We start from the raw sequence: 72,089 nt of genomic DNA on the forward strand, positions 1-72,089 counted from the left end.
TTTTGAGGGAACACTTCCAGTATAGATCTATTTCACCAGAGCTAATGGTAACATTCTTACTGACTTCAGTAAATTCAGGATTTAAGTTCAAGCTGCATCCTACAGCTCTCATTTGCTTCCTTAAAACTGCAGTCCACCATTTAGCAAGGCTGAGGCTCTGAAAGGCTGATATCTACTGAGAGTAAAAAAATAACTTACAAGCTCTAAACCTCCAGCATTTTGTTTTATACCTAATAGTCCTTTTTTTGGCAGAGTCAAGAATTATGGTATGCACACATTTACAGAGTTTAGTATCTTTAATTGGCATTTCTAAAAATAGCTTTATTTGCAGTCATTTTTTTTTCAATTTCCTAAAAATATTTTATTCCAACTATATGGCTCTAATGTGATCTTCATTTCTGTGCTCTGGTTGCTGAGGATGCTCAGTGCTAACATTTGGAGAGTTGCTGGCAAGTCAGTAAATTCTGTTGTTCTTCACTCCTGTAGCAGCAGAAGCTCACTGCACCTTCTTAAAGACCTGCTTACATGTGACTCCACACACTCTTATTTCCTAGGAAGAGAAAATAGAAACCACAATTAGAAAACCACAATTTTAACTTAGAACACAAACATTATGGATTCATGTGTACATCCAGCTGAATTTGAATAGATTGTTTTTAATTAAATTAAATTGGGAGGCTCCTACATATTTTAGCCTATTTTTCATCCTGAAAGAAAACATCTGGTTTGGGTTTGGTTTCTGCTAAAAGGTGGAGCAAGGGAAGTTATTTTGGGATCTCAGATCTTAAAGGGCCAAATACATTCCTGGTGCATCATTCTTGATTTGCAGCGAATAATATGGAACTGTTTTGGGCCTTTGGGAGGGGCATTCTCTGGTTTGGGTACATAGAGCAGTGGGGATGGATTTGCCTCTGAGTCTCTGTGGTGACAGCTGGTGGCTGAAGGCTGCACAGTCAGAAATCAGGGTCACCTCAGAACACAGAGCTCTGGCTACCACAGGCAGGGGACTGCACACAAGATTTGCTCCAGGCCTGTCCACCAGCAGAGCACAGAGGGTTTGCCTGGGCCTGAGCACCCTGGATGCAAAAAGGTGATTCTGAGTGCCACAGGAGCTTTGGGAGCCCTCCCTGTGATCTCTGCCTCTCTGTGAGCTGGGCAGGGGCACAGTTCCCATCCTGGGCTGGGGTTTTGAGGCTGCTGCTGCTGTTTCCTGCTCACCCATCCCATTCCTGAAACTCCTCAGGTTCCACCTGGGGAGTGCACACAGGTGTGTCCCTGGGGCAAGGTTCAGGTGCAAGGAAAACCAGTGTGGAAGCTCTTAAGGGACATAAAGACAGTGCTGATGCATGACCCAGCAGAAGGGATACACTTTCCAGCTCAAGATGAGACTTTTAATAAAGCTCCCAGAATATTTTGATGAAGTTATGCACATTTCTTAGGGGGGACTTTGATTAAATGACTTAAAAAAACCCTTGAACTAGGTCAATAATCTTAATTGACATATTATGGCTACTCTGGGAACCCCAAAGAAGGGGAGAGAATGATGCATCTGACTCCATGGATATCAGAAGGCTAATTAATTACTTTATTCTACTGTATTATTCTAGACATCTAAACTGAATCTGCCAAGCACTCAACCCTGCACAGAACTGCCCAGAATCTGGTGACTGTCACCCAACAGTCCTGACACACACACACACACACACCTGGGCCTGACAGGCCAAGGGAACAAAACCCCATCACTGTGGGTGAACAATCTCCATATTGCATTCTGCTGTGGCACAAACACAGGCACAGCAAATGATAAGAATTGTGTTTTCTTTCTCTGAGGTTCAGAGAATGTGAAACCCAGCAATATTCTTGGGAAGAATTGTGCCTTGCTTTTCTCTGTGAAGGGAAATGTGGGGCTACAACATATGTTGCTCAACCCCAATAAGAGAAAGTTCTTCATGCTGGCTTGGTGGAACAAGAGACTGATGCAGTGACTTTGGCTGGGACCTGTTCTCTTCACTCCTGCAGAGGTAACCCAGAAGAAGGAATGTGCAATAAGGGCTGAGAGATTTGCTGACAGTGACAAAAACTATGGAGCAGAAGCAATCAATACAATAGAAAAGGGCAATAAAACTCAAAAGGAAATGGGGAATGGTCAAATAAGTCACTCACATAAAATAAAATCCAAAAAAGAACTACAAAGTACAGACCACAGAATGAAATAAGGGAATAGGAAGCGATAAACTACTGAAGGATGTGGTCCTGCTTTCTGCAGAACTGTGAAAAGAATAAATTAACACTTGGCTCATTGTGTAAAGTTCAATAGGATCATAAAGGTATTGAAGTATCCATTCTTTAAAGGTAACTGCTCATTGTATTAAAGCTCTCTCAAAAGGACAGGACCCAGTAATCTTAGCTGGTCAAAAATAAGATACTAAAAGGGACTCTACTGTACTTTTGATGGAGAGAGCTGCATTAACAAGGATTAGAGAAATAGAGGACATCTTTTGAAATCCATGAAATATCAGAAGTGAGAAAATTGAAAGATTGAGGAGTGGGCTCTAAAATACTTGGTTACTTCTTTTGCATGAATTAATTTTGGAGTGACTTCTGCACACATGGGAGACAGATTGTGGTAAATTTTCCAAGTGCCAGTGAGTGAATGCATGAGCTGGCAGGTACAATCCAGAATTCCTCCCAGCCTTCTGAAAAGCAGCATCAGAGCAGTCAGGCTACCCTGAGCTACATAAACTGGCACTAGACACAAGTATTTGAGCAACAGAATCTGAGTTTCTGCCTTCTAAAATCAACCTCCAGACAAGGACAAGTCCAGAAAGTGCTCTGGGCATGGAGGGCCAGGGCCAGGCTGTATGGCCAGGGCAGGAATCAGAATAAGGAGAACAGAAACCAGGGCTGAAGGAACTGCTGCTGGAGACAGAAGATGGGAGGAGATAATGCCTGGGAGCTAGCAGAGGCAGAGAAATCCAAGAGCAATGTGAGCCATGGCTTCTGTGTGCAGGGCTGAGGGCAGCCAGTGTGAGCTGAATTGGGGCAGGCACTGGATGGGAGCTGGGCTGTCCCAGCAGAGCTGCTGGAGCTGTCCCAGGGCTGTGCAGCTGCCATGGCCCTGCCTGCCTGCCTGCAGCTGGGAGGGAACAGTGTGGGTGGGGATGGACGGAGAGCAGAGATCTCTGCAGCCAGGGCAGGAACCTGGGGTTCATTGCACAGGGCCTGGGTGCAGGGCCCTGCTGGGAGCTGCCAGGCACAGCTCAGAGCAGGACTGAGAGAAGAGAGGGGGAGAGAGGATGAGAGGGTGAGAGAGCAAAAGCATAAGAGAGTAAAAGGCAAGAGCTAAGAGAGTAAATGGCAACAAGCAAGAGAGCAAGGTTCCCATTACAATACCATAAATCTTCTTCTGTGTTGAATATTCTGATTCTCACTAACCAATCTAATACAGGATACAAAGCCTATAGCATTTACATACAACCTATAAGAATCACTACATTACCATACTGTGTTACATTTTAAACCCTATAAACTCCTCTTTGGGCCCTTCTGCCAAGCTGTAGGGTCTGCTCTGACCCTTGGGGCTGTCTGCAAGCAGAGGGTGTTGTTCCATCAAAAGGGGATTACCTTCAGCCAGCCATGCCATTGTTTTCCAGTTGTTCACTAACTGAGGTATCTCAAAGTTTGCTTTCATTTCAATCTTGCTTATAGTTTCCATATTCTCAAAATCTTTTGCCAGGCAATCATATTGATAAGGCTTTCCTGTTTCAGTGTGGAAATACTGACAGGGCCTTCTTGGAGGGAGTGAGCCTGCACAGGAAATTTGGGCATCTCATTTACTGCTGCCTCCCCTCCTCCAGGTGAGGAGGGAACACTTCACTTCTCCCCTGGAAGGAGAATACTGAATTGGCTGATTCTGCAGGCACTATTGCAGCTGCCAAAATCCAGGCATGTTGAATTTTTTCTGGTGCCCTGCTCCCACAGGTTAACATGGACTGCCCAGCCAGGTTTACTGGGTGCTGTGGAATCCCAATTAGACCAAAAACATATTGCAGAACCTAGTTTTGATGAACCAACATAGCAGGCTTTATTTACAGTGATTTGTCATCTTGACCTAGTTTGATGTGGACGTTTCTTTCCTAAAAATTAATTAAAGCAGAAAAATATTTGGTTTTATTTTGCCCAGAGGACAGCATATTGTACACAGTTGTGACATTTGACAGTATTTCTTAAACCAAGACTTTTGCTAAAATTGCCAATGTACTGGACAATTGATTTCATGTACATGATCATGTTTCTGAGCCTCAGCTGTGAAGTCCTCACTCACACAGCAACCTTCTCCTGCCTGTGCTGCACCAAGGCCAGGTGGGGAGATCTGTCATGCCCATTCCTCTCCTCAGCTGCATTCTGGAACCACCAATACCTCCTCAAAATTATGTTTACTAATAAGGGGCTTGAGGTGCTTCTGCAAGGATTTGATAACTCTGCTACTGATTTGAACATTTAGAATGCATCCATTTAGATTGCTGAATGCTAATAGCACTGCACAGGGAGGAGAAATGGAGGTTGGAGTTTATTATCCCAGCAGGAACACTGCCTTTTACTCACACTGATGACAGAGTGAGGATGCTATAAAGAGTTATAGGACAAAAGAACAGGCATCTTCTTTCAAGTCCTGTTAATTTAGAAGGATAAAAATGACTATCTGAAAAAACCATCAATTTCAAAAGCTTAATTGCCATTTCAGTTCTCTAGGCTATAATGTAGTGTGGCCTGTAATTATTTTAAAAGAACAATTGTGTATTTTTCCCTTGCTTTTGGGTGCTCACAGCTCCCACACTGAGCATTTTACAGACTGTGAGGGACATTCTGGTAAATGTCTTCCTCCTGTGCACATTTCAGCCTGGTGAGTCTGGACAGACACTGAGCACAGAAAGAGCATTCAAAGTGGTCACGCTTTGAAAGGCACAGAAAAACATAATGGCTCCAAATGAAATTGTTGCTTTAGAAACAATTCAAATGCTGCACCAATACCCAGTTATGTCCAAGTAAGCCAAAATGACACAGCCCATTCCCTGCTGTGTTGTATCTATCCATGTGAAGGGAGGGGCATTCCAAACCTCTTGCATGATCTTACCAGGTGCATTTCATCTCCTTCAATCCACTGGGTCCAACCACGGCCCTCCTTCTCTCCATTCTGCACACAGAGCAGCTTATCTCCATCCCAAGACACAGTGGTCTGACAAAACAGACATGTTTGGGATTACTGTGATATTCTCTGATATTATGATTAGTTTCTGTGAAGCAAAACTTATCTCTAATGATGAAAGTATATCTCATGAAAAGAATGATGGGATAGTGTTGTACCACTTAGGATAATCACCTAAGAAATGAGCTTGAGTAGAAAGTTGCTGCCCAACTGCCTGCCATAAACTGGAAGGATGAGATAAAGCAAGAAAAAATACCATCAAAACCATTCTGTAAAACACACTCCTCTCTCCCTGCTGAAAAATGCAGCAGCAGAAGGGCCCTTCAGCCTAACACTGTATGTGCAAAAGGAGCTGAAAAGTTAAGATCCAGCCTGGATTTTTCCACCCTAAGAATGATTCCCCAGCTGCTCTACCTGAGAACAATTCCCATTGCCTGTGGATGAACAAAGCTTTTGAACACTGAGCTGGCTCTTCCTCATTCTCAATCTGCCTTCCTTGCCCCAGCAGAGTGGTTTGGAAGTGTCAGCAAGTTGGGAACTTTGCAGCATCCTGCAGAAAAAAGGCTGGGGGACTTCTCGAGCCAGGACTGGCAAAGTCAAGAGTCAGGCGCAGTAATCAATACGGCAATAATAATCAATACTGCAATAATAATCAATACTGCAATAATCAATGCACCAATACTGTGTGAATATTGGTGCTGTCCTGGGGGCTCAGGAAAAGCTGATTTATAAAATTCCTTCAGTGTATGATAGTGCAGCCTGTTCCTCTGGTCAGCATTTACTGACAATTTGCCTTTCCCATCTCCCTGAGACAAAGAGAAGCAATGCTCTGTAAAACATTTACAGAGGGAGGAGTGGTGACAGTTTGTGCTCCTTGAGGATAGTTTAACATTAATATTAGCACATGGCCTGTAAATCAGCTTCTTTGAAGGCACTCTGAGGACTAAACAGGGAATTGATGTCTGCCTTGTAAAAGGCTTCAGCCACTACTGGCTTGAGCAGTCAGATATGGAGAGATGAAGAATTTTGATCTGTCATTAAAGGACACTTCCTGCATCCATCCTGTGTAGTTCCTAAGAGAAAAAATCAGCCTGCATTCTTCCTTCTGGTAATTAAGCCCAGTTCAACGCTCAAAATCTATCCAGTCCTATTTATTTAATCTATGTATGTCACAACCAATTAATTCTTAAATGACACCCATGACAGGCACAGTCTTTGAATGAGTGCAGGCAGCAGCCTCCTCCCCTGGGAAGCTTCAGACTAAAGCAGCATGGAAAATGAATCACTCCAGAGTGCCAGGACAGATCATCATGGGCAAGGCAATGGGATTGACCCCTTCAGTCTGTCTGCACCACATGGGGGCTCTGAGAAACATGGGGGCTCACGTGTCCTTGCTAAAAATCTCTCTGATTTAGAAAATGCATTCACAAATGCTTCTGTTCTCTTTTGTAAAGTGATATCTTTAAACCAAGCAGTAGATAACATTCTATGAAACCATATCCTTTTAATGCAAAAAATGCTAATGCAGGAAGGAACAACATATTTGGGTAAAACTGTAGTTATTGTGGTCACCATAACCTAAATCCTCTCCCATGTCTGAATCTGCACACATCCACTGAAGGGATAGAAGATAACAAATAATAGGAGTCAAAGTGAATAATGTTTAATTTATAAGTTAACATAGCTACAAATGTCTGATTCTAAAAAACGAATGTAACAATGAATGGTGAGTTGTAGATGCGAGGGATACTGTGGAATGAAGCATTTGTATGTGGAACTTTGCTCAGTAACTCCACTTATTTATATCCATTGAGTATTAGTTTTATCTTTATTCTAGCTTAATAGTTAAATTTGGTGGGTTTAGATGTGAATTCAGAGGCAAAACACTCTGATAAAGTAGGATCCAACTTTATTGGTCCTAATGTTCAAAGTCAGTTGAGAGTGTTACACTGATTTAGTACACTTGGGGGAAATGGGGAAATAGAGAAATATTTGTAGCAGCACAAGGAAATGTTAACTTTTAGCCTCCAAGGGTGACTGAAATTGTTTCATCTCAGAAAACAACACACTTTTTTCCTCAGGATTTTTTTTTTTGTTTTTCCAGCCAAGATTAGAAATTGCTTTTTGCAATTTGGTGATAACCACAAAGAGTCTAAACCCACAGACATTACCCAAGCTGTCTTATCAGACAATATTCTCAGGTATCCTCTGCCTTCCCTTTGAGAAATATAAAATACTGAGGGATGAGTAAACCACACAATTCCTGATTTCTGTATGTAGCTGTTTTGCTCTGAAGGTTATAAAGGGTAGAATACATTGCAAGAGAACATAATGTCATTTTCTTTGTTAGCAGGAACAACCACTTTAATCAGTGGCATCTGTATCCTTTCTTTAGGTCAAACTGTAATGTATCAATGTCTCTTTTATTAAACTAATACACAAAATATAAAATTCTCTTTTAACTCAGATTAAAACACATCCTGCCACCTCAAATGCCTCTACTGAGACACACAGTGAGTGTTAGCTGAGGCTGAATTGCTCTGGCTGTTCCTGTGCACTGGCTGCTGCCAACATCCCACCCTCTACAGCACCCAAACCTGAGCAACACTTGCTTTACAACATTCCCAAATATCGGCATCAGAACATAAAAACAATACTCCAGAAGTACTGTAGGGCAAATGTTGTACCTATGATCTCTCTTGCAAGGATTTATTTTTGAGGATTGTTTCAGGACCTTGCCATGGTATAATCAGGAGCTTGCAGAGTGCTAAGGTAGCTCTGTGTGACCCTCTGGCTCTTCCTGGCACATGCTCCCAAGAGAAACAAACACTTTACCTTTTCTGTAAAGCTGCTTTTCCTAGCAAAGTGTGCCTTTGTAAGGAACCTTGTTTGCCCCCATTTTGGTAATAGCATTACCCAAGGGCTGCCTGGTTACAGAGCTGCTGCCACCTGCCCAGAAGGACTGAAAATCCTGCCCAGGGTGGGGGCCAGGGCAGCCCAGGCACTCAGCTCCTGCTCCTCATCCTGCTCCACAGGAGGGGAGCAAACCCAGGGGACACTGCAGAGCTTTCAGTGACAGAATTAACCAGCTGGAAATGGAGCATTTCTCTAAAACTGAACTCTGCCTTCTCGAGCACCTTGTACTACTTGATATAATAATAAATGGCAGCCACTGTTTATTCCTTTCAACTACATAGTGAGTGCATCATCTAGTTCACCATAAGCAAGCTTGACTCTTGCTTGCTTTCCACCTGCTCATACTTAGCCCTAAGATGAACACTTCCTGAGCCATGTGCATGTAATTCTGTAGGAAAATTCAACAGAGAATGGTGATGGGTGCAATTAGTCAGCAGTTCTATCAGTAATACTAAAGGAATGCCAGGAAAGGGGATGGAGTGAGGTAAAAACCTGGGAGTCTTGCCTCAATTTAACTCTTCCCAAAAAATCCAACCACCAACACTGCACATTTTTCAGATTATATACACTTTGTTCTTGAGGTGTAATACTAGAGAATGGAGCTCTTCTGGGGAGTAGAAAAGCCCCTGAAACCTGAGAACACAAAAAATGTTCAAATTTTCTTTAATTTTATGGTTTCTGTAGTGTTTCACTTTTTGTGTACTTTGATATTCTCCTTTTATTACTTAGGCATCCACATACTTTTGTTAGTGATTTAATCTCTTTGTGTTATGAAGTTTTAAATTCATATGCATAGCACTGCCTAAATCTTCCTGAATATTAAAGGTGGAGGAAATGATAATTAAAGTATTCTCGTTACTGTTTCCAGTTATGAGACAAGGTAGATTTATTAAATGAAATATTTAGTAACCCCTAAGCAAATTCTTGACTACATATTCTGCTTTTTCTTTAGCAGCAGCAGCTGTAGTGAAATGTTGCACAATTTCAGCTTCCAGTGGCAAATCATCCTGATACACAGGCAGAGACAGTGACTTTTGTAATTTACTGAAGCAGTCATCAAACATGTGATCAGAGAACTTTGCATTTCCCATTGAGGTCTAAGTGCACAGACATTTGGTGCTGGCTCTGCACAATATTTCTCATTCCCCTGCTGGCAATTCCTGTGTGCCTGCCTGGGTCAGGGGCTGCAGCTGAGGGTGCAGAATGGATTTTACAGATGAATGGAAGAAAATAACTTTTATCCAAGTAGTTCATGAACATCTTTTGTTAATGCTACATAGATTTTTGACACATTGCCTTTACAAGTATGAATTGCAGCTCCCACCTTTCATCAAAAACATGTTATTGATTTCTATCTGTAGCACAAACACAGCAGCATCACTTCTATTTTTCTCCTGCTTCTCTCAGTGCTCTCTCTATATTTGGAGCACCAAATGACTGCAAAGCCAGGCATGCACCACACTCCCTGCTCCATCTTCAGCCAGTAAGTCTCTGCTTGGGAGAATGACAGCCCATTTTACAACTGTAATTATGATCTAAGAAGGATTAAAAAATGGAAAGTAATTTTTTTTAGGTCAGATGAAACAGAAAAATCCAATTTGAGCTGTGTCTTGTAAATAACACCAAAGAAAATATCCTAGAACTTTTGGTCAAACACAGCCATATCTCCAGCAAGGTGATTAACAACTTCTCAAGATAAACCATTTCATCTGTACTAAGTATCAAAGTGATACAAAAACCTCTTGTAAGCAGCTTTTTTGGGGAAAAAATGAAGTATTGATAGAGTAAACTCATGCTGATGTCCCAGACAAAGTCCAATAGCAGTGAGAGGGAATTCCCCCACGGGGTCACTCCCTATGGCCTCTGTGCAGGAGGCTCCTCCAGGGACTACAGCCTGAAACCCCTTTTGCCTCATCACATCTGCATCTGGAAGTTCAGCAACAGAAACTACTGAGAAAACAACACCAAAGCCGACAGAACAATTCCTGGAAGGATTCCTGGAATCCTTTCTCTCCAGATCCTGGTGCTGGCCAAAGGCTGAAGCTGTTTGGCCACGCTGCAGCTCAGCCATGGCAAAGTGTCCTTTGCTTCTGTCACTGTCAGCATCTCCAGGGGCAGCACTGAGAGAAAAGGGGCTTAGGATTGGATTGAAAACATTTGGATGAAAAGTAAGCTGTAGTCAGATAGGATCAGATCCTAAATGTTCCAATTCCTTGTTTTGAATCCTTGCTCATAAGATCAACAGAGCAAAGCAAAGACAAGAGATCAAGAGATGTTCCAGGGAGTAGGAAAGTGAAGGTGCAAAGCTCTGGGCTATGCAGCTGACAATATGTGGGAGAGGAGGAGAATCAATACTTTAGACAGTGCAAACTGGTTTACTTCTTAGAAATGGTGGTTTCTTTTCTTACTGAAAGAAAATTGTATACAAGTAATACAAAAATAGGAAAACTTGTGTATATCCCATGCCAGAAAAAAAGAGTAAAACCCATCTCATCCAATTCACTCTGTGCAACGATCAGAATCGATTCTAAGACACTTACTGTTTAAATTAATGGCTATAACTGATTTATCCCCTGTGTAATTTTGGCAAGACACAATTGTACATAACACTAATGTTTTGTCATTCCAAATTGGATTTGTTAAGTCTGGTTTTCAGCTTTTCAGCAGATTCTGATTGCTCTTTCTCCATTCATAGCTCTCAGAGCTTTTAGAGTTCACAAAAAGCTGAAATGCTAAACCTATCCAAACCCACTTTCCCTGCAGAGCTTGCTTGTGCTAGCAGCAGTTCTGTGAATAACTAACTCCAAAGCTTCTAATCAGCCTCGTGGTTTAGACAGGAATCCAGTCTTGCCAAATGTGAAGTTTGTGACATTTATGTGGGCAAAGATTCCATTTGCTATCACAGTGCAAATGTGCTGAGCACATCACTTCCAGGCAGGGACTGATGGCCAAGGAGCAAGCAGGGTGGGACAAGGCAGGGGAAAGGAAACTGCTCTTCCTCACTGAGGCACACACAGAAGGGACCAGAGTCCATTCTGACAGAGCCTGAGATGGGCCAGCATGGACTTCTGCTCTCTGGAGCCTCAGAGGGTTGACTGGAGGACTTTTCTCCATCTTTTTTTTTGAGAGCAGTTTGTAAAGGGCCAGAAATACCAACAGAAAACTATCACAAAGTCTACCTCTTTTAAATTACACCTCCCTCCCCCCCAGAAGAAAACAAACAAACAAAAAATATCAGGGATTATGCCAATGAGGAGCTGGGGACACTACAGTACTGCAAAGAGACAGGAGGCACTGAATCTGAGAGAAGACCAGCCCCAGCAACAGTAATTCTAGAATAATGCTTGTTCCACCAAAATATATGACAAAATACTTATAAGCCCAAAAGGGCAGCACTGGAAGGGTAAAGAAATAAAATCAGCTAAGCTAAGCTAAATCAGAGGGATCAAGTAAAGACATATTGCTGATCTGGCATCTTACTAGACAGGCACTATTTATTTAGAATCTTCTCACTCTGTGGGAGATCCCTCCTGTAATTCCAAGTACTGGAATGTTGGTTGTTGGTTGTTGTTTTTCTGGCAGCAAAGTCTCAATTCCCAAGCCTGCTCAGAACTGGATTAACAGCTGTGAATTCCATTTGTGTAACAGAGGAACTTGCCTAAATAGTTAAATAAGCTTCACAAACCATGTGATTTTGTAATAGGGCTTTATTCTGACCTTGCAGTGGTATAACTCAAATTATGGCCAGAACAAATACCTCCACTGCAGTTTTCTTGCGTACAAACCTGAGAGGAATCAGTGTCACAATTAGGAACATTTGTTAATGAAAACAGAGCCATGACCAGTTTGAACATCTTCCCTCCCTTCAGCAGGACATGGCACACTCAGGTGTCTGTGAACAGTCCTGGTGTGGCTGTTTCAAACACTCACTGACATTTCACATGGTAAGAAGTGTTCTAAATCTGATGTGGGAATTCCACAGCTCCCAAATCCTCCTCACCCTACCCCACCCCAGGAAGTCTTAACTAGGCCTACAGGTTCTGTTAGTTCCAATACAGGAAACCTAAACACCCACTTGATAACTTATTCATGGTTATATCCCACTGGGATTCAGGTTTTGATAACTAAATGGTTAAGGTGTATTATTTCCCACATTCAGTTTAACATTCTTGCAGTTTTCTCTGTTTCCCAGTCCCCTGCCTTTGTCATTTCATTTCCTGCTTCAATGGAAGAAGAAAATTACTGTATCAGAGAGCACAAGGTTCTGAGTTACCAAAGCACCTCTCATATGCTTGGACAAATACTCAGATATGACACAACTCTCCTCAGCCATCCAATTCTGCTCTTCTATATTTAGAACATAAGATCTTTCTTGATTTTTTTAACACATCACTTGCCCTTAGTTTCTGTCAAAAGAGATTAATTCTGCATCAGATAGATTAATTAACAGTCTAAAATAAAGCAATTCAGTCTTTCAAATGCCTGAACAGCAGAGAATAATTATAAGGCAAAAGTTTTCTCTGACTTTAGCAGCAGAATCATTAAAAAACTAAAAATTTTAAGAAAGTGATTTTTGCATCTGAGCTATCCAATTTTCAATCCTTCGATTCATTGGATGCAAAGACTTCAATGTGAAACTTCAGCCTTGGTTTCAGCATTTTAAGGTTTTTCAGTTAACTTTTTCACAATTTCTTTACTAAACACTCAGTAAATTACACTGTGAAGGTACAGAAGGCTTATGTGCCTTGTTCCTCTGTGCTATATTCCTATGTTCCTATATTTCACACTGTAGGTGTTTCACCAGCTTCACTGGTTATCAGTGGAAAAAGGGAAGCACAACTATCTGCTGATAAATGAGAGATACTTTCAGAGATAGTTTTGGATTAATTTTTTCAACAGGGTCTTCCTCTTGCATGCACAGTAAATTTTTTCCACAGTTATGTTTATATACAAGAAACAAAGTTTCATACTTAGAACAACACCTGAGATGCTAATTAATCACAATTTGAGATTGTAGAAATTCTCTTTAAAACTGAGATTTCATGATGAGACTGGAGCTTCACTGAGAATTAAGACAGCAGGATCAAAGACTCAGTGTGAGAAATACCAAAGCCAAAGCTCTCCATTTAACTTTAAATTTCTGCCTTGTACATTCTCCATCTGATAATGTGTTGCCAATTAAAACTATGAACAAACTCTTCAAAGCAGTAGAAGCTTAACTACATGCTCCAATTCACATCACGTGAGAAGAAATGTAACACAAATTAATGTTCTAAACTTCCTTCTACACCATCTAATGTACACCTTGGAACATTTGCAAGGAATGAAAGATGCTCCTGAACTTTCATTTTACGTTTCTACTTGAAGCTGCCAAGTTTTTAACAACCCTGCATAGTTAAGTATGGTTGAAGTTGCAGAAAGATCTCTTTCACAAAATTGCCAAGTGAATAGATTTAACTTTTGTCCAGGAGATCCAATCCTGGGTGGAAAGCCTGAGGAGCACTGATACCAGCTGTCATTGTGATCTCTCCTGTGCTCAACTATCCCCATCTTTGGTTTTGCAGAACACAGAAACTGCATCTTTACCTAAACTGCAGGGCTTTAGTGTTTCCAAAGTCGCAAATTTTCACTTCCCAACAGAAACAACATCCTAAAGGACCTGATGTCACCAGCTGCTGTTCCCTCTATCCCTGCAGTGAACAGTCACCCAAAATATGTGCATGTAAGAAAGCCAGGCTGAGGGTCAGCAGAAGGACAAACTGAGATTGCTGAGGTTTATCCTTCTCAATTAACTCTGATCAAGAAAGGTCAGACAGGCTCCCAGGAGAGACCAACTACAAAAATGAAGAAAACCCTAACTGCAAAGGAGGAGAGGCCTTGTGCTATCACAAGACTGTCAAGTTCCTGATGTCAAAACTCCAACATTGAAAATAAGTATCAGTAAAACTTTTTAGCATTTCCTGCTCATGGACAGCATTGATTTGGAATTAGTGTAGTTACACTCTGCCCTGACTGGCTCAGGGATATGTTTTACAAGGGAAAGGTGAACACAATTTCAGTGAATTACACACAGGATCTAACCTGTCCACTGTGCTGATATTATTTTTACAGATATGTTAACTCTAGCTAGATGATATATTCCTCATTAAAAGAAAAAACAATCTATATGTCTAGGAGGGAAGGATTAATTCTAAGGTTATTTTTGTTAGTCTCCTGATGATTGCTCTGCTGTATAGATTAATGTTTAATGTGTAATTTGTCTTATCCATGTTACTTTGTACTGCTCACGTATCAAGCTCCTTGGATAAAACTTGCCCCGTGGTCTGCTCAGTCCACAATATAAATAACAATAATTGATTCACAACCTTTCCCATCACACAGGATGACTATTAATGATTAAGCCTTTTATGGCATGCAGTTCCACAGGCTCTACATGAACAAATGGAACACCAAGAATGATATTCAACATTTACTTTTATGGTGGTTTTCTTTGTAACACCACACATGGAGTGGTCCAGTACCTTTTATAAGCTCCATGACTCTTCTCTCACAAGATTCCTTCTGCACTGTTGGAGTCATTTTGCTGCTTAACAACTGCAAATTTTGCCTGACATTATGGTTATCAGATTTGGACTGAAGTCACTTCAGCAAGAGAGCTTCTTGTACTGTTATTTCATTGACAAAACAGAGGTCTCGTGTAGAACAGAAATATTTAATGAGAAAATTGAACTATAAAGTGTGATGTGCTCCTACAAGGTAAATGGAGCACCAGTGGTCAGTGACCTGGACTGTCCAGCTACACCTGGAGACACACAGAGAGATCTCTGAGGGGTTTTGTGGAATTACATCCCTAAATCCTTCCTAAAAAAACCCAGTCAGAGGCAGTGACTACCCCTGGTTGTTTGGGGGTTTTGCCTGTTTGTTTGGAACAGGCAGGAAGCTGCTGATACCTTCTGCTTCCAAGGCTGAATAGGCATTTCCCACTAAACAGTAAACAGAGAAATGTTTGAGTAACCTTTGAAAGTAGGCTGAACTAGCTTCTATATGCCAAATCAATCAGCTGTTGTAGGGACTGAAATTCTCACTCTCTAGTTTCTTCTTTCTGGTTTAACATTTTGAATCCTTCCCTTATCACTCAATTTAGCAAAACAGGGTAGAGAATTTTGGTTTGTTAAAAATAATAAAATATTACTTCTTTACACCATGCAGAGGATGGTTTAGTTCTCCTTCAGATGGGAATTAATGGCATTCAAGTACAGATAATGCTTACACATGGACAGTTCTGTGCACACACAAACCTTTGGAGCAGATGTTTTGAACATTGCTATCTTTGATGGCAATTTAATCACCTCAGTCTTAAATCTTTTCTTGGGCTCCTAACTGTTCAGTGAATCTGGACCTCAATATCCTAATTAAGAGCTTTCCAGGAACCAAAATCACAAGATGCCAGAGGGGCACTGTCCTAAACACAAACGCAGCTGCTCCTCCCTTCTGTGAATGTTGAATTCTGCACTCACATCAAACTTGTACCCTCTGGAACAAGGACCACAGAGGGATTTGCTGAGGCACTCAATAGCCAACCATTCTTTTTCTCTGGTTTTCACATTTTTTCCCTTTCCTGCCACGATCAGAGCAAAAGCAAATTTGCAAATCTTAGTGTGAGAGAAAAGTATTGCTTTTAAATAGCACTATCTTTCTCAGAATGTAAACCTATTAATTCTCTTTTATGAGATTTCTCCTCTAGAGTCTCTTCTGAGATAATTTTCTTTTATTTGTCAACTTCCTAACTGCAGAATATTGCCAGTGTCATGCTGCCAAACTAATAGGTGAGAACTTGCTATTCTCAAGTTTTTCCTCTGTAAATTGATATTTATCAGCCCTAAATTAAAAAGCAAAAAGAGCTCATAACACAGAGCTATTGTAAAACAAAGTCCCCAGTGTTTGCTTATTCATTTCAGTAAGATTTGTTCCAGTGGGCTCATTAAGTGTGTACTCTAATAAGAACACCCAGGCAATCTTTAAGCACTTGGCCATTCTCACACAGGAGCAGTGCCTGACCTTGCAATCAGTGGATTTCCTCTACTGTAAAACCTTACTCATTAAAGAGGTCCTGCAAGTGACCCTAGATGTCTTTCTGACTAACAAACATCCCAGTATAAATGAGCACAGCTTCGTTGAGTTTATTATTCACTGATTGATAAAATTGCTTTGTGCTCCTGATTAAAATTAGCATTCCTCTAATCTAAAGGCATGCTCCAAACTGTAGGTACCTCTTGGCAAACTGAGAAGTAGGGAAATAATTTCAGGAATAGCCAGCAGGATGGTTAAAAGATGTGTTCTGTGAAAGGCCTCAGGTTATCAATATTCATTTTGTCCATTGCTGAAGTTCTACTTCTTACCATGCACTTGCGATCATCCACCCCAGATAAATCCTCCTCAAACTCCTTTCCTACATCAAATTCCATGATGTAGTTTCTAAAAGTGCTTAGTGTTTTAATGATCATATGATCCCCGTTCTGAAGGATTTCTTTGTCAGGCTTTAGCAAGTTTGCTATTTTTCTTACAGCAACATTTACATCTGAAAAAGAAAAAAGAGTTATTTTTATCCAGAAAGTCTTCCACAAGAAGAAGCTTGTCGCTTCTAGGGAGAGCTGAAATGAACAAAGATAAATAGATGTCCAAATCTGCCAAACCAGCCTTCCCATCCAGAAAAAGAATGTAACCTAATTCTTAGAACTTAAATAACTTAATGTTTCAATTTTCCAATTATGTGAAATCTATAAAAATACCATTTGTATTTGACAGTTAATAAGGCCTCTAATATTTCTATAGAGATACTAACACAACACCAAATACAAACACACAACATTGCATTAAGTACTACACTGAATCTTTATTAAATATGAAAATTTTGCTGTTTTTCAAATTATAGGAGATTTTTTTATGTTTAGAATCCACCACATACCTCTTCAAGCTATGTAGTTTAATGTCTGTTAATGTAAGCTTCAAGATGGTAAAAGGTAGAGGCTGCTTAAGGCAAAACAATTTTGCTCAAGGCAATCCTTAAAGTGCATTTCTGAAAAAAAATACTTCTCACAAAAATGACTTATGACTGTACAAGAAAAAATAGATTCACATAAAGAATAAGAGAGGTGGCATTGATTATTCATTCAAGAAGTTTGAAGGGAACCTTACCCAGTGCTTTCAGATACTCCTCAAAATTGTCATTGCTGACCATTTTCCAGTACCCATTGAAGTCTGCAGGCATCCCTGCTCCAGGTGATGCTCAAAATCACGGGCTCAGAACCGTGGGTTGATTCTGCACCCCACAACTCACTGCCTTCCTTTGTGGCAAGTTGGAACTCTGGTTTCTTTTATCTCTTCTTTATACCATGGAGCTATGCAAGTCCTTCTAATCCGATTATTGTTGAAGTGCTGCTTTTAAATCCTTCTACGAGGCTGAACCTTTGAGATTTCTAACATGACAGCAGGATGACTTGATTTAAAACAAATGAAATATTCACCTTTCATATCACTGCGTAAGGAAAATCGGTTTTAACCATATTACTCTTCATTCTTCCTGCCACTCAGAAAAAAACCAAACCCTTTCAAATAGTTTTCGTTTGGGATATTAGCCAAAGCTATAAAAATTTGGGATATTAGCCAAAGTTATAAAAATGCTTATCTTGTGTCTTTTTTGAGCCAAATTCTTCTTCTTGAATAAGTTTCAGCTACTTTATGCTTTCTTTCAAGAAAACAATCATACAGACCCTTTTCAGTCAAAACCATTTGTGTCTGGTATTCCTTTAAGTGGTTCCACAAGCTCCTGAATCCTAAAGAACCACCTGTGGAAGCTGCTTGGCCAGCTGGGGGCCCAGAAGCACCACTTAGGTGGAAACTTGTACTGGGAAGCAGTGGTTACTCTGTACAGTGATAAATGCTCCAGCACTGCTGCATGAATGCTTTCAGTTGAGGAGCTCTGAAACACAGAGGGAGCATTTATAGAGTTCTGTATTCTCTGAAAGGGACTCCTGTCAGAAATGAGAGACACTCAATCAGCATAACAGGCAACCAGCAGAAGGAGAACGGATTTTCCCCACAAACATCAGAGCTCAAGTACTGAGCTCTCAGATGTTTGCATACAGTACAGCTGAAGCCCCTACTGGATATTTTATCTACTCTGGGGCTTTGGCAATTTCTTGCTCTTGAGAAGACTTTGGAACAGAGAACAGAAGAAAAGAAACCCACTTGTCTTAGGTTGCAATGCAAGATGTAACCAGAAGTGTGCATTCTATCACCATCTGTTAAAACCAGGAGGGGCAGTTTTTTCTTTCTCTCTCCCCCAGCCACTCCTCCCTGCAGGAGATCTCTGCTGTCCATGGCCACTGAGTGTCCCTGCAGGGCTGATCCAATTCCAGCATCCCATGGGGAGATGCTGCGCCCAGGGCAGGAGCCAAGCATTCCTACCTGGATCCAATGTGAGCCTGGCACAGCACAGCAGCCTTTGCCCAGTGCATTGCCAGAGGAGCAGCTTCTGCTGCCCTGCATGGCCAGAGGGAGCCCAGGCCCATCTCCAGCAGCCCTGGAGCTGCAGAGGAAAACTCCCCCTTGTGCAGGATCCCTGCTCCAGCAGAGCCACAGCTGGCACTGCAGGAGGGCTGAGCCCCCATGGGATGGGGCTGTGCCACCCCCTGACACACAGGGGACAGGGCCTCAGGGCCTGCTCTCACTCTGGCAGGGTTTTTATACTACTACATTTTATTTTCATTTCCCTATTAAGTTGTAGTTTTTCGTTTATTTTTAAAAAAATTATTATTTATACATATTATTAAAGAACTGTTATTGGTATCCTTGTATCTTTGCCTGAGAGCCCCTTAATTTCAAATTTATAATAATCCAGAGGGACGGGGTTTGCATTTTCCATTCCAAGGGAGGCTCCTGCCTTACTCAGCAGACACCTGTCTTTCAAACCAAGACACAGCTGTAAATGTGGGGATGAGGACTGCCTGTCATTTGAGAACCCAGAGCCTTAGAAGTGGCAGAAGTAGCACGTGCATTTTTAAGTGCTTGCATGGAACAAAGATTGATTTCCATGTCCTGGCCAAATCACCAAAAATCAAAAAATTTTTGATCAAAAAATGAAAAATTTTTTATTCAGGGCCTTATAAATTCATACTTTAGAAGTAATATATATTTAAACATATCTCTCTCTCTCTCGAGTTATGGTTCATTGTATTTTGCTGGTTTAGAACAGTAAGGATTGCAGAATTGCAAGTTAGGAAAGTACTATATTTGACCCTTAAATCATATTTATTGACTTACTGAAATTACTGAAATACTAAGAATATTTATTGTGAAGATCCCCTTGCTTTTATTTTCACAAAGAAGCTGGTCTTTGTGTATTTTAAAGTACACAGCTGAGCATCCCAATTTACTTGAACACTACCACACACAGGTTCATGGATTTAAAACACCACGTGATTTCAAGAAATTTTGGAAATGAAGGGAAACTTCATTATTAATAAGAAACAACTCTCTGAAGAAATCTCCATGACAAGAGTGGTGATGTGACAGGGCACACAGTGCAGGAATCAGTCCCTCAGAGGGTTTCCTGCTGTGCTTTGCAGCCTGAGGGGCTGCAGCAGGCGGCCCTGGTTCCTGCGCTCGCTCTCCGCGGTGTAGACGTTGTGCTGCGCGATGTAGGCAATGACGGAGTCTGGGATCAGGTACTTCACACTCAGCCCCCTGCGCAGGGCAGAGCGGATCTGCGTCGCACTGACTTCATTCTGGATCCACTCTCTCACTAGAAAAATGTTGTGCTGGAATTTAGATAAAAGGTCTGACTCCTGGATGAGCTGTGATGGATCAGAGCCAGCCCGGCTGATGCAGACCAATCCAAACTTTCCCACTATTTCTTTGATGTCTTCCTCCTTCCAGAGATTGGGTGTCTTAAATGTCTGTAGAAAATCAGCCCCACAGAGCAGCTTCAATTCTGGTAGAACTGAAAAGACAAAAGGAAATAACAGATGTTATTCTTTCTCAGTCTTATAGGAAGTTTATACTTAAAATCAGTTTTAACTCATCACTTTAGAATTTTTTTAATCTTTTTAAAATAATTTACCTTTACTCCAGGCTTTTTTTCAGAAAGTTGCAAGAAAAAATCAGTTTAGGTTTTTATGTGTCTGGTCACAACTACTTTATCACCTGCTTCATCATCATTCAAAGCATATTGAATATTATCTGTACACAGTTAAAGGAGAATTTTTACTCCACTCAAGCAATCCAAAAAGGGGAAGAAGGAAATAAAGAGAAATAATTTAGCACAAAGATTAGACTTGGTTGAACCTGGCTACTCCACACCATCCTGCCCTGCTGTTCCTTATTGTCTCTATTTCTTATTTGCTGTTCACTGCCTAGGCCCCAGCACAGAACTCTTTCCTCAAACTTCTTCCACAGCACTCATCATTATTCCACCTGAGCATTGTACAAACATTGACCAGGTACTTTCACAGCCTTGTATTCATGTGAAATGAAGAGGAAAGGAGGTTTGCCTTCACTTTACAGTCATTTGATGGTTAGCACATCTGCAAGTCTTCTACAAACACCTTAAAGGAGAGATTCAGAATGTAAGAAACATTCCAGTGATGATGTGTCAAAAGTGTGACTTCTTTCCTCCACCAACTGTAAAGATACAACTCCTTAACAACCAGGAACAACTGAAATGCATTATTATGTCCAAGAGATGCTACAAGACTGGAGGAAAAAGGCAATGTCTCAGAAATCCAGCAGCATCCTGGCAAGCCATAGGGCTGGGGAAGATGATTAGATAGGGAACTGAAAACTGACATTGTTTCCAGAGCCTGCCATGCCTCTACTGCCAACAGGAGCTTTTCTGGCCAGCAAACAGCCACATGGCAGCATCACTGCTGTGCTATCCATACACTTTGTCCATTGTCTAACACCAAAAGTAGAATTCTAAGCAATCCCTGTATTTTTTATTAATGTATTCTTTGTGCTTTGCAAAACAAGCAGGGCCACAATGTACATCTCTGACAGAGCTAAAGATTTGCTTATAAAATCAAGAATTAATACAACTCCAGGGTCTCTTCTCTGTGTGGGAGCTATTACAGAACAACTGCCCCAGCAGTTATGTTGGCATTTGGCATGGCTTGGTTTTGGCACGCAGCTCCAACCCTCAAAACTCACCAGCTACTATGTTCAATTTTCTCACTACTAATCTGGTAAAGGTGTAGAGTTTTTAATGATAAACACAGCATCATGTTTACAGTCATGAACCAACCTGGTTGCTGGCAAGAAAGGGAGTCCCCTGTAGAAGTTTCCGTGGGATGTTTGTTTCTTGTGAGCTCCTTGGACTGGAAAGTTCTGAGTGCTTCATTGTAATGGTGCCTGCATTTAAAATAAAGGCTCCTGGGTGAGGTAATTCTCAGACAGGCAACAAAGTGATAACCTGGCACTTTCCCCTTCCAGAACAGGGTCTACTGTTCTGCCCTTTGAATTGGAATGTAATTTTTTTGGAATTTGGCACATTTGTGCTGCCATGAGATTAGTATCAATGTAGCTACATTTTGTGAATTCACATGTGATCTCCTTAATGGCATCCTGGTTTGTTAATTCTTTCTGAAATTCTACTGTTATGGCAATTTTGGTAGTTACTACATTTAAAACATAGAGGAGTTTTTTTTGCCTGAAACAGGACTAAATCTCACTTCAATCACTAGCTGAAATTTCTTGACTACATACAACCCCTCATTATAGTGTTTTTGTAACATGTGCTCTGTTTTGAGGAGGAGACATTCTTGTTCTCTCTCCTCCTCTTCTCCATAAAAATATGATCCCTGAGTTTTCACCTTGCTGTTTTCCTGTTTATTTTAATTAGAAGAATCACAATTCCAAGAAACTAAAAATTCTCATAAAATTTTTGACATCTGCTGTGCTTCTAATTTTATTGAGTCCAGATCCAGGAAGGCAGGCAAGGATCTCTTTGCATGTTTTTCCAGGTTTCTGCTACTTTATCCTTTATCACTCCTCATCCCTGGACCTCCCTGCAATAATGGTATTGCTACCTCATGGCAGTGGCCTTTTCCTTCCAAATCAGCACCACCTTGCTTGTTTAGAACAGTCCCTGCCTTGCACCATCCTGAGCCAGGCCTAAGCATTGCTAACATTTGCACAGGCCAACATTGTTTCAAGGATACAAGCTCCTGGTCAGGCAGGACAAGCAGACACAGAATCAAGGCTGTGCCCAATTTCATTGCAGCATGTGTAGAGCCACAGTGACCATCAGCTCTTATCCCACTGCAGCAACACAAAGGTTCTGAGTTTCAAGGAACAGTCTGAATCCAGTGCATGTACAAAGCCCCAGCTGACCCTCAGAATGTCTGCTGTAAGGAAGGAATCACAGGTTAGTGATTTAAAAGTACACTCTTCTAATTGTGCAAACACTTTAGCCATACAAATAAGCTGCATATGTGTCAAGAACCTACACCCAGGCAGGCTACAAAGCAGCCTCCAGTGATTTCTGGTGCTCAGCCACTGGCCAGGAAAGCTGCACAGCCAAAAGGTGAGGCACATATGGCAGCAGAGAGTGGGTACCAGGAGCCTGGTCTGTGCCTTCCCACACACCTAATTTTAACCCTGCCTTGCTGTAAACAGGCTGCTGCTATGTATAGCTGAGCACACCGACTGCGTGCGTGCTCTGACATTCTTGGGCCAGGATTCAAAAACAAGAACGTTTGGCAAAGAGCTCCCTGCAGCACCAACATTACAAACACTGCAAAATCTGAGCTGCCCTGGGTCTGCTCAGCAGCTCAAGGGCTGCAGCAAGTGGGGCTGTATTACTTTAGACACAGCAAAAAGGACAAACCCATCTGCCAGCTTCTCAAGTGTTTTCTGAACTGTGTATGAAGCTTTGAGTAACTATAGAGCTAGATCACAAGCACAACTCAACAGAAGTTGGGTAATGCAGATCTTTGCCAATTTTTAATTACTGTGTGGTATAGCTGCATGCCAATCAAATGCACAGGAGCAATGAATGCAGTCCTTTGCCCACTGACAATACTTCTTCCTTGTCTAGGAATACTCATCAACCAGCAGCTAAGTGGAAAACAGCTCTATTATGTTCCCTCCTCCTCTCTAAGAAAAGCCTTGGGAGAGTCTCCAAGATTTCCATACTCATTTAATAGCACTGCCATAAGTGGGATTTGAGCTTTGCTGCTTTAAATTCTTTTGTGTCACAACTATTTGGGATCCTCTGCAAAATCCCCAGGTTTTGATGAAATGTGACATTTTTATCGCACTCAGTTAAAACAAGTACTGTAGGAAAAGGCCATTCATGTGCTTCAGGACTAAATGTTCTACTGCAGGTAAGTGTACAACTCAAACTACTGATAAGAAGAGACACTTAGGTACAATAATGATTTCCTGTGCCTTGCAATGGGAGAATCTGTTTCTATTGGTAGTGAAGTTTCCTACCTGAGGGAGCTTATTGTGAAGGCAGCAGTTAGTCCTTGGTTTTTTGAGGAGTGAAGAACCTACAGATTAACTCTGAACCAATGTGAAGAACAACAAGTCTACAACAAACCATTGCCTTAGTTTGTACTTAGTAAGGATCTGCTCTTTTTTAATCTTTTTTTCACCTGTGACACTTAAAATACAATGTAAGGCACAAACACCTGCATTTCATCAAAATGCTGCTTCCCCATTCAAGGGACAAGGTTCAGCACTGGATTATGGCACTGGTTCAGCTCATTAATACACATCAACATTTGTGGACAAAACAAGATTTAAGCTCTCGTTATAATGGATGCCTTAACAAGCATCCATTTTAACATTTTGTGGATTTCCTAATATAACTAGAGGTTCAGATGGGAAGTTTGGCTGTTCATACCACATTGCCTGAGCAGAAAATTATTCATATAGGTTTTACTTACTGGATTTCTTATCCTGAAGAACTCTGAAGTGGATTTATAATTTATGAACCATGTCTTGCAAGCAGTACTCACTTCAGCTGGAGCTGTGCAAGACCAAAGTAGGATCACCTGATCTGTAAGATCTGAGACTGCTTCTCTGGAGGAAAATGGTTTGACTGAACTGAAGTTTAGAGTTTAGGACAAAAGCCCTATAACCAGGCCATACTGTAGGACAGCATTTGGTGACTTCTCAAACTGGGACATACAGTTATGATTAGAGAAAGAATAGAGTTTTCTGCAAAGATAGAAAACCTCCCACCCTGATCCTGCTCTGCTGCCTGGAGGGAAGGGGCAAAAGGAGCAACTGGATGTCTGTGTTCCTTCAAGGAAGCAAATAAAAGCACACCTAAAAGGCTCTATTTTGTCTTCTAAGTTTCCAATGAATTCTTATGGATGCTTTTGTAAAGTAACAGCTCTGGCTTTTAACTGCTTTCACAAAGAGCTACAAGAGCTTTTGGGGCACCTGTTGGAGAGCACAATTTAGAGCCTTGAACACCTGTTTCCACTTAGAAAGTCACCTAGAAAATGGGGATAAAAATGAAAAATCAATGATAGCTCTTTCAGCACATTTGCTGTAGACCTCCATGAAGGCTTCCAGTTTAATGGTATCTGTTACCTTCTGTAGCACCTTTTCCAGAGAGCAGTTAGCACAAGAAGTTTGTGTTTTCATTCCCTGCCCCATATGCATTTATTACCATATGGAAAGGACATGTTTCGAGGTCCTTGCATCAAGTTTTGGACAACTTGTTTAATTTCTCCTCCCAGCACAAAACCAAAGCAAACTCTGAGATTTTGAAGAAAACATCAGCAGTTATGGGCTTGGGCTTAATTTACCATTAGCATTAATAAGAAAACTTTACAAGGATGTGTGAACAGATAAACCTGGAGGCATAATACTGCTACCATAACTAACCTGGAACAGAGATGCTCCTGAAGAGCAGCATCATCTGTGAACTCTCTTACTTTCTGATCACAAGCTCTCTATCACCTGCTTAGAGACTTATACCTAAGAAAGGTAACATGAGAGGCAGGAACTTTTCCTGCAGAACCCAGCAGTGATCATCATTTTGCAGAGGCTTTCCACATGCATCCAACTACCTGAAGGACATGAGGGCAGGACCGTGGTTATTGCACAGGTGTGGGGGAAGGAAATGGAAGATTCCTGGTGGAGAGTCCTGACTTGCCTGAGTGTCTTAGAGGAGCAAGTTCTGTGCATTGACAGGGCAGATTTTTGGCAGTCAGTAATTTCATAAAGACAGCAAGAAGATCATGTAATCACCTTAATACTTTCACTGTCTCTGTCCACGTGTCCTGCTGGCTCTCCCAGGGATCCACCCGGATCCAGTCAGACGTCTCCAGGGCCAGGCTGGCCATCGCCACGCGGTGCCTTGCTGACACCAAGCCTTGCTTCCCATAGCTGTCACTGACAGGAGACATTATGCCTTCAATCACCTGATATCTTCCTTTGGGAAAAAAGAAAAGAAAAACATGAAAATTAAATCCTCTTCACAGAATTTTAAAAATTTAGGGTGGATAGGGCCTTGGGAGTTCACCTAGTCCAACCTCTTCAAAGGGTAACATCATGGTTAAGGGCAAAGGTTTGAGATGCTATGGACAACTTGATTTGGGTTTTGTTATTAATCCATTCCCAGCAATTAAAAAATTAAAATGCAAATGTTTTGTTCCTCTTGTGAACTCCTCACAATTACTATCATGTTTATCCTAATAAATGACCCAAAAAGGAAAGCTGAGTAAACAGACAATTTTAAACCATGTAGATAGAGTAATAATTGATGTTGCACACTATCAAAATTGTTAGATGGAATTAATTTTCATCATCCAGTTAGTACAGTTGGTATAGCCAGAGCAAAGAATGACTTAACTGACCACTTCTTTGTTCTTAGATATCTGATCATTGTTATTTATCAGAATCATTGAGCCTTCCTTTGTGTTAAAGCAAGAATTGCAGCATATTACTGCAGCTGTGATAGATGTGCTTCAGAAAAATCAGAAGATTGAAGCACAAAGATGGGGCTAATGGAGTCTAAAACAAGACTTGGAGCACTGTGCTCCACACATCAGCTCAGCAGCCACTACTGCCTTTCTATCTGGCTGACCATGTTAAGTACATTTGACAACAAGCCCCTGGTTTCCTACCCCTGTAACACAACATAACACAACAGACTGGTTAGATTTTGCAGTTCTGGCCCCAAACCAGGAAACAAAAATAAAACACCACCACAAGCTGCAAGCCTTGAGAAATTGAGAGGAGAGGAAGAGTGTTTCAGCTGAACAGAAATGAATAAAATTATTTCTTATGTAGCACATGCATTTTAAATAACTATGATAAATATGCCACTGAGGAGGGAAAAAAATCCTTGTCCTTTTTTCTAATTCAATTATTTTAACAGAGAAACTTCAATGCAGCATGCTACCTTTATTGCTTTGTAAGGAAAACAGCACCCCTGACATTTCTGATACTGGTACATGACAATTTAATATTCCAACACGAAAATGTCACTCTAGCAATGTCACATTTATTTTGATGTAATAAAATTTTCAAAAGAACTTCATTGAATTGGACTTAAAAAATCAGCAGTAAGATTCAATGAGATTTACATCCTCTTAAGATGTCAGTTCAAACCATCCTCTGTTTTAAAATATTCTCATTACAGGCAAAATGAGGAAGATAAAATTTTCCAGCATCATGCAAAGATGTGTATATAATTAAGTCCATCTCTTGATTTGAAATTGGAAATAATTCCACTTGATTTATGAACAACAATTATTCTCTCATACTATGGTATTATACAGTGCTATAACAAGTTGTCATTTAAAGGGAAAGAAATTACAGTTTAAATTCGTTTCTCATTTAAAGGGAAGGAAACTTTATTTCAAACTGCAGTTTGAATTCACTACTACATTAACCTTATTAAAAGGTTTTTCCTACATGATGATTTTATTTGCCATGTTTCACTTTCTTTACATTTCTACGGATATAAGTTCTTCCCTTCTAACTTAAATGAGTATATTAAATGAAAGAATCATATTTCTGTGAGCTCATGCTACCCAAGCATATGGGTCTGCCACATCCTTGTGAGATGGAAAGATTTCAGTCTCTAATCTGCCCTTGAGCTGCATAAATGAGATGAGGTAAGAGCTTCTGGTGCCATATCAGCTTGTTCCCAAGCAGAAATGAAACCAACTGGGAGAGAAAAAGCAAGGCTGGTAACACTTCAGAGAGTCAAACACAGGAATGGCTTGAGAAGATTCACAGTGGAGTAACCAGCACTGTGCAAACAGGATGCACGAGAGCCTTCCAAACAGAAACACAAGCTTTAGCTGTCAAAATATAGGAAATAATTTTATTACTGACTCTAAATAACTTCTTTCCAATTCAGTTATTTAGAAGTTCACTTGTTCAAATATGCCCCTCAGTTTTGGCAGGTGTGTGAAGATGAAATAATTAAATTCTGTCACCTCGGGCTTTTATTAATGTCCATTGCAATTCTCTTCTCTCTCCATAAACTATTATGGTTGTTTCATACCTTCCTTGGTCCAAAATTATCTTCAAATTCTATGTCCCTGGAATTCTATTTGTTTTCATCATGTAGTTTGTTATTATTACTTGTCCTAAATATGTGTAGAAGTCCTCCAGGCCTCAAGTGGCTTTGTTTTTCAAAATATACCTACCAAAAGCAGCAAAAAAGTTCCTCTTGCTATGAACTGATATTTTCTAAGAACTGTTTAGGAGAACTGGCTAGTGCTCAGAAAACTAAATATAACAAAAGGAATGAAACAAAGATTGGCCCTCAAACATGTTAAAGGAGATTATTAAGGAAAATAGGTATTTAGTTTTCTGTTATCAAGGTGTCACTGTAAATTGTCACAAACACTAACATAGATTGTAATGCTTAATTAGCTTATTATTAGCAAATTTATCAAATGCCAATTCATACAAAATTGTTTGTGTATTTTGGTGGGGCTTCTCAAGATTAATTTCTTCTGGCAGTAAGTCTGTAATTCACTGGGAGAAATTATGCCAGAAGTCAATAACAAAAGTAAATAACCACTACAGAAAAGCAAATAAATGAAACACTTCCATGCATTTAACTCTTGCTCACGACTCATTTTCCTCTCAGTGTCAAGGGAAAATCCCCCAAGAGAAGCTCTGCAGCTTCCTGATGTTACCCTAGCCAGTGAACAAGGATGCATTTGACATGCATCATGCAAAGATGTGTATATAATTAAGTCCATCTCTTGATTTGAAATTGGAAATAATTCCACTTGATTTATGAACAACAATTATTCTCTCACACTATGGTATTATACAGTGCTATAACAAGTTGTCATTTAAAGGGAAAGAAATCACAATTTAAATTCATTTCTCATTTGACAGGAGCTGGAGGAATGCAGGCAGCTGAGATGAGCAGTGGTTTGGCCTCAGTAGCACATACAGGAGGCACCAACCTGAGACCCTGGGAAGTGGGACACTGAAAGGGAGGTACCTGCTCAGGTCATGGTGAGAAGAGTGTGCTCATGGGAGTCAGTATGCTAATGGCATGCTAATGGCATGCTAATGGCACTATTCTAGACTAGGTCATGTTTCTGTCTCTTGTTCTCAGTTAGTTTGGATCCTGTCACGTTCAAGGTCATGTTCTGAGCTCGCGTTGGTGACTGGACCCTCACCCTCAGAATACCCCTGTATCTTGTTATGCTCCCACGCCCCCCTGTCTTTGGATCTTGCCCCTCAGATGATGAGGTTTCTGCCTTTGTTATTTTGCTATTAAAGTTCTTTATTTCTGGGCAGGTCCCTTGTTCCTGTCTGTTTGTTTTTGCCATGTTCCCACTGGCTGGACCGGACTTGGGGTTGCAGAGAGCTGGACTGTGATAGCAACCCAGTAATGGTGTCCCATTTTCCCCAGTTTTCATAAGATAATAACTCATTATCCTTCACCTTCCCCTGGCATTTGTCTTGCCACAGATAAAACAGCTTGTCTTTCACACCCTCCTCCTTTGACCTGCATCGCTTTTGGTCTCACCTGGAAACTTGGGGATGTAAGTATCCTCCACTGTCAACACTTGGGAAACAAGATTAAAAATATCTCAGATAGATTGATTCTAGTTCTGTTTCTTTGGTCTTTATGGTCAAATGAGGAATAAAGTCACAGAGAAGTAAAAGTATTTGATATTAGGTATTCATACTCTAAAGGCATCTGCCACAGTCACTGCAAGTTTCAAAAAACAATTTTAAAACAAGGGACTGAATATTGGAAAATTTTAGCTTTGTCTGAGGATGTGTAAAGTGCCAGATTCAAAAGAGTAGACAGAAAATTCAGGTAAAGAGAATGATTTGAGTCATTCAGGCACACACAGCTATGTGTGTTGTATTTAAAAGGCAGCGTGACAAGATTTATTAGCTGATATTAACAGAAAAAGGATGAATTACTTGACATGTGGCAATGAAACTGCACTTAAAGAAACCCAATAAAATGTCTTACTTAAAATAGGGATGTGTGAAAAATAAGATTAGGCAGCATTAGAAACTGATGTGATGTACAAAAAGCTGGCAGACAGAATTACTGGAGATGTCAGTCAGGATGCACACCAGGGACAGTCACATCATTCAAGGCACTGAAAGCTGCCTCTGAAGTCACAGAATCCTGCAAGTGTTGAGGTTGGAAAAGCCCTCTAAGATAACTGAGTCCAACCAGTAACTCAGCACTAGAACATGTCCCCAAGTGCCACATCCACACGTCCTTGGAACACTTCCAGGGTTGGTGCTGAACTCCAGCCAAGCCATGGCCCAACTCATCCTTTCAGCCTGATTTGTGATGGAGCAGCAGGAGGATGAAGCCATTCCCAAGCCTAGGAAACACGTCCCTCACACTAATCAATTAATTAATTCCTCACTCATTTCAGGCATCCAGAGTGGATGTCAGCTCCAAAGTGCACTGTTCCCTCTGAAAGGGAATCACTGCTGCCTCAAGTCAGACAACTCCTGCTCTCCAGCCCCTCCATCAGCTCCCAGGCTGCAGCTGCTGCTTCTTCTCAGCAAATAAGCTCCAATTTCTCCTCTTCTTCCCTGCTAACCCCAAAAGGGGCTGAAACCATGAGAGAATGACCAATAAATTTGCTGGGGAGGAACGGTTCTGCTATAAAAGAGGCATCCAGAATGAGTCATTTTTATAGCATGCTGCCAACCCCTTCTGCTTGAGAAACTGCATTCCCTGTCGAGGAGGGGCCACAGGTGGGGTTTGAGTAGCCACACATCCAACCCATACACCCATACACACAGCACAAACACATCCAGCTGCTCCTGGAGCTCCTGCGGGGCAGCCCCCTCTGCTCGGGGTGGGGAAAGCTGCTGCAGGCAAACTGAGGGCTCTGACTTGGCTGTCATGCTGGGTGAAGCTTTCAGAGAGGGCAAAGACAATGCTGTAAGCAACCCAGAGACCAAAGGATTATCCAATGCAGAAAGTCCTTGTACTTGTAAGGCTTCACAAATTAAAATAAGAAGCCAAAAGGCAAGTCTGACCCAGAACTAGGCATTGACATCAGGTATAATATAATGCACAATTTCCATTTCAACCTTTCAAAATTTCATTTTTAATATGATTGTTAATAGATTTTAAGCAAACTACCCTGAGTAAGGGGTGGAGTCTTTCTAAACTGACCCTGGGGCAGACCAGACATTAAATTGATTGGGACAGAATAATAATTAATTTCCCAGTTCAGTCCTTCTTTAAAGGCAAAGAGAAATGTTACTGCACTACAATTTATGACTTAAACAGAATTACCAGTTGGTCTCATATTACCTTTCTACTCTTTGCAGAGCTGGGCAGCAGAATCAGTTACAAAACTACAGTGAAAAAAGTAAATTAAAATCTCTTTTTAACCCTTTATTTCTAGTCCTGCAGGAGCAACAAAATAATGTTAGTTCAAGGAAAACTGACTTGCAGAGGCTGCTCTCAGAGCCAGCTCTGTAATTCCTCCTCATGACAGTCAAAGTTTCCTCCCAGCATATTCTGAGTATGCAACTGCTGCTTTTACTGCACACTGGCATCAGTGGGTTCCCAGGTTCTCTCCCCCCTGCTCAATTTGACAGCCAAATTCCTTTTACTATTATTTGCAGTTTAGGTTCCTACTGAACCACCTCCCTAGGATCTTCTCTGTCAGATTCCAATAAATAATGATTCCCTCCCACCCATTTCCAAAAACATAACTGCATATATTAGCTGCAGATGGAAAAAAAAAATCCCTGAGCAACTAAGGAGCTGCTCAAGCTTAGAGTTCAAGGCTTTCCAGTGGCATTTCTGATTCTTTCTTAAATTCCTGATGTTACCACCTTGCTCTTTTGTTGCCAAAACATTCGAGCCTGTGGCATCTTGCTTTTCTGATCTTTTTTTAGGATAGATGAAGTGCCTCTTAGTGAAGACAGATAATGAATAATTAACATTTCATCTTTTCTCCAATTTCCCCCCGCTGTCAAAACTGAACCCTTCTTCATATTGAAACACATTGTATCAGAAAAGCACAGAATTAGAACATAAAAGATCTTCCTAAGTTTCAAAATTATTAACCATATTATTTCACAAGGTTCAGCCAGTGCCATGAGCAGGATCCTCAAACTGCTGATAAAACTTTTACTCTCTTTGCAGGAGCAAACATTATACTTGCTTATACACTGAGGTAATGCCAGACTTTCTATATTGAATATCCCATGAAAGCTTTACATTAATACCAGTAAAGAATATGAAAATGAACCCAGCTGTAAAGTAAGAGCTGATCTCAGTGAGTATTAAAACTCCTTCTTGCTTTTCCCAGGCCTCACTGACCTGTCTGGTGCAGGTGGTCTCTGGCCAGCTCAAACAAACGCATGTGCATGTTGGTGGTGGGGTTAAAGGAGCCACAGGCCAGCAGGATGACAGGGATCCTGCTCCTCATCCTCACAGCAAAACATTACAGCTCCTCCCTGAAGAAAAAAAATTACAGGACAAACTTGAGAAAGAGGAGTCTGCCCTTGGTTCCTGAACTAAAAGGAGCTGTTTCCAGGACTGGGTGTTCCTGGAGCACCAGTGCAGTGTCCAGAGATCAGCCCTGTCCCAGCATTCAGCACCTGCTCAGGAGCACGGCTGCTCCTGGATATTAATTAGGAAAACACCAACACATTCTGCTTCCACACACACAGACATGGCTACAACGTACTTCTAGAAATTTACATTCCTGTTACTAAATCCTGACCATTTTTTTACTTCCTTTTAATTTTTAACTTGCTTTTATTAGAAAGGTCTTGTTCTGTCTTTGTGGCCATTGATAACGTTGGAACCCGCAGGCCTGCTACAAAAGCAATTTTTTTTTTAAGTAACTGCTTTCAATGAACCTTTGCGAGGTGTGACAAAACCTCACGTGCAACACCAATCCTACAGTGGGACTTCCTGGGGGCTGGGCAGGCAGCACTGGGGCTCAGGCAGCTGGCAAACACTCCCTGCCACATGATCAGCATTGGCATGTGTGGCTCCTCTGCTGAACTGCAGAGCAATGGACAGTGCAGCTGCAGAGGGAGCAGCAGGGAACAGCAAGCACAGCTGTGTCAGGCAATCTGCAGGGCATTAAAAAGCTGGGAGGAACCTTGCAGGGGTGTTTACACAAAACCCTGTCATAATTTGGTTAAACTGCCAGTCGTCTACTAAAAATGTAGCAAAAATCAGTTTAAATCCACTGTGCTTGGAGCTATTTACCTGCATAATTCCTTTTAAAACTAATCCAGAATACAACTGGCATGATAAAAACAATTGTGTCCCACATCCATGTCTGCAAATCCAAAGTCTTTTCCTAGAATTTGAAATCTCTACGTTGCTCACACGTGTGCATCATACAAACACCACTCTCCTCCCTTCCCTGGCCTCCAGCCCCCCCATCAAACAGAACAGGCTTCCTGCAATCCCAAACTTCAGAACCCTGTCCTGGGATAACAGACCAAACCCAGCACAGATTGCATGTTCTGATCAGCCAAATCTCATTCTCCTCCTGCACTGTAGCTGTAGCTCAGAGCCCACTTCTTGTAGTTACCAGTTCTTACAGTCCCTTTTTCCCTCTCCCCTTTCTCTGACTCAGAAAAATTTACTAATAATGGTTAAATCCATGTTAAGTCCATGTTTTATAGCTGCCAACCCGATCAGTTCATTTATGGAGGATTTACAACCTGAAGACTGGGACTGTACCATGGAACAGCACTCAGTGCACTAAGTAACAAGTGTTAATATTGTCATTTATGACTTCTTGTACCTTTGACATTTGAACCTTTTTACTGAGAAAATCCTTTGAAGCATTAAGTGCTAGCTGTACCTCCAGCATTTAGTACTGAATACAATTGTTTTATAATGTTTTTATTCTACTTCCCTCCTTTCTCATCACATTAGGGGAGACATAGTGGGGAGAAAACACTTGCTGGCTGTAGAGCCACTGAAAGACAGCCACAGTTTTATGGTCTGGGAGCAGCTGGAGGAAGCTCCTTTCACTGCACCCTGCTCTCTCCTCTGCTTTACTGTCCTGTGCTGACACAAAAACTCACACATGAAAACTCTATGTATAGCTTCTTTATTCAGAAAAAAGCAAAACTGTTCTTTTGTTCGGTATCAGCAATTCTCTAAATGCATCTCCATTGGATGGGGAAGGTGTTTCTGCCCTGAAACTGAGCACAGCATCAGCCTCTGGATGGAGCTCTCATTGCTGGCTCACAGCCCCCCCTGCTCCCTCCTGTTCTGATCAAGTGCAGTTTATATTTCCATAGCTGCTCCTTTATTTGCCATCTCAACTGAATGACTGCTTCTGCTTTGCTTTTAATTCTACAGACTACTTCTCACCTGAAAGAAAGGTGTTGGACAGTTTTGTTGCAGCTCTTACTCATTTATACCTTGGAAACTCCTGGGAAAGACTTCAACTTGTGACTTTTAGTGATAACTTGACATACTGACAATGGAAATTCAAAAATCAAACCACCACTACTACCAAAAAACCAAACAAAACAAAACCAAAAGAGAAAACAGAAAAAAACCCAAAGCAACAAACCAAGATTGTACTTCTAGAAAATAAACATGTAATGAAAAAGCATCTCACAAGGTATTATACATCTATAAACTCACAAACATCCCAGATATATATATATATATTTTTTTTTAATCAGTGTTTTTACTTTTACTATCCCCAAATATGGCACACCCTACACCTATTTAATAGGTCCAGGACAACTTTTAGTATTTGAAACAAAACTTTCTGATTTAGTTGCTATCTCAGCTGGTATTAATTACCTGGGGGGCTTCAAATCATTAGAACACCTTACTCAAAGGAACAGAAAAAAAAGAGAGTAAACTGATTTTTCTGCTAAGCTCCCTTGAGAAATCAAACACTGGGGGAAGTTTAAACACAGAGTCTGTGTGCCCTGCTCTGGGCCCGTGCATTCCCAGATATCCCAGTCTGCAGCTTGGGAAGTTCCAACAACAGGGACATCGTGTGGCAATGCAGAAAAGGGCAGTCACCTCCAGATGGGGAGGCCACACTCAAGCTGTACAAAAAAGGTTTCATGATGGACAAAGCATCATGGTTTTCATTAGATAGTTCCTGCAAGTTCTTTCCCTGGTGCCTGGATTCCTGGATTCTGCCAATAACAGATGACGTTACAGATGACCACGCTTAAGTTCTGCTGCAAGTCAGTAATTAGAGCCATATCTGATTAATTATCAGCAGCAGAATGGAGTGCTGAGCAGCACAGTCTGATTCACGAGCTGTTAAATTAGTAAACTGGGGAACAAGACACTGATACGTGCACTCTATGAGTCACCCTTGAGGGAAACATTTCTGCAAAAAGCAGAAATAAACCAAATCCTAGCACAGGATTAAAGCATTATCTCCTCCTGTGAGGGAGAATCTAGATTAATTTAGATGAAATTTAGATTTGAACAAGTTCAAAGCTGCCTGATTCCATTCTTTTACTGGGCCACATCATCACTTCATAGAAATTCATGCAGATGCAATGGGACCAGCTGAGTTACACCAAGTGACACTAAAAGTATTAGAGGTGTGAGACAGATTTTGAAAATCAGGAAATAAAACTACATTGGTAGCTGACCCAAATCGCAGCAAACCACAGTACACAAATATCCCTAAAAATATGACTGGATATGAGTTTCTCATGCTGTTAATAATAATAATAATAATTCTCTGCTGCCATAGAGAAGTTACTCCAGTCAGGAAGTTCCCAGCATTTGCTGTCACCAAAAGCAATCCTCCACAACAGTGACGAATATTTACCTGTATATCCCCTCCTTCCCTTTAATAATGAACAGATGTACCTGGGCGAGGAAAAATGGAAAATGTATAATCTGGGGTAAATTAAATGAGTATTTAATTTACTCATCAAGAAGTTACTCACTCCAGCCACAAAGGATTTTACAAGGAGGACATATATATTACACACAGCCTGATATGATGCTGTAACCCTCCAAAACAGCTTTTTCAGGGCCACATGGTGATCATATTATTATCATTAAATTCCAGTGATTCAGGTGGAGCCCATTTGTTTGACTTTCACTGAAAGCCATGACAGGATACATCATTTCCTATCAAATTCCCTGTATCAGAACCATGAAGCTGCTCCTTCCAATCCCCACAGCAGACTTTCAGTCAGAGAACACAAGTCCCACTGGAGCTTCAGAGAAATCCCAAGATCTGCTCCCCTCCTCAGTGCAGTATTCACCAGAGCAGCAACTCATCCAAGCCTATAAAAATCATCTGGCTTTTTCACATCTAACACAGAAGATGGCTCAAACCACAGCAAATGCTGCCTTTGACAATGCACAGGGGGGTTTGCCTGAGACAGACCTGCTCACTTTGGGGAGCAAGTTTTCCCAGCAAAAGAAAAAGTTCTCTGAGAACAAGTCACCTCACAGAAAACTGCCTGTGGCCCAAAGTCCAAGTGCCCTGGTGGCAACCAGAGAAAGCAGCCTGAGCTGAAGTGTCTCCTCCTCTCCTGAGATTATAATTCTTCAAATCATTGCACACTTCACTCTTGCCATTCCTTCATTTCAGGCTGTGTTCCCTTCCACAGAAGAACCAACAAAACCTCTCCATCAGTTACATCTCTAAAACCTAAACATAACTTATGGCTCCATTTACTTGGAATGAGTTTTTTCTTCTGAATGAAACTACTTCTCTGTTTTCAGTTTCCAATCCCAACTCTTTCTGCTCCACTGCTACAGAGAATCAGCAGTCTAAAGGGTCTAAAGGAGAAAATTCACCACAAAAAGCACACACTGACAAAGCACAAGAAATATAAATAATAAATTGAGCACAGGGCTCATGCAGTCTGAAATACATGCAAATATTGAACCTCCAGTTAATAATGAACACAGCATTGCCTTTAACCAGTTTTGTACTCTGAAAAATTAGAGCAGAATTATTGCTTAGCACAAGGTTACAAAGATTATATTCTCAACACACACAAAACAGAGCCTGTGGATTCAAGTGAACAACACATTTTTTTTAGCCTGTGAGTTGCTGCAAGTTTGTAACTAGAATTCCACAGCGGGGCACAAGAGTGTCTGGTCCCAGAGTCCAGCCACAAAATTATCCTCAGAGATACTCCCATGATAATATCCTATATGTTTTTCTGAGTATTCTTAAGAATATTATATGTTATTAACATTCTTAATCAACCTGCAAAATCATGCTTACAGGCTGCAACAAGGAATACAACAACTCAGCAACATGGAATTCTGAAACCACTATTCCTGCACACCAACAGTAAACTACCATATCTTTAACATCCCTATTTGTGCATTTACTGAATATTCTGAGGTTATTTCAGATTTTAATAACATCCTTAATGTTATTTTTCTGTATCAGGGAAAATAATGAAATTATCCCATTTTGTACAAAAGGCATTGATTATATTCTAACTGCTCATAAAACACTTGACTATAATTAGACATAGAGCTCTGCAGCAGTTTCATCTGGTGATAAGGCCAGTGATACTCCACTAACCCAGAAAATAAGTAAAGAAGGACCAGAGTGGCCAACACCTCGTAGCCAGGGTTTGCTGGGTAGTTTGCAGGATCTCACTGGCCTCTCACAACACCACTCCCTGCACAGTTTTGCAGCATTTCCACAACTCAAGAGGATATGATCACCTCCTGTATCTTGTATTTCCTGCAGCATGATCTTTATAATTACTGCTCCAATAATCCTAGTGATCACTCAACATCTGACCTGACACTCCCTTCCTATTCTTTGTGCCCATATCACACTAATAAATAAGCTTTTTCTTCTTCTACAGAAGAATTGTCTAAACTATTCCAAGTCCTCCTTCTGTTTGCATGTACGAGTCAGTCATCCACAATGCACAATATACTGATTTACAGAGAGAGAGGATTCACACAGAACTGCAGCTCTGGGAGCCTATTTTTAAGCAAACAAACTGCTGATTTAGTGAAAGCACCAACTTATCTGTCAAAACAAACTCTTGCTAAAACTTCAAGAGTTCCTGTTGAGAAGCCATTCAGAATGATTTTTTGTCTATCAACACTTCTGTAATTTTCTTTCAGCTAGTAAAACACACTTAGCATATCCTAAGGCAAATTTCAGAAACTGAGCTCACACACAAATGGAAGATAAATTTAAGTACTAAAGAAAATATCTTCAATCACGAAAATCACCTCTTATAAAGCTGGTTTTACAAGGCAGCAAGCTAATGAAATCCCTAGCAGTGCTACTGCAGAACACTCAAATGCAAAATAATTATATATAGCACCCACAGCATGAGGCAGGATTTCCAGAGCACAGAGCAGGACCTGCCTGTGCCAAATCACTGGGCTGCATGGCATTTCTTATGTTTTTGAAGCTCCCCATTATACTTTGTGACCCTGCATGGCAAATTTCTTCATTTCTGCTAATTATTGTTCAGAAAAATGCACAGTGCTTGGTGAGAGGGTGACATCCACACCAGCATTTGAGCGGTAATTGCACACCCTGTTATAAATCAGAAGCTTGACTAGGCCAATATTCAATTGATTGATTAATATGGTAAAGTATGAGCAATACAGCGCTGGGTACAGTGGGGGAAGTTTTCCCTCCAACTGCACACCCATAGTTGAGGCTTACAGGTATTTATAGGGGTACTCATCAGCTTTCTCAGCAGTTTCTATTCCCAATTTTTACATCACAATTCTATACACTATTGTGATTTAGTTTTTCTCAGGATGTATCCCAAAAGGAGCATCCCCAGATGGTGGGGGTCTGGTTTCTGAAAGAAGAAAGACGAATCCCATCTGGTGAGGTCCAGCTCCCCAGATGTGGGTCCACCTTTTAATTGCAAGGACTATAAATCTAACAACAGTGATGTCCAGCTTCCCTTTGGTTGAAACTATAAATCCTTGAGTTGATGGTCATCTTCCTTTCTCAAGCTGTTTTTCTCTGCTTTATTAAGGCGTGAGATAAGCATATTTCCTTTATATATATTCCAAAGCTATAGTTTTAAGGATACAAGCAATATTCTAAAATTATACTGCAAAAGGTTATTATTGCAGAACTCTTTAAGGCTTGGCTACAAGCAAAAAGCAACATCCTTAATGCTTTAATTCCAATGCTCCTAAATCAACTAAGGTTAATTGCAAACAAAAGATAGGTTCAAAGGCCTTCTTCCATGCTTTACTTTCCTCAGTTATTATTGGAATTTGCAACTGTCCCATTGTTGGTCTCCACACATATCCCAGTCACAAATACACACATTACCTGACAGAAAACACAGCTTTGTATTTCACAACCCTCAGCAGTGCCGTGGGGAAGGCACAGTCAGGCTGGGACACAGGTAGGGCTCCAGTGGCACCTGCTGGGCCGGGGCAGGCACCTGGGCCTTGACAGCTCCACCTGCGACTGAAACACTGCAGCAATTAAATCCTCAGGAATCATCCCTGCTATGAAATCCAGTTTGACTCATTAAATTATTTTAAAAGGCACAAGCTCAAATTCCCCTCTGACGGCACTGGCACCTGTTGTGTCCTTCGTGCTCCCCACACTCAGCTCTGCACTTCTCAAAGGTCTTTGAGATATCTCGATGCTAATTAGGTTGTCACAGCATAAATTCTGAAATTCGCATTTCTGAAGTTAGAGGCACAAACGCAGTTTACTGGTACACACAGTGGAACCAGACTTCAGTAGCAAATCAAACCTGGGAAATGAGCTCACATGACTGTATTGCTACAAAGCTTAAAAAAACCAAACACCGCGCATTGTTAATAAAATCAAACAGCAGCTGCTGCACCCTCTTAAAGCCGGGGAAAAAGACGAGTAAGTTACACGGCGAAAGCCAGACGGATTGAAATAAACAAAAGTAACCATAACTGCCGTTGTCCTCTTTAACCCTCACTGCACTTGGCTAGGTGTTGGGGCAGGGAGAGGGGAGACGGGAAAAAAAGCATTCTGTTTAAAACACACGCACACAAACACACACACATACATGTAGTAGATATGTCTATATGGTGGTGGATAAGCGTTCATCGGGGGCGTGGCGTGGCCAGCCCCGCAGCCGCGGCCGGGGCTTTGCGGCCTACCCGCAGTGCCCGCAATGCCCTCAGCGCCCGCTCCGCGCCGCGCCCCGGCCCGAGCCCGCAGCCCCTCCCGACTCCCGCCGCGGACCGGCCAGCTCCTCCCCTGCTCCCGTCCGTCCGTCCGTCCGTCCGTCCTTCCGTGCTTACCGCAGGACAAGCGGGGCCCGCGCGGTTGGCAGCGCTGCCCCCGGCTCCCGGGGCACGCTCGGGGCAGGCTCGGGGCCGGCCCCGCGTGGCCGGGCCTCCCCCAGCGCCGCTGCCCAGCGGCAGCCTTGCCTCCTTGCACAGCACCGAGTGTGTTTTTATTGTCACCTGAGGGTGACCTCCACAGCGGCAGCCTTGCCTCCTTGCACAGCACCGAGTGTGTTTTTATTGTCACCTGAGGGTGACCTCCACAGCGCAGCCTTGCCTCCTTGCACAGCACCGAGTGTGTTTCTATTGTCACCTGAGGGTGACCTCCACAGCGGCAGCCTTGGCTCCTTCCACAGCACCGAGTGTGTTTCTATTGTCACCTGAGGGTGACCTCCACAGCGGCAGCCTTGGCTCCTTCCACAGCACCGAGTGTGTTTTTATTGTCACCTGAGGGTGACCTCCACAGCGCAGCCTTGCCTCCTTCCACAGCAGTGTGGAATACAAAGCTGTGTTTAATGTCAGGTACACACAGGCAACGTGTGTATTTGTGATTGTAATATGTGTGGAAACCGACCATGGGGCAGTTATTAAGACGAATTCTAATAATAACTGAGAAAAATAAAGCATGGAAGAAGGCCTTTGAGCCTATCCTTTGTTTGCAAATAACCTTTATAAGTCTTAGGTTGATTTAGGAGCATTTGAATCAAAGCTTTAAGGATGTGGCTTTTTGACAGGAACTTTCTGCTTGTAAGCCTTAAAGAGTTTTGCAATTATAACCTTTTGAAGTATCATTTTAGAATATTGCTTGTACTAAGGATCTTTTGAAACTATAGCTTTAGAATATATAAAAAGGAAACATGCAGCTTGAGAAAGGAAGATGAACATCAACTCAAGGACTAATAGGTTCAATCAAGGGAAGCTGGACATCACTGTTATGAGATTTACAGTCCTTGCAATCAAGAAACTGAACTTCACCAGATGAAATACTCCTTCCTTCTTTCGGAAACTGGGCCACCACCTCCTGGGATACTCCTTTTGGGATGTACATCCTGAGAAAAACTAAATCACAATAGTGTATAGAATTGTGACGTAAAAATTGGGAATAGAAACTGCTGATGGGTAAAAATTGGGAATAGAAACTGCTGAGAAATCTTATGAGTACCCCTATAAATACCTGTAAGCCTCAACTATGGGTGTGCAGTTGGAGGGAAAACTTCCCCCACTGTACCCAATGCTGTATTGCTCATACTTTACCATATTAATTAATAAATTGATTGCTGCTTGAATATTGGCCTGATCAAGCTTCTCATTTATAACAGCAGTGAGTGTGTTTTCATTGTCACCTGAAGGTGACCTCCACAGCAGCAGCCTTGCCTCCTTCCACAGCAGTGAGTGTGTTTTCATTGTCACCTGAGGGTGACCTCCCAAACTTTCAGCTTCCCGCTGTTACTGAGAGTGGGCCCTGTGTCGCCTTGCGAGGCGCAGAGTAATGAACCTGTGGCAAAATTCACTGGAGTTTTGTGTCCGGAAAGGAGACAGAGGACTCCTGTAACTTCGTTGAAATAAAGGGAGAGGCCCATGGGGCATTTCCCATGGGATTTTTCACATGGCTGGGGGACACAGCCCCATTTTTGCCCTAATTTCCCGTCCTCATCACCCTCTTGCTCTCCCCATCAGCCGGGGTTCTCACAAGGCACTTCCTGCATCCCCTACTCCATGTCCCTCTCTACTATGTACCCCCCTTTCTTTTGTTCTTTTATGTAACAAAACACTGTTCATAACTCTGTTAAGACTTTGTTCCTTCTCTTTAAGCTCAGGAATTTACCAGGGCCTTGGCTGAGCAGCAGTCTGTGCCAATGAGTACCATTTTCTAGAGCTGATAGTCCCTTCCATCACCTCCCCGTGTGTGAGTCCCTGGCCCTGTCTACAAGGAGTTTCACATGGTGTGTTGGCAAAGACACAGTCACCTTACCCTTCATGAAGCTCAGCTTTCTCCAATGGCCTCACAAAGTCATCTCATTCTCCATCAGCTATGGAACATTTTGCAAAATACGCCAATGTGATGAAAAGTGTGTTAAATACATTTTGCAAAAAGTGAAGTCCAGAGAGTTCTAAATAATTTGCTTCTTTAATTTTTAGGCATATAAAACCCAGTTTCTTGAGACATCAAAATGTCAGCAGTTAGGTTTAGAGTCCACCACAAACAACCTGGTTTTTGTACTGATGAAAGGAAATACAAATTTTCCTCTGGTCTGACATCATGGTAAATAATAAATAGGATTGTGGAATGCATTTTTAAGCTCTACTGTGTGAAATGCACATGCAAATGATGAAGCTTCACTCCTACACAGAGGCCATGAGATGTACTTCAGATCTTTTGTTGCCCTTGCTGAAAGCTGACCAGGAGATGGTTTTGGCAGTGGGGTTTTGGTTTCAGACTGGGAGCAGAGTTTGCACTTTTGAGGTTTAACTTCAGGGGGGTAAAGTGGCAGTGTGGGAAATGCTGACATTGAACTGAAATTGTGTGTGGCTGTATATTTCTCCATGACATTTCCATGCTTGTAGTTGGTCCTGCTCTGTTCACATCAAGTTTCATTCTTCAACAACTTGCAATTTGAGATGTTAAGGAACTATTATTGTTAGTGACTTTTGTCATTTTTTTAAAACAGGGAGAGTGTTGGACAAAGTGTACTCAAGCAATTTCTTATACCATAAGGAGTCCAGACCATAGGTGCTTAACTTTTAAAAACTGTAGGATTATATAATGATGAAAAATCAGATTAGCTTTTGAAATGAACTAATGTGTGTAGAAATAATCTTTCTTACAAAAGGATCTAGAACTTAGTAGAAAAAGCAATTCCCCAACTCCCTTTGACAGACAAAAGTCCATTTTAAAAAACTTTATGACACTGTCATCCTGTGCATAATGCACCACTTATTTTGGCTGACCACACTTACTAAACATATAAAGTTTTTCCTGAAAAGTAGTAGCTCCTCTTCCTAGAGTTTGAATTCCTGTTACTTATTTTGTCAATATATAAGAAACATTCCATTTATAGAAAAGACAGCCAATTCAAAGGTTAAATTTTGTGCATCAGGTTGAAAAACTAAGGATGACCTGGTGAGTGGGCACAAATTAATGAGGCTCCATTGGTGCCAGTGGGAGCTGTTCTGTGCTGCCTGAGGTTCTGTCCTTCACCAGTTTTGTTGTAAACTGCATCATCACAGGTGTGCACTTCTGCCTTGCTGCCTTTAACCATGAGGTTTCCACTTCACATAAGTTTTTAAGAAAATGTTTCATAAATAAAATGCTTTAGAATGGAGAATAATTTACTGAAGGTAACAGAGAGCTGGGTGTGATCCCAAGCTGAGTTCTCCATGAGCCCTCTGGAAGTGGGTGAAATTGCAAACCATGCCTGAGGTACAGTGGTGTAAAGGGATGATGTGGGCACCAGACATGAAGGTGTACAAGAGCTGAAGCACTGAGATGCTTCTCTGCAAGGGAAGAACAAATGACCACAGAAAGTTCCCCAGCGACATGAAAGATGGGCTAATTAAATAAAACCTGTCTTCCAGCAACCAAATAAAGACAAGGTTACTGCTACAGAATCAGGTCATGTTCTGACAATCACCTAAAGAGAATGGTAATCAGTGGACTGGCTTCTACTCTTTATCACAGAATTATTTTCATGGGTTTCTGGATTAGTTTCAGGGGGAATTTGGAGCAAGATGTTGTTCTGTTACTCTTACACTAGTATTAAGTAAAACTTAAATCAGAATACCCATGTCAAGGTGTGAAACTGTAAGTATGGAATTCCAAACCAAAGTTGTTCCAGATGTTGTGAAGAAAATTTGGCATTTGATGCAGTTCTTGAGGTGTAAAACTCCCAGAGTCTTACACAGTTTGTGCACACTGAGGCTGTAGAATTAGGACTTGTAATTGTAAATTAATAAATAATCTTTTAGTTCTTGGCATCTGCTCTGTTCTGTTGTGTAGTTCAGATCTGAAGAAAATTCTGTTGGGGCAAGATGGAGAAGAGAGACATGAGAGAAGTGTTCATTAACCTTTCCCCTCCACAGCAGAGTTGGAGAGCATTAGCTTGAAGCTTTGCTGATATTCCCATGGCAGGAAATACACAACCTTTATCTTGAACTTACTTAAGTGCTGCAATTACAGCTACTTTGAACATTACATCGAATATCACAAATACGGGTGGGCAAGAAAATGTTGACTTCCTGCAAATGAAAATCATTCTGTTGATTGAGTGCTGTTGGAATGAAAGGCAAACATGAGCAAATCCAGTATTACAGAGGCAAGCAGGAGGAATCAAAAGGCTAAACTGCAGTACAGAAACAAAGCAAAGCAGGCTCTGGTGTGCAGATTCCTCTGAAGTCACAGAAGATAAATGAGCTGAGGAGGCAGAGACAGGGCAGAATACAAAGCTTTGTCTGAAAGTCAAGAAATAAACCCAAACCAACTTAAAAAGGCTCAAAGAGCAATCATAAAGCTTTTTAACTTGGCTGCGAGGAAGGCTTATCTAGAAGATAAAATACAAACACAGAAAGGGAGATAAACAAAATTTTTCACTTGTTTTAGGTTCCATGACCATCAAAACAGTCTTTGTTTTTTTTTTTGTCACAGGTGAACAGAATGAAATGTTTGGTTCATTTCTTTCTGTTTTTAGAGAGTCTCTCAGACGTGCATTTTAAATTGCTTTGGGTTCTTTTTTTTCTCCCTCTCCTTAATCCTCCAGTGTTTGTAAAGTTATGTCAATATGTATCAATTGTTTTTGTTATTTCATTCACTTGCTTGTATTTTAAATTTTAGTGGAGCTAAAAAAGCGTATTTTGTTTGCATAATGCTTCTGATGACATTCCATATTGTCTTTTCAGCACAGTAAGTGGTATTACTGGCTGATAAAATCTTCCAGTTGTTTGGTATTTTAATCACAATTTAAAACAATTTGCAGGGTTGTGTCTGGAGGTAGCAACAACAACAACAACATATAACAAGTCCAAGAGAAATTTTTGTAAGATCATTTAAAAATCTATTTCTTAATATAAGCAATTTGATATTGTTTTTTCAAGTGGATTTTATGAAAGTATTTGGCACCTTGCTTTTCATTCATGTGTTCTGTGGGATTTCTGTTAGTGAATATTAGCATGGTGCTGTGTTCTTCTGTAACCTATAGAATTTAACTGCAGGTATTTGTAATAATTGTACTGAAAACCACAACACCATTATTGTCAAATGTCAGCTTTCCTACAGCTAAAGCTTCTGTATCATTGGAAGTTTGAGATGTAAAACTCCCAGGATCTTACACATCTTGAGATGTAATAGTTCTGCTGAGCTGAAAGTGGGAGTAATCCCATTACCAAAAGGAAACCATTCTTGTTTTCTTGGTATGACTCTGTTCTAATTCAGAAAGGACCAAGACAAAAAATACTGCTACTGTAATCTGTAATACATTTGTGCAGCAAAGGTGCTGTGACATGCCCAGCTGGAATGTGGGTAGCCAGCAGAGTTAGAACTTCTCTCTGTGCTGTTGTCCAACACTGGCACTTGCTGCATCTCCGTGTGCCCTGTGCTGATGATTTTAATTAAATTGCATTTAGATCAAATGTGGCAGGAGTCAATATGGAAATGTATCGTGGTGGCATGTTTGTTCTGATAACTTTCTGACTGCAGAGTGCTCACTGATCCCTTGCACAGGTAGGGAGGGCACAGAGAAAGGAGATGAGTCCAGGACTGGAAAGCATTTGGATTTATATAAAATTTGGTATCTGACACATTTTCCTTTGGAAAAAAATATGGAGAGGATTTTGTGTTCTTTCAATGAAGACCAAAGCTTAATTTCAAACCTTGAAGGTTTGTTGTGAACCAGAGCTGGCATTTTTTGGGAGCTCTGTAAATTTAAAAATAGCTCCTCTATAACACTGAATTGTGTAATGTAGAAAAACTGAGTATAATATATGGCTTTCATTATTGCTTTCCTGAGAGGAATTGCTGGAAAGGCACATCATTTCCCCACTCTCAGAAATGGAGGTACTCCAGTCTTTGATTCTGCTGCCACAGCCACACAGGCTTGCAGAAATACTCAAGTTTGTTGCTATTTTCTGATAGCAAACCATACTTACAGGTTTCTTCCCCCCATGTAACCTCCTTTTTCTCCCCTGGAGTTGTCAGGAGGAAATTGAGAGAATTTTTCCCATCCTAGAACTGATCTCCAGTTAGTACAGTGGGATTTATGTGGACAAACAAAGTGGTTAGGAGAGTGTGGGGTTTGTGTTTTGGGGAGGCACTGCAGGGTCACTGTTCCCACAAGGAATTCCCTCTGTGTCCCGCACTGCTGGCTCTCAGCAATGTCACCAGGCCATGCCAGCCAGATCCCTGCCTTCCCTGGGTTCCTGGCACTGCATCCTCCTCAAGGACTATTGAGGCACAACATGGCTTGAATTTCAAAAAGAAATGATTTTTTTTTTTTTGTTCATATTTGTGCACTTTTTTTAAGACATGTGATGTGGGAACCCAGCACATCCCTCTGGCTGTCCAGGATGGCCAGGACCCCTGCCAGGGGGCTCAGAAGCCCTGGCACACAGCCCAGAACACCTGTGGGTTTGATTGTGACCCATGGAGCAAATTACCAACCTTAGATGAAGATCAGCAAGCCACAACAGTTTAGGTAGAATAATAGTGAAGTTATCACAGGGTGGAAAAGTAGATTTTGGGGTTTTTGGTATGGGGGTTCAGGGGGCAAGATGGAGGGAACTGGGTGTGTCCAGCCTTTCTCCTTCTTCTCCTTGGCCTCCATCTTCTGCTGTGATGGTGGCACTTTGGGATTGGTTTAGAGTAGAAGCTCACTGTCTAACACAGGTGATGGGTATTGGGAAGTAATTGTAAACATTGTACACATTGTAGTTTTTAGTATAAAGACATAACCCCACCCCAGGGGCAGGCAGAGTGCCTGGAACTGTCCTGCTGGATGGACCTCGGCAGGGCAGGAGAAAGAATTTTATAGATAATCAACAATAAACAACCTTGAGACCGAGAAATGAAGAGCCCTGACTCCTTCTTCAAGCGCTGGGCTGGGAAAAGAGACTTTGAACATTCTCGGGGTCGCAGTGACCCAGAAAGACCCCGAGAATGTGATATTGTACTTTAGACAGTAAAAATTCAATGTGCTGCCAACATCACATTTTACCCATTTTTTTAACCAGTGTTTCTGTTATCTTCGTCAGCTAGAAGATTTCTTTCTCTCATCCCTTACCAGTTTAGTTTATAGTGACTTGGTTAGAAGATTATTTAATCTGTTTTATATAACTTTGAAATGATACAATGAGGCATAGTCATAATGCTTAAAACCTTGATTTCAGTATCATTTAATATAAAGGATCTTTTACAAAGCTGTATTGTGCAGTACAAAGCATCAAGGCTTCCATCCATCTTTATTGTTCCTCATTTAGGCCCACATCCACACTTGCATGCCAGATGGCAGCTGCAGAGGAGTTTCGAGTTCTAGCAGCAATGGATGGGAAGATAAGTGCCTCTTGAGAAGGGAAAGCCAGATTGCAGATTCCTTTCAATTGCACCTGATGACTTATTGCCAGTCACTAATTGGTTTGCCCATACACAGGCAATTCAGAATCCAGCAGCAGTGCCTGACTTTGTCTGGAGCTCTGTTCTTCCTGCAGAGATCACTGCTGAAATAAACCCTTGCAGAGAAAAATATTTTATATCAAGCTCTGAGAAAAGCAGACATGAGGTTGGGGTTTTTTTTTAAATTTTTTGTTTGTTTTGTTTTTGTGGGGTTTTGTTTGCTTGTTTTGGGGGATTGTTTGGTTTTGGTTTTTGTTTGGTTGGTTTTGTTTTGTTTTTGTTTTACTTTTCATAACTGCTGTGTCAAGATTTTTTCCTTCAGGAGAGCCACAAAATCTTGTGTAAGTGTCATTGTTACCTATTACTGCAAAATACTGTAGCTGGTTGTGATGTGCTAACAGTTGACAATATGTGCATATTTTAAAAAGGGACAGAAATTATAAGTAGAGCTTTGTCTATTTTTCATTAAAGATATTAATGTTTTCATAAAAATCTTCCTTTCCCACATATTTCTGAGTGCATTTTCATTTTATTCCTGGATGGGGCATTTGACTTATTTTGACAGCATCCAGAGAACCAAGAGAGCCAGCTCTGAAAACCACAGGATAACTCAGGAACAAGGACCTGCTGGTTATTTTCACCACTTGGAGGCCATGAGCAGCTGAAGTGTCCCTGGGGCTGCAGAGCAGTGTTGGTGATTGCCATTGTTGATGGAAGACAAAAGCTGTGTGCAATGGTACAGCCTACAGCCAAGCTTGGAATAAGCCCTTTAGAAGGTGAAGTATCCACTTAGGAACCAGCATTCCTCATGCAGTGAAATGTCAGTAATTTTCCAGCTAATGCAGAACCAGCATTATCTCCTGAACTCGTCAGTGGAAAGCATTTTCACTAGATGTGTTGTACTGAATGCAGTGACAACATAACAGTTATGTGGGAGCAGAAAAAACCCCAGCTGTCTGTGTTATAAATGGTTATTAGTTCTCCTGAATCAAAAAACAAGGCAGAACAGGCTCTGTAATTAAGATCTTCAGTGTCCCCCTTGTCTTTGTTGCCCATGTGTCTGTGATCACAATCCCAACAAACCAGAAGTGAAGCTGAGGGTGTGCAGCATGTCAGGGCTGTAACACCACACCAGTGGGTAAAGAGCACATCTTGCTGAATAAACATGAGGTAAATAAATCACTGGGAATTAATGGTACTTACCAAAGGTATTCTCAACAAAGAAGGGTGTGAAAGAGTGGAAATATTCCCAAGTACAGCAGAACCACATTAAACATGTGGTGAGATCACTGGGGATCACCCAACACTTCAACTGGACCGTGAATTGAATTCATATCTTTTACAAGAGTTATTGTTTGCTTCAGAAAATCACTAAATTGACTTTGCCTGCCAAGGGCCCCCATCAGTAAAAGATGAAATAAAATCACAGAGCAGCATCCAATCACAAATGAAGTTGTTTAACACTTGGATAGCTGTGTAGTCAAACCCACAGTCCTCAGGGAAATGAAATTTAGACATTTTGAATGTGTTAGAAAGCAAAGAATGTAGATTCCTAAAAATCCTAGTTCAGGTCTTTTCAGTGTTTTACTTTGGTTTTGCTCCAGACCTAAAAGAGAATGGGGTACTTGCAGTGGCCCCACGTCCAGAGCTGAACCAATGGTTTGTAGCTGACATGACTTGAAATTCTTTCTCGAGATGGGAAGAAATTCTGTTGCTCATCAGCATCCACAGGGTGGTTTTGTGAAAAAAGCACTTATTTAGCAGAACACTCACTTTTGGGTTTGATGGCAGCAAGGGAGAGTAATTTATCCAATAGAGGGCGTGTCTGCAGCTATTTCCTCAAGCAGAATTTAACAAATGCTGGGGATCCCCTGGGTCTGTGTGAGTGACTGCAGTGACAGTGCACCCTCAGAATGGGGCTTTGGGAACAGTGCACTCATCTGGGATCTCTGCAGAGTGATCAGTGTAGTGGGGTCTGTCATGGCTGTATCAAAACTCTGACCTTGTTTGATAAATGCCTCTCAAAACATAGATGTGTATTGGTGGATAAAAATTTTTGGGGTGCTTTGTGTTCTTAAACCCTCTGAGGGAAAACAGCTGCCAAGTACAGGGAAAAGCCTGTTATGGTTTGAACACGTTTAGAGATGAAACCCAAATATTTGGAGGAATGGCTGCAAAGACAGCAAAAATTAAAGTAAGATGCAAAGAAGTGTCTGGAATGGTTTCCCACTTTGTAGGGATCTGAAGATAAACACTTCCTAAGAATAAGAATGGTGAAGCAATACCAGAGTCTGTATGTGAGATCTCTTAAAATGCTAAATTGAACATTATCAGGTTTTTTTCCATGACAAGATTTATGTCAGCCTGTTCCAAGGTAGTGTAACAGATAAGATTATCTATGGAACTGTGTCCAGCTGGGACTTTTACCTCAGTAGCATTTACAGAGGGCATCAGCCTCAGGCCATGGGAAACAGGATACTGAAGGGTGGGCACCTAGTCAGGTCATGGGGAGAAGAACGTGGTCATGGGAGTCAGGATGCCAATGGAACTATTCTGTATTACGTCGTGTTCCTGGCTCTTGTTCTCAGTTAGTTCAGAAACTGTTACAAATCAGGTCATGTTGGTGACCCTTGCCTTCAGATACCCCTGTACCTGGCTGCATTTGCCATGCCCACAGGTCTTTGGATCTTGCCCCTCAGATGGTGAGGTTTCTTCATTTGTTATTTTGCTATTAAAGATCTTCATTTTTGGGTAAATTCATCATACCTGTTCCTCTATTTTATGCCATGCTTCCCCTGGCCAAGCAGGATTCGGGATCACAGCAAGTTGGACTGCAGTAATTATCAGATAGGAGCAACCCTTCACCAGATTTGGTTGGTGACAAACCTACATTTGTGACTTTACAAATCACTATAAAAGTAACAGATGCTTTACTTCAGGGCATTGCTGTTTCACTTGTGAGGGATTTGGCTTTGGTTATAGTCAGAGGAAATTCAGAGGCACTATTGGGCCAATAGTGTGGTTGTGTCAAAGTGACAAAAATAATTTGTATGGGAATTTATTGCTCTTGAAGGTGCTGGCTTAAATGGCATAATATACAACAAATTCACCTTTAGACATGCAGCCTCCAAACATGGAAAAGTAGTTTGGTTACTGTACAGCTAAGAGAGGATGTTTACCAATGGAGAATTACTGCTCTTTCTCCTTGAGATTGAATGCCATTTGTTGAAAATTTTAGAGATTGTTTTCTTCAGTCTTGTTTTTCATTCTGGGCTGAATTCAATGGCGTTGTGAGACCTAGATCAGTGAGTTTGTGCTTGAAACCACCCAGGCTGCTTGACCTTCGTTAGAAGTGTTTGGTGAGAATGGAGGTGCTGGAGGTGCTTCTTTTTGGTGAGATGAAACACCCTACATTTGAGAATAAGCCCTCTGTTAAGATCTTCTCTTCCTAAGCTGGCAGTGATGGGATGACAACTCCCCATGAGCAGAGGGGACCTTCCTGTGCTTACTGTTCTGCCAAAGAGATATTTGTGTGTGGGTTTTTTAGACTTTTGTTAAACTTGGTTTTAAATCCTGTAACCACCAGGTTTATTTGTTAGTGTGACACATCACACACATCTCTGCAAATACAGCAGTGAGTGATTTATTTGTGAGGTCAAACCTGCTACAGAAGGTGCTGTCTCCCTGAGAGGTTCAAGGTGCTTTTCAATGAATCATTGCTCTAATAAATCATATTGTATATATACTGGCATATCCAAGTCAGGATATTAATTCCCAAGCAGTGCCTGTCATGAATATGGAGTTTAAAAGACCTGAGATGAATAAAGCATATGGCCTTTACATTTCAAGACCGTATCTGTAATTCACTGTACTTTCTTCTTGATACACAGACAAAGGTGAATTAGTTCCAGACAAAAATGCATCAATGCTCTACTGAATAGTCAATTATTAAACATGTAATGGGATCTCTGGTTATCAAGGCATGCTCAGTATGTGCACAGAGTACATAATTTGCCCCAGAATAGAGCAGAATTGTCTATTTTGAAAAAAAAAAATCCAGGCAAAATTATATTAATATGGAATTAAAACAAGTTATTGCTTCTGCTGTACAATAAATGGGCTTACTTGACTTCATTAACCATCCCAAGGAGCTAATTTCAGAGTCTTATTATATGTACAAACCTAGAAAAATAGCAGTAAACAACATTATTTTCCTTGCCCTCAAGAAATAGTCTATCCAATTTACAGTGTTCTGTTTTGTGGAGAAATAATGTTTTTGACTAGCATACATGAAGATAAATGTTCTCACAAAAATGTCCTGGCAACACTGTGACTTGCTTGAATAAAATAAAAAAGGAAGTTATTGCTGAACAATGAGGAAAATACTTAATGAATGTCACCTGCATGAGGTTTTAAGTATTTTTCATTTCCCTAAATTTTGTTCAAGAGAAAAAGTATTTGGCTGTTTGATTGTTGTCATTGTCATCAAACTAGAAACATTATTCAAGCTGTGGCTGTTTATTATTTTACTCAATCATGTACCATGATTGCTGCATTGGACCATTCATCTATTGCATATTTTTGATTTGCATTAAGAAAGCTGCAGATTTATTGCAGTGTGTGAAAGGTACCATTTAAACCAACAGACAGGTGGGGTTTAGGAAAACTTCATTCTCAGTTGCAGTAAAAGTAATTATGAATATAGTTGATTGCAATATTCCTGTATATATTTTCATGGTTTATTAAAAAAAAAGTATTTTCTGCCTGTGACTTCCAAAAATACTTTTTACTAATATTTTTTGTGGCATAAGTAATTACGGTTATTTGCATGCTCTAATAAAAATTGCAAAATCTCCCTTTAGTGAGGTTCAACAGTTTGCCATTAATTTATTTCAAAAAACACCCTGGACAGTATGTGAGATGATACCCTTTTATTACTGATACTTCATGTATATTAAACAGGAAAGATGAGTGATGGAGACTTCATATGTCTAAACTGATATATCCAACATAAAGGAAAAAGCAGAAATTATATAAATGTAAAATATTGTGGTGATTTCTTGGCTAATAAGATGACAAAGACAAATTAATTTTTCTGCTTGAAAGGAGAGGCACAGAGAGGCAGAAATTCAGAAGTGAAAACTGTTTGTATATTGCTTTCAGAGGTATCTTTTCATCTAGAAATTGGGATTTCTGCTGGAATTAGAATGCAAAAGATAGTTCTTGATTCTACAATCCATAACTCTTTAGGGGATTCTTGTCAATTCTTACTGCAGGATTGTTCTTTTGTGAGAGATGCTTAGGACCAGAATGATTTTATGTGCAAAAAAATTTCTTAGCTGAATTACTTGATGCAGAAGAAAAGTTTGCAGTGGAGGTGGGATAGCATTTCTCCATTTCTGCATAGGGTGTGTAACTGCATCTGAAGGTGGATGGTGCAGGTGGAGTTCTGCTGCAGCACAGCACAGGGAGCACAGGCTGGGACTGTAAAAGCTGTGTCTGGTGTTTCTCTGGGGGGCTCCAGTCACACTCAGCCTCTGGAAACGGTCACCTGCAGTATCTGACACCTTGTGAGAACTTATTGTAGTTAACTCAAAGAGAGCAGACCTTAAGAAAAGATTTTAACAAGAATTTAGCAAATGAGTGCAGTTAAAATTCCCAGTCCACATCCTCAACATGCAGCACACCATCCTACCCCCATCAGTGCCTCACTGTCCCAGCAGAGCTCTGAGCAGGAATCCCTGCCACTGCCCACTGGCCCTGCTGGGATTCTGTGGGGGGAGCTGCCATTAACAGGGATCAACTCTGTCAGAACTCAGTGCATCCCTCTGGGTGTCCAGAGCTGCTGGGACCCCTGCCAGGGGCTCAGAGACCCTGGCACACAGCCCAGAACACCTGGGGGTTTGATTATGACCCTTGGAGCAAATTACCAGCTTTGGATGAAGACCTGAAAGCCACAGAAGTTTAAATAGTGTAATAATAAAATTATCACTGGGTGAAGGGGTGGATTTTGGGGTCTTTAGAATGGGGGTTTTGGGGACAAGATGGAGGGACTTGGGTGTGTCCAATCCTCCTCCTCCTCCTCCTCCTCCTCCTCCTCCTTCTCCTTCTCCTTCTCCTTCTCCTTCTCCTTCTCCTCCTCATCTCCATCTTCTGCTGTGATGTTGGCACTTTGGGATTGGTCTAGAGTAGAAGCTCACTGTCTAACATGGGTGATAGGTATTGGGAAGTAATTGTAAATATGTTATCTGTAGTTTGTAGTATTAAAAAGACACCACCACTCCGGGGCAGTGAGAGTGCCACTGGCTGCCCTGCTGAGCAGACCTTGGCTGGGCAGGAGCAAAATTTTATAGATAAGATAAAATAAACAACTTCAAGACCAAGAACTGGAGAACTCCGGCTCGTTCTTCAAATGCACAGGCCAAAACAGAGACTTTGCACGTGTCTCAGGCCTGCAATAAACAGCAAAAACTCCCAAGGCAACTCCAGGCACCTGCAGCCAGGGTTTTGCCAGAGCTGTCAGTCACCTCCTTCATCCCCCTGCTCCAGTCATTGATAACCAACTGCTGGTCTTCTGAGCACCTTGTTGATGCTGCAGCAGGTGTAATTGCCTGCTCTTATGATTCATGCTGCTCCTTCTATTGACCTTTCAGGATTGTTCTGTACCTCTGGAGGAAGAGGATATTTTGTTATCTATGGGGCCCTTATGGTTATCGATGAGATCAGAGTACAGGGGGAGCTGTCTGCAATATGAAACCATCTGGGTGCGAAGGAGGGGCTCAGTCCCTGCGATTTTTTGCTTGTATTTTTGTAGCTGCAAGTATAAACCTCAGAATAAGGCCACATCTGCCTAGTTGTACATCAGGCTATGGCTGTCTCTTACATAAAAGCCATTCTGGAGGGAGACACTTTTCCTAAAGTTTTCTCATGGATATTCTGTCATGTTCTCTGAAAGAAAAGACAGTTCCACTCCCAAGTTCACAGAGTCCTTGGGGAAGTCCTGAGGTACTTCAGATGTTTGGGAACAATGTGTGCTGATGTTGGCCTCAGTACCTCAGTTGAGAGGGGAAGGGAAGGTGTGACCTGTTTCTTCTGCACCTTAACGTGGAATCTGTGTGCTTTTCTATTGCCCCTGTGGTTCTTGGGCAAAGTGGTTACTTGAGTTCTGGCCCTGCACAAAACTTTGTCTCCAGGGGACCCAAGAGAGTCTGAAAAGACATCTCAGTACCCCTCTTTAGCTCAGCTCTCACTGTGCTTGCAGTTTGCCCCCTTCTTTTCACTGAGCTTTATGGTTTTGCCAGTTGACATTACCTCTGCTGTTCTTTTCACGTTCACTTTCCTCCTGCTCTACTGAGCACTTTTACTGTTTCCTCTTATGACTGCTTCTGCTAATCTAGGAGATATTTATAATAAGAAGACTTCTCAAAATGTGCAATCATAATATGTGAGATTTTTAATGCAGCAAGACAGACACAAAAATCATGATTTGCATACATTGTTTGTTAGAATTAAAAGCTAAGCCTTGTGTTTGGCTAGTAGCTGTTTCAGCAGCAGGAGAAGGAAGTTCAGCCCATTGTAAAAGATTTTTCCTAAATACCTCTTGGGTTAGAAAAGAAGGAAAAAGGAAACAGTAATTCTGCTGAAAACATTCATGAAGTGCAGACCAGACTTATTTGCTTGCTTTTTCTCCCCCTTAGGCATCTGTAATTCAAAAAACCAAAAATCCAAAGCAGTGATTCTGTTTGTCCCCTCATCCCCTGAGCTTTTGCAGGCTCCAGTGTCTCTACCTCAGCAGAGCTTCCGTGCAGTTGCTGCTGTCCATGACTAACCCTGGGCCACAAGGGCCACGAGGGCCAGCTCTGCCTCTCCCTGGAGCCTGCAGAGTCAGGATTGCCTTGTGCAGAGGATGCAAACTTCCCTGTGGTGTCGTTTCTTTGTGCTGCTCCTTTTACAGAAGAAGCGGGGAACAGAATGTACAGAGCCAACCCTTCCTCTCTCTCCTGTCCTACCCAGACTTTTCTGCAGGTGTGTTGAGACTCATCACAATCAGGTTTTTGTTTTTTAAGCTCCCACCCCTCTGTACTGCTGGAAGGTGCTGTTTGATTCCTTGCTCCTTTCAGTTTCTGTGCATTCCCCCATAGTGGTGGTTGTTGGTAGCAGTTGACTCCAACACAGAGCCCTTGGAGCTGCATAAGTGACCAATTCAGTGCCAGCTGCAGGAGGACTGATAAGTTTTTTGCAATTTAATACTGTAAACCCCACTGGAAACAATGAGAGATTTCTTTGCAAGATAAAAGTTATGAACCGTCGAGGTAAAGCATGGCACTGAATAAAAAACTGGTTAAAAATGTACGAGGAGAGCAGGGTGGAATCCTGCCTCTCTTTGGAGGAAGGATTACTTGCATGTGCAGAAAGGTTAAAACATTGGTGTCTTTAACCTCTAATAGTTGTTTATGAATACAAGATATACAGCTAAACAACTTCAGAAAGGACTGGCCTCTTTCAGAAAGGAAGGGAAGTCAGACAGTAAACCAGTAGAAAAGAGGAGGAAAGATAACCCTGAAAACTTGAATGTATGTTGACACTGAAATGCAGGCAGTGAGTTTGGTACTGCCATTTTTAGAATGACTCCATTTCTTTGCAATTTGAAGGAAATGGCACAATGAGGTGAACAGGATTGAAGAAGGAAAAGTATGTCTGATGTTCTAACATAGCTAATGGACTTTACTTAAAAGAAGTATTAAACTCCAAAGAATACTCAGAAAAAAAATCAAAAAGAAAGAATTAATAGCTAGGAAATATAATACTTGACTTCAATCTTTTCACATCTGAAATAAAACTTCTTAACCCAAGAACACTTCAACCATCTATGGATATGGTATTCCTAGAAACAGGTTTATTAAAGGAGGGTTAGGTTAAAAGAAAACATAATTAACGTTTCCTTTCTTCCTCAGCCCATGCACAGCAGCTCTGAATTATGAGCAGGCAGTAAAGGGTTCTCTTTTACAGTTCTCTGCAGCAAAGGTGCAGCTGCTCATATCTCTGAAATTGCTTCATGGAACTGAATTCACATTTCCTACTAATTTGGCTTTCTTTAATCATGAGTAATTACATTCAAAGAAGTAGTAGGAAAGGTGGTTTTCTTTTTTGCCAGGACTTGCAATTCAGGGAGGTTAATGACATTGGCACTGCTTTATTCAAGAAATGAATTTGCCCTTAAGTTAGAATAGGAATTTTTCAAGAGACATGCTTCAAAAAACCTGGGTAACTTTTTCTGCTATCAATCACTGGCACTTGTTACAGAGAAACTGATGGTCTTAAAATGTGTGTCAGCTTTCCATTCGTATGGGATAAGGATTTACTTCTTGAAAACAAAGTGATGGAAGAGGAAAAGGATAGAGATTCTATCAAGTTGGATTAATCTAAAGCATCTAAATAAATTTAGAAGGCCTGAGTTTGGGTGATTTGGCCAAGGTAAAATAGAAATTTTTTGAAAGAATAGAACCCCAAATTTATGTCTCAGGCCAAGCCTGTAGGACTTTCCATGCCCTGCAGAAGTTCTGTAGCTGTCAGGTATCAGGCTTCTCTGTAGGAAGGTGACATTCTGGTGCCATCAGGATCAGGAAAAAATGGGGTTTTTTCACATTTTCCTCTGAAGAATTTCTTTAGCAAATGATATAAATATTTTTGAACAGAATAACTATAATTTCTTATAGTAATTCTGAAGAGGGATTTTTTAAATTCCTTCTGTAAAAGAAGCTGTGGCAGGATGAGCTTAGAAGCAGGAAGGAATCTCAGAAAATATAATGCACCTATTGTAAAATATGACTGCCCTTGTCTTGTCAAAGAAAGGGTTTAAATAGGTTTGATGAGCAGATCCAGAAGTACAGAACACAATAAAGAATAACCAAGTCATGTCATTCCTTTTAGCAGTATAAAGTCAATGAATTCTTGATCCATGCAATCCAATACTCTCCCTGAGCTGAGCTGTGCACCATCCTTAAATCAATATTGAAAAGGGAGAGAAACTATGAAAAGTTAAAGCAACTGATATAAGAATTAGTAGGAAATTGTACCAGATTTGTAGGATGAAATTTATTGGTAGGTACTTCCTACAAATGTATCATTCTGCAGCTTTATCTACTGCCTACCAAATAGAACTATCTAAAAATGTAATTCTGTTCATGTATCTGTAAGTGACAATCAAAAAGAAACCAAAAAAATTTCAAATATTATGAATGCCTCTGTTGAGTCTGTAATGGAATATATGTCAGTATAAATCAGTCAAATCCTTGTTAGCACTGAAATGGTGCCAGAAGTGTACCCTACACAGAAAGTCCAGTGAGTGATCATTTACTCCTCAGATACTCTTACTGGATTAGCAGGGAAATGACAGCTTGATTTTTCACACTTTTAGAATAGAATTGGCTTTAGTGATATTTTAAATGAAACATTGGCACTGCTAATAAGAAATCCATACAATTGTTCCAAAAAGCCTGAAACTAAAGGAAATCCAAAGCAGGGAAAAGCCAGATTTCACACACTGGAGAACAGAGCACTAATAAGCTGCTTCTGAGAAAAGACTGAATAAATGAGAAATATAGGTTTGCAAAAATGTAAAGGAGGGAAGTGTTTATGTGGTGTTTAGTCTGCATTTCCCTGTCAAATAGAAAAGAGCTCAGCTGACATTCCTGCTGTGGGTTCCTGTGTCAGCGTCTGGGTCTTGGCCCATTATGGCTCTGCTTTGGTGCTCCAAAATGAAGTCCCCTGTGGGCCACTTATATGCTGTTCTCTAACCCAGTTCCAGTGTTTGAATTGGAAATACATGATATTAAAATTGAGCAAAAACCTGCTGTTGCCCAAGCAAGCAGGACAAAAAATGATGATAATTTTTTTTGTTGTATATTTGCATTTCCCACAGATACTCATGCAGCTCAGTGTGAGTGCAGGAGCTGGCCTTGCTGACATGCTGTGGTAATGTATAAAGAAGAAGGCAAAGTGAGAGGACAAGGTTAATCTGCCCTGAAAATAGAGAGAGCTCCTAAGACACCAGCAAACTTAGAGATTCTTTGTGTTCAATGTGTGGTCTTCCACTTTTTCTCTCCAGATCTGATGTCAGCAGCCATTTTCTTGCACAAGAGTCACAGATGTACTTCTCCCTCTATCATAAGTTCCACCAGGCAGATAATATGTTGTGCTCCTAATAAATGTGTGCGATCGTGTGTGTGCTGTTAATGACTTCATATTCAGTTGACACTGGAAAGTTCCCATTCCTGTAACAAAGGAGTTGGCACGAGTGGCACAGTCCTGCCATAAGAGCTGTAGCTATATTCATCTCTTCCTTTTTGAGCTATTTAATATAATTTCCCTCTCTGAATCTGAAGATTCTGAAGAAAGCTGGAAGATGCTAGTTTTCCTGCCTTATCCATCCAGATTCTCACTCACGTTTACAAATGCAAACTGGCCCAACAAGCGGCATCACCTGGGGAAATTCCTTACCCCTCTTTGGTGTGCCCCCAGCCATTTCTGGCTGGAAATATCCCCTTTTGCCTTGAGTGTTTTCCTGCCTGAATGCTGCTCCACAGGCTGAGAAGAGCTGGCTGAGCACACCAGGATCAGTGGCTGGACTGGGGGGGATGCACAGGGCCTGGCTCCCAGCGCTGCTCTGGCGTTTGTCTGATCTCAGGTTCAACTGCAGATCTTCTGCTTCAGTCTTGGAGCTTTTTGCAAGCTTTATTTCAAAGGCCATCCCTCAGCAATTTGCTGGAGCAGCTGTGATAAATGAGGGGAAGGACCTTTGTAGAACAAGGACTGGAAAAGTCTGATTGAACATAAAGTCTATTGCAGGGTTTTAAAGTCAGAATTTCTTCACTACATAATGTGTTGTTTGGGTTATTTCTGGCTGAAAACATTCAGAACATCCTGAAAAACTACTCAAAAGTAAAAGGAAGGGTGACATATGCTAACCTGTACTTTTGATTAATGTATGTGAAATTAAAATAGTAGGAATAGTTAAATATATTAGATTTCTACAAAGATGGAGGCAAAAATAATCTATTGTAATTCTAAGGATGTTCCTGCATTTAGTTATATTTGTCCATTCTAAATTTTGGAGATACTGTAAGAACCATGTTATTTTGTTATTTCTCTAATGAAGAAATACTACTCTGATCCATGGGAACTAATAATATTAATCATGGCATAAAGGAGGAAGGACTTCACACCTGTAAAATATTTTGTCTTCTGCAAATAAGAGCTTATTTCAGCTTGCCTTTTGGGACCTTTGTTAAGATGTTTTCCATTCTCTTCTTTGAAAATACATATTGTTCTCAACTTCCTTCATGCATCACTGTGCCTTTCTCCCTTTCCCTGAGAGCTGTGTTGAGACTAAGTCCCTTCTGATACAAAAGAAATGAAGGAGAAGCAGACAAGGCACTCTCATAAATACATAATGAGGTGGCCTGCAGAAGGGAACAGCCTATGTTGGAAAACACAAGAAATGTTCCAGCTTTACACCAAAACAAAAAAAAAGAAACACTAAAGCTGCAGCAAATACTGCATTCAGTGTGTGTAGTTTTCAGTTTCTGGAGGAAATTCGTGTTATCTCAGTGGCACCAGTAAATTGCTCCTCTGGTTCAGAGGAGCCAGTCCTGGCTCTTCCCTGAGCTCTCTGCAGTTGGGGTGATTTGCATTGCCACAGTGGCTCAGGCCATTGGGCTGTGGCAGCAGATCTGATCTGTCATATCTCTGATGTCAGAATGAATCTGGCATCATCTCACTTATGTGAGGTTGTCCTGCTGCAGCTGAAATCAGAAGTTGCTTCTTGTTTGCATATTGGTTGGTTTTCATTGTATTGAATCTACAGAGCTCTCTGTAAGGCTTGTGCTGCTTTAGGGGAACAACAAATATTAACACAAAGCTGTGTACTTTAATGTACATAGCTCATCTCTTACAGATTCTGAAACAATACTGAATCAAAAACTACAGCACTTAGATTTAAAAGGTTAAATAAGTTTCACAGAGGCAGGTTTTGTGCTCAGAAGTGCAACTCACCTTCAGGTTAGAGCCTGGGTACTCCAGAGCCACCTCAGCACACCCAGCTGCTCATCCCTGCTCTGTGCCCTGTCCCTGTCCTTCCCTCCCATCTCTTCTCTCATTCCTGTGCTCAGCTCAGGGGCACAGGTCACTGGGCCAGCCCTGCTGGGGAGAAGCTGGGGCTTTCATTTGCACTCTGTGTGTGCCATCTCTGCCATGCCAGGAAGGGTTTTCCCTCTGAGCAGCTGGTGGCAGGGAACAGAGTTCCACTTATTGCAACATCAGGCATTTGTGTGCTGCTGCTTTTCACTAGGCTGTGTCAAAATACTCTGAATGACAGAGAGGTGGGAATGCTGAGCTCCAGCAGCTCCTCATGGAGTAAACCCAGGGCTGGGTGGGAGGATGGAGTGGGGACTCCAGAGTGCAACCTACAGCCTCAGGAGGCTGAAGCTCTCTGCAAGGGTCTGAGTCCTCACCAGAGCTGTGGGGCTGCATTGGGACTGACAGTGAAATTCTCATTCCTTATGATGACTTAGGATTTTAGCTTTTGTATTTTTCATATATTTGTAATCCTGCAGTTCTTTAGTGTATAACTCTGAACTCCAGTGGGAGCTGCTGCTTTCCCAATTTGGGCAGACACAACAATTCCTCTCCAGGCCTGGCAATCAAGGACACCTCACTGCCTCAGGCCCTGAGAGGTAAAATAAAAGTGAGTTGGGGGCAGCAAACTTGGGGTACATGGCTTCATTACCTGAAGCTGGAATTGAAGATTGACCCCCAATATGCAAATGGACCAAACTTATAAAAGTATGAAAACCTGTGACCCATGGTCCATTTTTGGGTGTAGCCCTGGGGGGCTGCATCTGCCCTAAATGTACCTGAAGGCCCTTCAATAAATAGAACAGCTTTTTATTGCCTTAATTCTGTCTGGCCTCTGTTTTTAAGTAGCCCCAAGAAGGCATCACTTAAGGCAGGGAAATGGATCCCTGTCTCTGGTCCTACCAGTGCCCGCACACCTATGGAACACAATGGAAACTTCCTGTCTTTGAGAACTGGGACAGAAAATCCTGATACTCTGAGGTGAGGCAATGTTGTCATTATATTGCAAGAGTTCTATTGTCATTGCATTGCAAGGGTTCCATATTGCTAGAGTTTCACACCTCCTTGATGTTCCTTGTGGGCAGCTCCTCTGGGCACTGACTCTTCCTTGTCCTCACAGCAGCCAAGCGACTCCAGTTCCCCCAATCCACTCTTTTATGCCACTGTTCTTATTGGCTACAGCTGTGGCCTGTTAACATCAGGCCTGCTCCCAATCTTTAATAATTAACTCAGCTGCAACTCTTTAGGGGTCAAGATTACTTTCTATACCTTTTTATTTACTTGTATTCTATCTCCCTACCATGCAAGTGAAGTTTGACAGAGAAAACAAACTCAAGTTGGAAATTAGGATCCTTAGCTATGGAAAATAGTCTCTGGAGTTATCACAAACCCAGAAATAGATGCCTTTATTTTTATATCACTGAGTAACTCACACCTCATGTTCCTTTTGGTAATTGTTGAGGATGTCTGTAACTCCTGATTCCTCTGACAGAAAAATGTTGAAGACCAGATGGGACTGATGAAAGCCATCCTCCAAATCACAGAGTATAATTCAGCAATCGGAGCTAAATGTTGATAATCCATAGGTGGTTTGTGTCAAATGAAAACCAATCATTTTGTCATATCTGCCTTTGCTGGATAACATTGAAATTATCCATTTGCATTCTGGATTTTTTAAAAAATCTGAAAGTGGAAGAAGGTGATATGAAAGGCTCACAGGACAGGTGATAGAATTTCCTGTAGCTGCCCTTAATACCTGTGAGACAGAGTGACTTTGAATCCCTGTTCAGATTTCCATTGTCTTCTCTATTCCCTCAGTGTGGGATGCAGCAGGATCAGTCCAACCCTAAATCTTGGTAGTTCTAGGGATCCTCAGGGTGTTTCTTCTACTGTCTAACTGTATATTTCACCTTGCCATGCCAGTCTGCCTTAGCATTCTCCCCCAAGTGTACAGGATTTAACTTTTTCACCACCTCAAGAAAATCCCCTCATTTTTATGCTTGAAGAAATCTGGGGGAAAAAAAAGCACAAATAAAGGGCAGCTAGACACAGAATCAGAATAGTTTGGGTTGAAAGGGACCCTTAAAGGTATCAAGTTCATTCCCCTGCAGTGAACAGGGACATCTTAAATTAGACCATGTTGTTCAGAGCCCTGGCTTGAATTCTGTCAGGGATGGGGTATCCATCACTTTTCTGGGTAACTTGTCCCCCTGTCTCACCAGCCTTATTGTAAAAATCTCTTCCTTGTATTGAGTGTAAATCTACCCTCCCTCAAGTTAAAAACTTTCCTTTCTCCTGTTGCAGCAGGCCCTGCTAAGGAGTTTCTTGTTCCAGGTGCCTGCAGTAAGGCGTCCCAGAGCCTTCTGCTCTCAGGCTGAACACCCCAGCCTCAGCCTTTGCCCACAGTGAGGGCTCCAGCCCTCCAGCATTTTTATCTCTGCTCCAGGAGGTCCCTGTGGATCCCCTGCTGAAGGCTACACACAGGATTCATCCAGAACACTAGTAATGTCTAGAAGGAAGTCTTCTGCACACACTGCCTTTTGTGCTTTATTCTCACTTGTTGCCAAAATTTACCTATTTTTTTGATAGAAGAGAGTTTCAGAATGTGGAAAAAAGGTATTTCGTGGGTGGGGGGAGTGAATGAGAGAATATGAGAAATAAAGTGTGAGGTTGAAGCCCTGCAAACCCCTCAGTGTTGTTGAAGGGTTGAACTCCTCAGGAGAGGGAGCAGAACAAGAGAGCAGGCGTGAACCTGCTCTCAGCCTCTCACAGCACTCAAATTCTGTATTTTGCCAGCTCCGGCACATTTATGGCATGGCATGGGTAGCAAGATGTTTATTGTTTCTGTCAGTGAGCTGATCAAAAGGGGTTCAGAGCCCTGGAGAGCTGAGACAGTGGTGGTCACAGAGGGAGCTGGTTTGGAGCTGAGGCCCCACAAGAAAAGGCTGCTCTCACTGTGGGTTTGTCCCCAGCTTCCTCTGGCACAGCTGCATTTGTTTGGATCAAATCACCCCTTCCCCTTCCAGAGTGTGGTTTTCTACCTGGCAATATGACAGGCAAGACAGAAGGATCTGTGTCTGGTGTGTTCATAAAGGTTGAAATATTCTCATTAGAGAGCATGGAGAATATTAGAAACACCATGGAGATATTTGTAAGATCACTCAAATAGGTGTTATGATTTATCTTGTTTTTTACATGGCAATATGGCAGGCAAGACAGAAGGATCTGTGCCTGGTGTGTTCATAAAGGTTGAAATATTCTCATTAGAGAGCAGATAACTGTTCAAAACTCTTTGTTATTTTACTGGAAAGGTTTGCTTGTTCCAGGTGCCTCTGGAGCAGTTCTTTCTGCAGCTAATGACTATAAGGATGCTTCTTGGTAGCAATACTGTCTTCTCTCATCCCCTACTACCCTCTCCAGTCCAAAGTGCAATCAATTAACTTCTAATTTGGAAGTGTTCTCCGTCTGGGTATATTTTCCAAGTCAGTGTAAAACAACTTACCCAAACCAATATGGAAAATGAAAGGTTCACTGGGAAAACATTTAAAAGCTTTCTAATGTCTCTGCTTATTGAATTGGTAGAAGTTGGGGGGTTTATGTGAAACATCAGCATGAAAGGTATTATGCTCATAACACATTCTCAAAAAGCTAGTAAACTTCCAGAGGTATCCAAAGCAACCTGGCTTTGAAAAATGTAAATAATGAAAAACTAAAAGAAAACATAGATAGAAAGGGAGCCTGGCCTTACTAAGGTATCTCTGATTACCCTTTCCACATGTGGGCATTGGATGAATTAAGCGTGTCATCAGCAGGATTACTTCGTCCACTTGGGCTTGCTTTGTGTCCTCTAATCTTTTCTCAAATGGTTGTAAGCCATCAACACATCAGCTTTGAACTGGTCATTGGTTCAATTTTACCTTTGAGGTGCGTCAAAGACCAGCGAATAATGAACGGGCTGAAGTCAAGAAGTATCTCAAGTCTTCCTATCTTTCAAAAATCTCTCTCCTTCCTCACTCACCTCTCTGTGCTTAGTGATTCAAACTGACAATGACAGGAATTGAAATAACTCCAACCTTGCTATTATTGTAGCATTCCAAGCCTGACCTAAATGGTTTTACTGTATTTCTTGCTGAGTTAGGCTCTCTTGAAAGAATTAGGGTAGTGTTCTTTTGAATGTCAAATCAATACCAATAACCTGTAGAGCTCTTGAGCTCATGCAGGCTATGACAAAATCTGGTTTATTCTTGGTGACTTGTTCTTAACAATCCATAGTTCATAAAGAATCTCTGTCCTGAGCACACAGAATTTTTCACAGGTGGAACCTACTCATTATATGTTTTAGAGTGGTTAGATGGTCCCATATAGCTCTGGATGTTAGAGTATCTACAGAAAGTGATTGCATTTTAAGTTTAGCAGTGGTTGTTCCTTTCAAGTCACTTTATCACAGAGCACTTCCTACAGCAAAGTCATGGGTCCACTGGTGATGAAAGTGCCATGGCTGGCTGTGGGTAGTGTCAGCTGAATATGCTGGGAGAAGAAAATTACTGAGGAAAAAAATTAGTGGTATTCAAAAACTCAATTTAAGAGGGGCTCTGCTCATTTAGAAAATAATTTAGGTGATAAAACTTAACATCAATAGGTACAATTGTATCGAGATAAATCATAACAACACCTATTTGAGTGATCTTACAAATATCTCCACGGTGTTTCTGCAGCTTCAGAAAATCCGCAGGCAGATTGTTGTGAGGGTGAACTAGAAGCTGGAGGATTATTTTTGTAGAAGTGTCTGTTCCCCATGCAGTTACGTTATGTGTGCTACTTTCTGTACTGGAGTAGTGGCAGATCCTTTGACATCAGGATAGGAAAAGTGTGGTCATTTGTGGGTGCTTTGCTGGATCACTGTGTACACAGTAGAACAGGTTTGTTTTTGCAATAAAGATGGCACTTAAATATGCAGTTCTGACTCTGGAAACCATGGTGTGTGCAGCATTGTTTGAGATACTCCTCACTGGTTGTGATCAGATCCTGCCTGTGGTGGTGTTCACCAGCCTCACTGTTCTTCCCATCTTTAAGCAATTCTTCCACATGGATGAAGCTGACAATCCGCAGCCTTTGCAGTGCTGCACTTTCTGGTACACCGAGGTTCAGTGATGGTAAAGGCAGCTCACACTCTAACACGAGTGACTGCTCAATAACCCCAGTGCTCACTGTGGCAATGCCCAGCTCTCTGAGGCCAAGGACTGTGCTTAAATCCCTGCCTTGGTCCTGCCTGAAATCCATCTCTTGTTACTGCTGCCGTGTCCCCCTACTACTGATAAGGCGGAAAATAACCAAAAAGATATGGTCACAAAAGTTAGAGTTACAAGCAATGCATGAAATCATGACTTTGATCCTGATGATATGCACAATCTCTAGGTTTTGAATGAAAGAACAATCAAGGCTTCAGAGGTAAATGGAATAACTCCATATATAGTTAAACAAGGGGAATACAATTATTCCCCTTAAACAAGGGGAATACAATGAACCTAATCTGTCTAAATTTAAGTGAAGTTTTGGACATAGTTCCTCAGGGAAAATTATTCTTAAGGAATGAGAATGTGGGGATGAATTAAAAAATGATGAGGTGGATAAAAAGCTTGGTCAAGTAGGAGCTTTGGTGAATTCTATGGAAGGGAAAGTTCCTGGAATGAAGAGAAGTTACCAGTGCTGCGTCTCAAGGTTTGGTCTGGAGAGCAGCCCTGGCTAATATTTCAATTAGTGACCCTGTTACAAGAACAAAGTAGGTACAATTATAAAATTTGTGTCTGACATGAAGTCAGAAAGTGTTACCAATTTTGGAAGAGGACTGGGTCATAATTTAGGAAGGATTAGATAGCCTTAAGGGAATAATTATTTCTGAATTATGATGCAGTCTTCCTCTAGGACTGGCAATATTTTCTCATTTTGTCATCCACAAATTTTATATGGCCTTGTAGACTTGACTAATGGGAACGGAATGAAGTTTAATTGCACAAAAAGTCAATCACATAGAGACAAATTACAATAATTTTTGCTATGAGATTGAACCTTATTGTTTGGAGTTGGCTATTTCCTGGTTTTTATATTCTGGAGAGAGATGTACCAGACTGTAGGACTGGTTACATGTGCTGTGCTGGAGGTCTGGAGTGGATAAAGTGAATTTTCATCTCGTCCTTTACACCAGCATAGGTGAGGGACTATCATGCAGAAAATGACTATAAAGTTGTTTCTGTGATGGCCAATGGCTGCTCTTCCTTGACTGGGCTGTAACTGAGGTGGTTCCTTCAAAGAGTGCCTTATTCTGAGTTTTCTCCTTAGGAAACACGAAGAAGTTGCAGCTCAATTATGTTGTAGCTCAGACTCATAATAACTATAACATCATAAATTATCTAAACTTTGCTTTCAAGGGATGATATTCTTGAGGACTTTTATGATCTACAGATCCATTTCAGGCCCTTCCCTCCAAGACATTGAGGAGCTGGATGTCACAGACATCTTTTATAAAAAATCCTTTCCTTAGGATTTTTTTCTCCTGACAAGCTGAGAGGCCTCAGGAACAAAATGTAAACCATGATTAGGTGTCATACATGAAATGAAGCTCCCAGTCTACCCAGCATCTTTCAGCATCAGCCTTAATAACATGTTAATACTTCACAAGAAGCCAGATCAATGTATTTGAAACCATAGTTTAAATATTAGACTCACCAACACCAGCATGGGCTGTAGAAACAGCTGATTCACAGGAGGAGTGGCTGCTGCCATATATTTCATTAAACACTGGTTCCCAGCCCACAGGAGGTCTGGTGGCACAGTCCTACAGCTGCCCACTCCAGTTTGGTTGGCAATTCACTGCCAGTGGGAGCAGAGTTTGGGCAAACTGCAGCTCCAGCCAGAGGGTGTCTGTCACAGACATTTTTCATGAGAAATCCTTTCCTTGGCAGTTTTTCCTCCTGAGAAGCTGAGAGGCCTCAGGAACAAAATGTACCCAATGGTTATCTGCTGCTGTGGAATGCAACAGGTGCATCTGGGATTGGGCTCATGGGGTTGTTTCTAATTAATGGCCAATCACAGTCAGCTGGCTCAGACTCTCTCTCAGACACAAGCCTTTGTTATCATTCTTTGCTATTCTATTCTTAGCTGGCCTTCTGATGAAAACCTTTCTTCTATTCTTTTAGTATAGTTTTAATATAATATATATAATAAAATAATAAATCAAGCCTTCTGAAACATGGAGTCAGATCCTCATCTCTTCCCTCATCCTCAGACCCCTGTGAACATGGTTACAGCTGGAGTGTGTCCAGAGCAGGGCAGCAAAGCTGGGGAAAGGACTGGAGCACCAGTCCTACCAGGAGCAGCTGAGGGAGCTGGGAAAGGGGCTCAGCCTGGAGAAAAGGAGGCTCAGGGGGGACCTTGTGTCTCTGCACAGAGAGAGAGGTGTAGAGGATGGGGCAGCCAGGTGGGGTCAGGCTCTGCTCCCAGATAGCAAGTGACAGGAGCAGCAGGAGCAGCCTTGGCTTAGACTGAATATTAGGAGAAACTTCTTCACAGAAAGGTGGCCACACCTTGGAAGAGGTTGCCCAGGAGCCCCCATCCCTGGAGGGATTTAAAAGATGTGTAAATGGGCCACTGAGGGAGATGATTTAGCAGCAGACTTGGCAGTGCTGGAAATGGTTGGACTCCATGATCTTGGAGGTTTTTTCCAACCTTAATGATTCTATGATCTCTTGCACTTGATATAATTCTGAAGGGATGAAATGTATTAATTTGGGAGTACTTGAAGTGATGTGAAATCACTTTTGAAGATGAAGCACATGGTGAGTCAGTAATTTCTTGTTTCTCAGGTCATAGCATTCATCATATTGCTTAGAATAGTTTCAAAACTGCTATTGATATGATGATTATTTTTTTTGTCTGTTTGCTGTATCATCATAGATATCTAAAAGCCAATTATTTATATCCTATAAAAATTCTGCACTGATGATTATTTTTCTGGATTATGAAGTTACAGTGAGACACAGACAGACATTGACCATCAGCAGTTCTGGGAAGGGTTGAGCCTGGAGAAGGTTAAATTGCAATGAAGTTTGCCAGTAAATGCTGTCCCTAACAAACACCAGCACTACTGAATACTATTGAATTCTTTTGATAGTTCACAATATGTAGAAAGGAACCAGTGTCTATATAATCATCACAAAATTCTCACTGAATTCTAAGTTTATTGCCAGACATTGAATATTCATGGCCAAGAGCCCCGATAAACCCAGGAAGTTGGACACTGGGAATCAGAAAATTCCACACCTGAGTAGAATCAGAGTGTATATAAACTGAGATGTGCCTAAAGGTAAAAAATATGATCAAATACACTGTTTTTCCTGTGACTTGATACCAGAAATCCCATCTTGCTTTCATTCTGTGCTCCAAATAATAGAACTGCTCAGGATCCTCCAAAAGCATTCTTACAAGCAAAAAAATAAAAAAAACCCAAAACAACACAAACAAACAAAAAAAAAGCCCACTAACCTGTAAATTTTCTAGAACATGGTCACATGTCATTCTAGAAATGACAAGACCATGGTTTTTTTGACCTTTAAAGGAAAAGGTCAAAAGGAAACCCAAGGAAATTTCAGATATGGAGAAATGAACCTTTCAGGGTACACTGGAAATCAGAACATCAGAAGGAAGATGGCTGAGGAATCTTTGCCAGAGTTATCTCAAACATCTCTAATGGTCAATACAGGCCATTAGCACTGCTGTGAGCATTGTGGTGGGCACTGCTCTAAATGCTAACTGGTCACATAAAGGTTTTTATAAGGCCATAAATTAGACCATTATCTGAATGTGTGTATTAAGAAGTGGGTATTCAGTTGGGTCTATTGCATTTCTACATCATACATTTTTGTTCATCACATCTTCATGCACAGTGCTAACAAATGTAAGGTTTCTCAGAGCTTTTTGAGATCCTCAGTAGGTACAAGTATAAAATTTGAGATCCTCGGATTATGGTCTGGTAAATCATTCCACTGACCTGAACAGAGCTATTTCAGTCAGAAGCTCCTCATTGGGATTAAAAACATGATCACAATGGAGCTCATCAATTACAAGAGTTTTGGTATTGTTGGGGTAGGAAATGAGGATTTTAATAGCGAGGATGTCTGCAAGTATTCAGAAGTGAAGTATATTTTGGATTGTTTTCTTCAAAAGAACAGAGAAAGTAGGAGTTTGAGTTGATGCCTTCTAGAAATTATTATGGAATAATGGTGGCTTTGAACACCTGTGTTAGACAACAGCCATGGAATTTCTGAGGCTTTGAGAAGCTGAAGCCATGCTTTTATTTTCTAACTTATGATTCTGTGTTTCTTTATTTCTTTGTTTCTATATCTCTCTAGGAGATAAAAATAAAATTACTGTGTTATTGAAGTAGTATATCAAATAGGGGAACATTTAGAAATACATAATAATTTATTTTCTTTGACTCTTATGGTCCAGAAGAAATTAAATTATAAATAATAACAATACAGAGGTAATCAGAGTTTTGAGCTAAAATAGATTCAACCTACTTCACTTCTGAATGTGGCTAATACAATCTAATATACTACTGAGGTGAAAAATCTGTTCCTTAGGAATGAGGCTCTGCATCTGAAGTGTGAAGGTAGCTAAACTGCTGGGTTAGCTCTCTGCTTTTTGAGACAATCACAGATAATACCAAAATTAAAATCTTGCTGTTGGCACTATTAAAATCTTTCCTCCAGTAAATACCTCCTGCCTTGTACTCTAAGCCAGTGACCATGTCAGGCTGATCTTTATATAAAGTACAGGCTATTCTTGGTGCTGATTTCCTGCAGTCTGAGTTGATTCACCATAAAGCCTCCTTGGAGGCTCTCTGCATGCATTTCTCTCAAGTTCAAGAGTTTTGAAACCAGACAGAGTTTGGAGTGCCTACAGTCCCAGTGATTTGTCATACTTAACTATTACTAAAACTGCAACCTATTAAAATAAGCAGTAACAAATGTTGGAGAGAAATCTTCATTCCAGTTCCAGACATGAAAATAGAATATTTTCTTTGGCATAAGTACATTCAAACTCAAGACTGTATATTTCAGGTCTAATTATTAGCAATGAAATAGTGAACTATTATTTATGTGTAATATGCAAAGCATTTAAACATGGCTTTCTATTAGGATGGTGACTCAAGCAGTCAGGAGTCAGGACACTTTATGTAAGCTTAGAACCATAGGGAAGATTTGCATATTGGGAATTCTAGAAGAAAACCTGGAAGAATTTATTTATTCCCATGTATTGTTTTGCACAAGGTTCATTATGATCACTGGGATGATCCCATGATCCCAAAAAGAACCCTTGGCCTTGAGTTCCCTCAGACACTGGGAACCTCAAATTGTTTGGAATCAGGTGGGCTTCCACCCAGGCAGGTCCCTCCTGTTTTGGGTTTGTTGAGATCTTTGAGGATTTTGTTAAAAGAAATTCCACTGACACTTCTACTGTCAAGCAAACCCAAAGCTCCCAGGAGGGCCTGTGGCAGTTCCAGCCCAGGCAGTGACCCCTCAGTGCTGCTCCCTCAGCCCCTCTGTCACCAGGCTGGGGGGACACCCTGCACAGCCTCCTGGGCAGCAAACCAAACTGGGCTCAGGGTGGACCTGCGGCCTGGCCCAGCCCGGCACAGCCCAGATGAGCCCAGCCTTGCTCAGCCCAGGCCAGCCCCGTCTGGCACGGCCCAGCTCAGCCCAGCCCCATCCGGCACAGCCCAGCTCAGCCCAGCCTTGCTCAGCCCAGGCCAGCCCCGTCTGGCACGGCCCAGCTCAGCCCAGCCCCATCCGGCACAGCCCAGATGAGCCCAGCCTGGCTCAGCCCGGCCCAGCCCAGCCCATCCCAGCCCAGTCTCGTTCAGGCCCGGCCCAGCTCAGCCTGGTTCAGGCCAGCCCAGCCCATCCAGCCTAGCTTGGCCCAGTCCAGACCTGCCCAGCTGAGCCCTGTCCAGCTCAGCCCAGACTTGCCCACTCCAGCCTGGCCCAGCTGTGCCCTGTCCAGCTCAGCCCAGCCCAGCCCATCCCATCCAGCCCAGCTGGGCCCTGTCCAGCTCAGCCCAGCCTGGTTCAGGCCAGCCCATCCCATCCAGCCCAGCCTGGCCTGGCCCAGTCCAGACCTGCCCACCCCAGCCCAGCTGAGCCCTATCTGGCCTGGCCCAGCCCAGCCAAGCCCAATCCAGCCCAGTACAGACCAGCCCAGCCCCACCCAGCTCAGCCCAGCCCGTGCCTCCTTGGGCTGAGCTGCTCAGGGCATCAGTAACTCCCTGATTTACAGGGCCCGTCTGCTTAGAATCACTGCAGTGATTAATTTTGATTTTCAAGCTCTCATCTCCCTGCCCACAGGGACCAATCCAGTGACTTCAGACTTAAAAAATAAGGGCCTTTAATTGCTGTTAGGATGAGATTGTGCTGTCCTATTGGACAGTGACTTAAGTGGTTTTCAGATTTATTTCA

At 41.5% G+C, this 72,089-nt stretch overlaps 2 protein-coding genes across 2 annotated transcripts; both read right to left on the bottom strand.

Annotated features, from left to right (window-relative positions):
- Window positions 1-353: 353 nt before the first annotated feature.
- On the bottom strand, window positions 354-18,626 carry RBP1 (retinol binding protein 1). The gene is made up of 4 exons (XM_066556650.1): window positions 17,318-18,626; window positions 16,522-16,700; window positions 5,135-5,236; window positions 354-550 (listed from the first exon to the last, which is right to left on the bottom strand). The coding sequence occupies exons 1-4, from the start codon at window positions 17,388-17,390 to the stop codon at window positions 497-499; spliced, it is 408 nt and encodes a 135-aa protein (XP_066412747.1). The 5' UTR covers window positions 17,391-18,626; the 3' UTR covers window positions 354-496.
- Window positions 18,627-19,413: 787 nt separating this feature from the next.
- Window positions 19,414-39,938, bottom strand: NMNAT3 (nicotinamide nucleotide adenylyltransferase 3). The gene is made up of 5 exons (XM_066556722.1): window positions 39,861-39,938; window positions 31,950-32,086; window positions 25,391-25,574; window positions 21,423-21,529; window positions 19,414-20,123 (listed from the first exon to the last, which is right to left on the bottom strand). The coding sequence occupies exons 2-5, from the start codon at window positions 32,056-32,058 to the stop codon at window positions 19,714-19,716; spliced, it is 810 nt and encodes a 269-aa protein (XP_066412819.1). The 5' UTR covers window positions 32,059-32,086; window positions 39,861-39,938; the 3' UTR covers window positions 19,414-19,713.
- Between the last annotated feature and the right edge of the window lie 32,151 nt (window positions 39,939-72,089).

The sequence above is a fragment of the Molothrus aeneus genome, chromosome 10 (assembly GCF_037042795.1).
Source record: "Molothrus aeneus isolate 106 chromosome 10, BPBGC_Maene_1.0, whole genome shotgun sequence".
NCBI lineage: Eukaryota > Metazoa > Chordata > Aves > Passeriformes > Icteridae > Molothrus > Molothrus aeneus.

Excerpts from the sequence above, each read along its gene's own strand:
- RBP1 (XM_066556650.1), bottom strand. The coding sequence starts at position 17,390 with ATGCCTGCAGACTTCAATGGGTACTGGAAAATGGTCAGCAATGACAAT. Across the intron at positions 16,701-17,317 it reads GGAGTATCTGAAAGCACTGG|ATGTAAATGTTGCTGTAAGA; the intron begins GTAAGGTTCCCT and ends TTTCTTTTTCAG. Across the intron at positions 5,237-16,521 it reads TGGATGATCGCAAGTGCATG|ACCACTGTGTCTTGGGATGG; the intron begins GTAAGAAGTAGA and ends CTGTTTTGTCAG.
- NMNAT3 (XM_066556722.1), bottom strand. The coding sequence starts at position 32,058 with ATGAGGAGCAGGATCCCTGTCATCCTGCTGGCCTGTGGCTCCTTTAAC. Across the intron at positions 25,575-31,949 it reads AGACCACCTGCACCAGACAG|GAAGATATCAGGTGATTGAA; the intron begins GTCAGTGAGGCC and ends TTTTTCCCAAAG. Across the intron at positions 21,530-25,390 it reads GAGACAGTGAAAGTATTAAG|GCACCATTACAATGAAGCAC; the intron begins GTGATTACATGA and ends TTTTAAATGCAG.